Raw genomic sequence first — 72,089 nt, 5'->3', positions numbered from 1 at the left:
GAGTGCCTCAAGACGGCAGAGCCGGCGGAGGAGGCACATCCACATCTGCTTCCTCCCTAAAAAACAATTCTGCCTAAACGTTGTGCCCGTCCCTGCACTGAGCCAAAGGACATCGCTGTCAAGTATAACGTGGACTCTTTTCTCATGGGGCACTTGTATTTCCGGGATTCTTGGTGTCTCTTCGGGGGTCTGGGATCATAGTTCATAATGGTTAGTTCTGGGGCTGGTATGAACTGTCCAGCCTGTGTGTTTTCAATGGTACTGATTTGAGTTTACTGAAGGACCCACCCAAGATTTGGGGGCACAGGTGTTCCAAGATTTGGGGCGCTCATATAGGTTCCAACTAAAATGATTTTGTCCCTTGGGTTCAGGTCCTGATTCCTAGGAACAAAGCGGATCTTGTGAGGTAAAAGGAATCCCGCCTGGAAGATGGCTCATATGAGTGGAGACCTTCCACCAGGGCTGCAGAACAGAGGAGGATCAAGGCCAAGAAAGAGCAGACCCTAGATTTGCACAGCCGATTGCACCATGCACCATGTGATCCTTGTGCTCTGCAAGCCACCCGTCAGACTGTGAGAACCTGAGGTGTGAGCCAGGTTTCAGGAGAGGGAGCTGGGCTAAGGCAAGGGGCAAGTCTGCCCAGGAAATTATATAGTCTGGGGGAGAGAAATACCACCTACCACTAAGAAAACTTATCTCAGACCTTCCTAACAACCTTTGACTTCTTTCACATTCTCTATTCTTTCCAGTGCTTGAGGGGGCCTCACCCTATGCCCTTTATCACCCGTGACATTGAGAGAGGTGGATGCTTCCTCCATCCTGACTTCACAGACACAGGAAGTAGTGAAGGAAAGAGCTTCCTGGACTACTTGTTTCTGCCTAGGATGAAAGATGAAAACCACTGAGCCCAAGAGGATGAATGACCAGGTCATCCCATTCGTAGCAACCTAGCCAATAGTCAGATTTTCCGACATAGTTAAGTCAAACCCAGTTTCTATTAAAAGACTGAGAAACTACTGCCAAGGTAGTTCAGGACCAAAAGATGTTCTACAGGAGGACGTTTTATCCTGCTAGTGTGTGGAGCTTATAGGTAGGAGAATCCAGGAGATGCAAGGCAGATCAGATCTCTTGTGATCTATTCTTTCTTCCTCCAGCCCAACTTTGTAGTTCACTACGTGTTTCCTCGATCCACAGAAAATGAACAGATCTCAGGTGGTTTGTTTATTTTTTCCCTCCTTTGTTTACAGTGTCTTACATGAGACTTTTTAGGGTTAATAGGTTAGAATGGAAATATAGAAATAGATGAAAGTCAACTTCAGGGATAATAGGAACACATCAGTATCAGAATGAAGTACTATGCAGTTATATGCAGGTTATATGCTATTACTAGACTATTCTGTGCTATCATTGACCGAATTTGTCTGATTTTTCTGATAGTCAGAAAAAATGCAGATGTTCTTTGTTACATGATTTGCATTGGCCCTTAAAGAAATCATCATGTGAATTCCTCATGAAGCATTAAGAATTCTAAAGAAAATGTTCCTTTCCTAATCTTACTGTAGGTATCATAGTAAATAATCTTTCAATGACTATGGGAAATGGGTGCAGCCAGCTGCTTGTAATTGCTCCTCAGGGGAAGCAGGACACTTTGTGCCAAAGGCGAACTCAGTCAGTTGAGGTTTCCAGGGGCTTCTCACCGTGGTCTTGTAGACCTCTTCCTCATGGTCCCACTTGATCCGGGCATAGAACCAGGGATATCTGCAAGAAAGAATGGATTATGTCACCTTCAGATAATCTTCTCTTATATTATGTATAGATTGTGCTGCAGATAGATTAAAGTTGTATTTTCTGGCACACGCTTCCCTAGTGCACTTTTACGTTTCAAACTGCATCACTTGTTGGATCTGTCTGGTGAGGAACACTGGTGACCTTATTATGACAAATGTCATTGATCTTATAGTATTTGCCTTAATTGAGCATTCTATCCAGTGGACACTCATGTTCAGTCCCTCCTCGAAAGTGTTGATTGGTTTCTGGTCTCTTCCTCTGTGATGATTTCTTTTCTGTTTTCTCAACGGAGTCTTCTTCCTCTTCTTGCCTCTTATTACTGCTTCTCCCAAGGTGTCCATTATTGGTCCCCTATTGTCCTCACTCTCCTGGTCTTGCTGAGTGATCTGTTTTCCTGTCTGGGGATGCATCATTTGCTGGGATGCTTTTCTGGCTCTCCAGCCCAGACCTCTCCCCTACCTTAGACCCAAATGGCCAACTCTCTGCTGGACATCTCTGTATAGCTCTTCTAAAGGCCCGTCATACTCTACAATCCAAAAGGAAAGTTGTTATTAACAGCTCCCCCCACTTTCTCCTTTATTTCCCATCAAATGTTATCACCAGCCAGTCCATCATCCCGGTGAAAAACCCAGTATCTATTTCTAAGTGCTGTCCTTTACCTGCTACCCGCATATCCAGTCAGTGATCAAATCTTGTTACATTCAAGTTGTTAATATTTCTTTCTGTTTTTGAAATTGAAATAAAGTGCACACAGATCCTCGGGGTACAACTTGATGAATTTTTCATATGTGCTACAGCTGGATAGCTATCACCCAGCTCAAGATAAAGGCCATTTTCTGTACCGCAGAAGTCTTCTTTTCTTTCCAAGACTGTACTTGCCCACTCATTCAAAGGTAATTATTATTTTGACTTCTGTTATCATATATTACTTTTGTCTCATTTTAAACTTCATACAAATAGAGTCATGTAATATATAATCTGTTACGTCTGACTTTTACTCAACATTATGTTTGAGGTCATCCATGTGTAGCAGTAGCTTGGTTTTTTTCCCATGGTATGAATATACCAGTTTATCTGTTGTGTTCTGAAAGGATATTTGGGTTGTTTACAATTCTGGCTTTTGTACACATGTGCACTTGAATCTGAGGGATAGAAACCTAGGAGTGGAATTGATGGGTCATAGCATGCATACATATGTTTAACCTTGATAGATTCAGCCAAACGGATTTTACAAAGTAGTTGTACTGCTTGATACTCCCGCCCACGGTATGTGAGAGGTTCTCTTGTGCCATTGCCTTGTTAGCATTTGGTATTGTTTGTGAGGTTTTCTTTTTCTTTTTTTTTTTTAGTATTTGGTGGGTGAGTGTAATGGTATCTCATTGTGGTTTTAATTTGCATTTCTCAGATTGCTGATCATGCTGAGGATCTTTTCATGTTTTCTAACCATTTTGATATCTTTTTCTTTAAAGCGTGTATTTGTTTTGTTTGTTAAAAAAATTGATAGTTTTTCTGTGCTGTATTAACTTGGATGTTTATATTTCTAGATATGAGTCCTTTGTCAGATATGTGTACTACAGATATCTTCTTTATGTTTGAGACTTGTTCTGAATTTTAATTAAGTCCAGTTTATCAATATTTTCTTTAATGGTTAGTGCTCTTTGTGTCCTGTTTAAAAAAATTTTTGCCCATCCCGAAGTCGTAAAGGAATTCTCTTATATTCTCATCTAAAAATTAGAATTGTTTTAGCTTTCACATTTAAGTCTATGATCTATTTTGAATTATTAGATACATATACATAAACATATACATATCTTTTTTTGAGCTATGGCTAGTCAGTTCCCACAGTACCATTTATTGAAAAGACCTTCCTTTCCCCACAGAATTGCAGTGGTGTCTGTTAGAAATCAGGTGACCATATGTGTGTATCTCTTTTTGGATTCTTATTTCTGTTGCAGTTGCCTCTTTGTCTACCCTATGCCGGTACTGCCCTGCCTTATTATTTTAGCGTTATAAAAAGTATTCATATCTGTGGATATAAGTTGTCCACTTTTGTTCTTCAAGATTTACCGTAACTACTTTAAGTCCTTTGTATTTCTTTTTTTTCTTTAATTAATTAATTAATTTGGTTGCACTGGGTCTTAGTTGTGGCAGGCAGCCTCCTTAGTTGCGGCTCGCCATCTCCTTAGTTGCGGCACGCAGGCTCCTTAGTTGCAGCAGGCAGTCTCCTTAGTTGCGGCTCCAGGGCTCCTTAGTTGTGGCTCGCCACCTCCTTAATTGTGTGGCACATGGGCTCCTTAGTTGTGGCATGCGAACTCTTAGTTGCAGCATGCATGTGGGATCTAGTTCCCTGACCAGGGAATGAACCCAAGCCCCTGGCATTGGGAGCACAGAGTCTTATCCACTGTGCCCCCAGGGAAGTCCCAGTTCTTTGTATTTCTGTATAAACTTTAAAATCATATTGTCAACGCCCTGCCCCCCTTCCCACCCTTCCCTGGGAATATGCTGGAATTTGGTATTGCATTGGATCTATAGATTGATTTGGGAGTTAGGTTATATTAATATTGACTTGAATTTTCAACTCATGAACATGGCATTTCTCTTCATTTACTTAGGTCTCCTTTAATTTTTCTCAGGAATGTTTGATAATTTCCATGTGTACATGTTTTACTTCTTTTGTTAGATTTATTCTTAGGTAGTTCAAAAATTTTCTCCCTATTTTGGCGTTGCTAGTATATATAGTCAATTTTTGTATATTGAACTTGTTTTCAGTGACCTTACCATTTATTAACTCTAATATTTTATCTGTAGATTATTTTGGAGTTTCCTTCCACACAATTATGTTATATGGATATTTCTTACTTTTTGTCCCATTTAAAAACTTTAATTTCTTTTTCTTTATTGCTGTGGCTAGGAGCTACCATGGAATAGAATAGTACATACTTGTTTTCGTCCCAGTCTCAAGGGAAGCGTTTTCGATATTTTATCATTTAGGATGATACTTGCTGTAACATTTTTGGTAGATGTTCTTGGGGAAGTTTCATTCTACTCGTGGTTTGCTGAAAGTTTTTATCATCCAATGGTGTTGAATTTAATTATTGAGTTGATTGTATGGTTTTCTCCTTTATTCTTTTAATGGATTGATATTAACATACTGATTGATGTAATTCTATTAATGTTTTGATTTTCAAGTGTTAAACCAGCCTATTTTTCCAGGAAAAATTCCCACTTGGTCTTGATATTCTGTCATCTTTGAATGTATTTCATGATAAGTTGTTTACGATTTTTGTCTTTCTTCATGAGAGAGACTTTTATTTACCTTTTTTATAATGTTTTTGTCATGTTTTATATCAATTGTATATGGCCTCAAAGAAACATGTTAAGTATTTCCTCATTGTCTATTCCCTGGAAGTGTTTGTTGAAGATTGGTATTATTTATTACTTAGTTGTTTGTAAAAATTCACCAGTGAATTTGTATAGGGCCTGGATTTTCTTTATGGAAAGTTTTTAAATTATAGATTTAATTTCTTTATATTAGGGAAATTATTTTTTAGAACATGATGTAAGTTGTAGTTGCTTCTTCCCAGCTTGTCATTTGTTATCCCCAGCTGGGAGCAGGTGCTTTTTGTCCCAGGGCAAAGCACAATCATACGAAGGGTTTCTCACATTTTGCTTTACTCTACACAAACTTCCACCTTAAAATTGCTACACTAACCCCCAGCGTTCCCATCCCCCTTACCTTAATACACTGTGTATTGTGTATTAAGGCACTGCTCCAACACACTCTTCCAAAACACTTCTCATCCAACACTACAGTTTCATTATTACTATGCTGTTTATTGTCTGTTTTTCCCTTCCTGAATGAATATAACTCTCCTGAAGACTGGAGGGGGACATCATTGTTTTTCACTGTTGTAGTCTAAGTGCATAATAAGTATTGAAAAGTCGCTAAGTGAATGAATGAATGAACTTTCATGTGCCGTTTTGTTTTAGGTGTTTCCTTTGTAAGCACCATGTAGCTCAATCGTTTTAATCCAATCTAAGATTTTCTACCTTTTTGTAACAGACTTAATATGTTATTACTTGGGTGCTTCCTTGTCTTTTGTTTTGTGTTTTATACTTATTCATTCAAATATATATTTTTATATAGTGTGAGGTATAATTTTTTTTTTACAAGTAGGCACTGTACATATATTTGACTCAATTCTGGGACTTTTTCTTGTCACTGATGTATTTTTCTTTTGATTAGAGGAGCTTTGTAATAAAAAGTAATATCCCTTTATAGTTTTTATTTTGAACATACCTTTTTCCCCTTTTGAATTAAAAACATTATATCCGGGGCTTCCCTGGTGGCGCAGTGGTTGAGAATCTGCCTGCTAATGCAGGGGACACGGGTTCGAGCCCTGGTCTGGGAAGATCCCACATGCTGCAGAGCAACTGGGCCCGTGAGCCACAATTACTGAGCCTGCGCGTCTGGAGCCTGTGCTCCGCAACAAGAGAGGCCGCGATAGTGAGAGGCCCGCGCACCGCGATGAAGAGTGGCCCCCGCTTGCCACAACTAGAGAAAGCCCTTGCACAGAAACGAAGACCCAACACAGCAAAAATAAATAAATTAATTAATAAACTCCTACCCCCAACATCTTCTAAAAAACAACCAAAAAAAACCCCCAAAAAACATTATATCCGGTATATTTCCTTCCCCTCTTGTAAAAATTTTTAGGCACAACAACCAAAAAAATTGTTTGCTAAATTAAATTGTCTTAAAGTTTTATGTTAGTTTTCTTCCCCCCCAACCCCAGTTTTGCCCATTTTATGTATGAGACATACTGAAAAAAAATGCTTTTGGTTTAATTTAGTCTTCCTCATTTATTTTGGCTTTATTTTAATTTTATTCACTTAAGATTTTATCCTTATTTTTTCATACTTTTTTGATTTGTTTTTTATTTTTCATATTTCAGCTAAACATGAAGTTCATAATTATTTTCAGTCTTTATTTAAAAAATAAGTTAAAGACAATTTTTCTCTGTGACAGCTTTATTTTTAGGTCTTAAGTTTTCATGTAATGAATTTCCCCCTTTGTTTCTTTCTAGGACAGTAGTAATTTGGATGTTGGTTACTTTTCTTTGATCTAAAGTTTTTAATTTGGAGAATGTCTTATTTTATGAGTTAATGACTTTTTAGTGAGTTTTTAAAATTTTGGCTTTATAGGTCATAATCAGACAAAGTAGCTTGTAAAACCTCTGATTTGTAGGGTTTAGCAATATTGTCTCTGAAAGCACAGCATAACATAACGATTATAAGTGGTGCTTTATTTTCAGATGACCTAGTTCAAATTTAGGGTGACTCTGGGAAGTTGGGTAACCTCTTTCTGCCTCAATTTTCTTATCTGTTAAATGGGAAAAATAGTATCTATGTTATAGGTTTGTCCTGAGTATGAGATAGTATGTATTTAAAATATTGTATGAAAGACATTTTTCTAAGTAACTGAATTTTAACTATCATTAGTAATTACCTGAACACGTGAGTTCAACAAACTCCATTTGATAGTCCTTTCTTGTTGATAGAGATATATTGCCTCTTACCGTGATTGTGGTTTGTTTTCTTTAACCAAATTATCTTGTAACTGTAGCAGTTTTTCTTTTATCTATTTGGACATATACAGATTTGACTTAAACCTTGATTAATTTTTACCATTTATCGTTACATGGTATCTGCCTTTGCCCCATTGAAGTTTAAGGCTGCAAATTCTGCTTAATCTGATATAAATAAGACCATGCTTGCTTCCTTTTATTTGCGTTTTCTTGTAGTATTTTGTCCGTTCCTTCTTTTTTAACCATTCTTTATCACTTTGTTTTAGATTTATTTTTTGTAAACAACAAATGGCAACATTTGGGTTTTTTTTAAAGACTAATATGGCATGTTAGTCTTGCATAAGAAATATATCCATTCCCATTTTCTGTGATAATTCGTATATTTGGTTTTATATATCTGTCTTAGTTTACTACATATTATTTTTGAGTATAACATAATGCAATATATATCATAATTTATACTATTAATTATACTTCTTTAGAATCTTTACTTTTTCTGGTATATTCAAATTTGTCATTGCTTCATTTTTCTTCTCTGTTAATTTGGTAGTTTTCTGATTTTTAGTTCTCATAGCTACCAATCCACACCTAAATATTATAACTGAGCCATATCTACTAACATATCAGATTACTTTGTTGCTCTTCTGCTGCTCCATGGTGTAGTTATTGCTACTGCTCTTCCTCCAGCCCCTCTTAGATGACCTTCGAAAGTTTCAATCCACCCATTACTCCTCCCCACACCCAGGCTCCATTTTAATAATTTTTTTTTTTTTTTTTACGGTACGCGGGCCTCTCACTGTTGTGGCCTCTCTCGTTGCGGAGCACACGCTCCGGACGCGCAGGCTCAGGGGCCATGGCTCATGGGCCTAGCTGCTCCGCGGCATGTGGGATCCTCCCGGACCGGGGCATGAACCCGTGTCCCCTGCATCGGCAGGCGGACTCTCAACCACTGCGCCACCAGGGAAGCCCCATTTTAATAATTTATCAGTATATTACTGGCTCTGTTCTTACGGAGAGTCTCTTCTGTTTCAGGAGGTCTTCTTTAATATTATGTTATACATTTCAAATCATGTTAATATTATCCATCTAGTTGTAACCATGTTTCAATAACAAGCTCTATTGTTTCTCACTCCTTCCCCTTGCTTGAGACTTGCTTGGCAGCTTGTTAGTACCTCCTTAGTGTTTTCTCTGCAGAGATTACAGGGGTGATTTATTCCTCGAGGCCCTGCTCATTTGAACACATCTGGTTTTGGGCCTGTCATATGAAAGACAATTTATTTATGTATAATATTCCTGGATTGAAATTCTTTTCTCATAATCTCATTGTCTTTTTGCTTTCACCCCTGCAGAGGAGAAGTCTGAAGCTAGGATGCTTTTCTTTACTTTGTGAGTCAGCTGTTCTTTCATCTAGAAGCTCTTAAGAGTTTATCCTTGTCATTCAGAATTATATAAATGTATGCCTCAGTGTGTCTTTTCATTAATTCTGGGTTGGTGGTTTTCTTCCTTCAACACTTTAGATATTTCACTCCATTCTCTCCTTGCTTGCATTGGATTCTGGCTTGGATTCTGAGAAGTCGGTTGTAATTCTTACCGTTGTTCCTTTGTAGGTAATGTTCACATTCCACCAACCCCTGGGGCCCAATACCACCCCCACCCCTTCTTTGCTTTTTTCAAGATCTTTTGTATTTGGTTTTCTGCAGTTTGAGTAAGACAGGTTGAGATGTGGTTTTGGGGGCATTTATCTTGCTTGATATTCTCTGAGTTTCCTGGATTTTTCATTAATTTTGGAATGTTTGGTTATTACTACTTCAGGTATTTCTTCTGCTCTGTTCCTTCATCTTCTGGTATTATAATTATGCATATATTATGCGTTTTAATGTTGTGCCACAGTTCTTGGATGTTCTGTTTTTTTCATTCGTTTTCTTTTCACATTTCAGTCTGTGAAGTTTTTGTTGACCTATTTTCAAGTTCACTGGTTGTTTCCTTGGCCTGTTGTGTGATGAGTCCATCAGAGGCATTCCTTGTTTCTATTACTGTGGTTTTGACTTGGAGCATTTACTTTAGATTTTTTTCTAGAATTTCTATTTCTCTGCTTATATGACTCATTTATACTTGAATGTTGTCTAATTTTTTTCATTCAACTCTTTAACATGTTAATTATCGTTATTTTACACTCCCTGTCTGATAATTCCAACATTTGTGTTGTATCTGAGTCTGGTTCTGATTATTACTTTGTCTCTTCTTCGTGTGTTTTTTATTACTTTTTGGTATGTATTGCAATTGTTTTTTGAGAGCTGGACATGTATCTGGTGATAGAACTGAGGTAAATAAATTTTTAGTGTGAGGATTTGTGTTAGTCTGGCTAGGAGTTGGGCTGTGTTTGATGTTTGTTGTAGCTGTAGGCGCCAGAGCCTTCAAATTCCTTTAGTGTCCTTGTTTTTGACTTCCCTAGATCACTGGTTTTTCAGCTTTGGTGTCTCATACCTAGAGGGCTTATTAAAACACTGTTCACTAAGTCCCATGCCCAGAGTATCTGTTTCTGTAGATGCCTTAATCTAATGCTGCATAAGAAAGCACTGCAATATTTCACAGCTTAAAGGCAACGCGAAACACTTATTGTCTCACGTAGGGGTCTCATGAGGCTGCAGCCATCTGAAGGCGTGACTGGGGCTGGAGGATTGGCTTCTGTGATGGCTCACTCACATGGCTAGCAAATTAGTATTGATGTTTGACAGGAGACCTCATTTTTTTCCCCATGTAGACTTCTCCATAGGGCTGCTTGAGTGTCCTCATGATATGGCCGCTGGCTTTACCCAGAGAAAGTGATCCATGAAAGAACAAAGTGGAAGCAGCAGTGTTCTTCTGTGACTTGGCCTCATTGGTCATACTCTGTTATTTCTGCAAGATTCTATTGGTTACAGAGGTCAGCCCTATTTAATGTGGGAGAGGATTGTACAAGGGCATTGGGGGAGGAGGTGATGACCATCTTGGACACTGGCTATCATAGTAGGTCTGGAATGGGGCTTGAGAATTTTGCATTTCTAACAAGTTCCCAGCTGATGCTGATGTTGTTGACTTATGGACCACACTTTGAGAACACTGCCCCAGGGAGTACCCAAGAAAAGCTATTGGAATGTGGGAAGGAATTATTAGCATATCGATGTTCAGATATTTGTGTTTTAAAAATAAGAATGAGATTTCATGTACATATAAAGATATAAATAGCCATGCTGGATGAGTGCTCAAACTTTAATTAAGGGGTAAATGATCAAATGTTTTGAAACCCTTAGGCTGGAGGACATATCCACAATAACTTGTAATCTTGCTTATAATCTTGCTCTTAATTATGTCTGTGAGGCTTTATCTTAATACATCTCAAACCCTTTTCTCCTACTGTATAGTTCCATTAACTTATCAAATATTCTTTTTTTTTTTGAGCCATGTGTTTTCAAATTTATCAAGTATTTTTTAATGCTTCCATGCCTTTTTTTGTGTCGTTGGCCCATATTTATAAAGAATATGTGATTCATGTGTCAAGACTTAATACTTTACTCCTCCATAAAACTCAACCTGATAATACAAAATAAAACTTAACATTTCTTCCCCCTTTGCAACTACCCATTTACCTTTCAGAGACTTTTTATCATTGCTTCTATAAAATTTATTGCAGATATTTATGTTTAAATATGTTTTCTGACCTGAATATAAACTCCTTGAGAGCAGGATTAACCTTTTATTTTTCTTTGTATTCCCAGAAATTGGGACAGTTCCTGGAACACTGGCAGGAACTCCTATGCTCTTTGTATGAATTAAGAAATTAATACACTGGCCAGACCTTATACCATGATTCCTCATTTTCCCACAACATATAGTACTGAGAGAAGGGATCCTACATTGCATTTTCTCTTCAACTATTAATTGTGAACATGACCAGGTGTTAGATCCCCAACATATTGCATGCTATTCAGTTCTGGTCACTGTAGATTGAACACAGATGTGCTGTTTCAGGGACCAGTGTCATTTGAGGATGTGAGTATGGGCTTCACTCAGGAGGAGTGGCGGCACCTGGACCCTGCTCAGAGGACCCTGGACAGGGACATGATGCTGGAGAACTATAGCCACCTCATCTCAGTGGGTAGGGATTGTATAATTTGTAACTCCAAACAATATTTGTTTCCTTTTTAGCTGCTGCTATAGGTGGTTTCTTTGTAGAGATTAATAATTTATAGATTTGAAATTCAGGAGTCAAAGGTGATCCCTTTCGGGCACTACAAAGAACACTTGTGTTCTCTTCCTCAGTGAAATGTTCCAGTGGATTTATTTTCGTGCAGGCTAACTTTGTCCTCCTTTAAAGGTCCTGAACCTCAGGCCACCTGGTCCAAGTCCTGTGTCATTTTCCATTCACAAGGTATTGTGTTACCAAACCAGAGGTGATTTTCAAATTGGAGCAAGGAGAAGAGCCATGGATGTTAGAGGAAGAGTCCCAAAGTCAGAGCCACCCAGGTGAGTTAGCATAGACTTTACTGTAACCTGGGAGAAACTGGATCCCAGGGAGTTAGTTCAGATGTTGGCATGTTTGAGATTTTTTAGGAAATTTTTTTTAGAGTTAATAGAACTTTGGAAGTGACCAAGAATAATTGGCCTTCGTGCCTCAGATGCATATATCACCCTGGCGGATAAGAGCTAAATGGTTTCTTTTTGGGTTTTCTTCCAAAAATCCAATCCTTGCCTCTCTCATTTTAAATATTTGTTATTCTTTCTACATCAATTTCATTTGTCATCTTTTAATCATATATTATGTATTAATTCACTAAGTATTAATTTGACATCTACCATATGCCAGGTTTGTCTGTGTGCTGGGGTTGCAACTGCTAACAATATAATGACTGCATTTTAGTGGCAAAAGAGAATGAAATGTGATACTCTTTATGAAAGTGATCAGGAAAGAGCCTCTTTAAGATCAATATTATAATTAACACAGATCTGAATGGAGGGGGCCAGTGGATTTTGAATATTCCAGCCAGATGGTATACCCTGTGCCATGAACTTGAGGCCGGAGTGTTTAGTGTCTGCAGAACAGGATAGCATTTGCCAGGGTGAATAGAGATCAGAGAGTTAGAGATGATATCAGAGAGGTAGTTGGTGCCAGTATTTGGCTTTACTGGCTATCGAAAGCTCCTTAATTCTTTTTTTTTTTAAAGATTTATTTATTATTTATTTATTTAATTTTTTTTTTGCTGCATCAGGTCTTATTTGTGGCACGCAGGATCTTTATTGAGGCACGTGGGATCTTTCATTGTGGTGTGTGGGCTCTTTGTTGTTGTGCACAGGCCTCTCTCTAGTTGTGGCGGTGGGTTTTCTCTTCTCTAGGTGTGGATTGCAGGCTCCAGGACGCATGGCCTCTGTAGTTGTGGCGCGCAGGTTCCAGAGTGCATGGGCTCTGTAGTTTGCAGCATGCAGGCTCTAGTTGAGGTGCGTGAGCTCAGTAGTTGTGGCACGTGGGCACATTGTGGCATGTTGCCCCACGGCATGTGGGATCTTAGTTCCCTGACCAGGGATTGAACCCGCATCCCCTGCATTGGAAGGTGGATTCTTTACCACTGGACCACCAGGGAAGTCCCGAAAGCTCCTTAATTCTAATTGAGATGGAGTCATTGGAAGGTTTTGAGCAAAGGAGCACATGTTCTGATTTGCTTCATGTATACCCCTGGCTGCTCTACAGTGGAAATGTTGACAGAGGGGGTGGGGAGGAGGGATGAGTAAAGTCAAGGAGAGCAGTTAGCAGTTCTCCATGTGAGGGATTGTGGTGCCTTAATACCGGCTTGGAAATAGAAAGTAAAGTGACATGATTGGATTCTTGATGTATTTTGAAGTTGTAGCCAAAACAGGATTTGTTGTTAGATTGGATTATGGGTATGAGAAAAAGAATAATCAAGAGAAAAACTGAAAGGTTTTTTTTCCTGAGGCACTAGATGTCTGGTAGTACCTTTAACTCAGACAGGGGAACTTGAACAGAAGCAGTTCTGGGAGGAAACAAGTAAAGATATGGGTACGTTTATACAAATATTATCTGTATAAATTACAGATGATCCCCAAATTACAGTGATTCAACTCATGATTTTTTGACTTCATGGGTTCAAAAGCAATACCCATTCACTGGAAATTGTACTTTGAATTTTGATCTTTTCCCTGGGCCAGCGATATGTGGTGGTAAGATACTCTCTTGTGATGCTGGGTAGCAGCAGTGAGCCATAGCTTCCAGTCAGCCACATGACCACGAGGGTGAACAACCTTACAACCATCCTGTACCCATACAACTGTTAGTACAGTATTCAGTGAACTGCATGAGATATTCAACGCTATTATAAAATAGGCTTTGCATTAGATGATTTTGCCCAACTCTAGGCTAATGTAAATGTTCTGGGCACGTTTAAGGTAGGCTAGTCTAAGCTATGAGGTCAGTAGATTAGGGGTATTATATGCATTTTTGACTTTTGATATTGCCAAGTTGCAATAGGTTTATGGGGACATAACCTCATTGTAAGGCAAGGAAGATCTGTAGTAGCAATGTTCTGTTGAGTATACAAACAACAAAAATAAAATATTGAAAAACAATAGCATGTAAATAATTTATCAGTTGACCAGACTGGTGTTCTAAAATCCTTTTATTTTTTAGAAGTGTTGTTGAGTTAAATATGAATGGTAAAATTTAATGAGTAAATGCTAGCAGAAAGTAATGTATAACTTCTAAACTTTTGAAGGTAAGAAAATAGAAAAGAAAAAATATACATATATTAGATCAGACCAAAAAAGAACAATGAAAGAGAGGGGAAAAGCAGTAAAAATTAGAATAAGTGGAAACTGTAAGTGAAATGAAGGAAACCAACCTAGATATTTTAGTAATTACAATACATTCAAAAGGACTAAAACCTCTTGTTAAAAGACAGATATTGTCAATTTGGATTTTTTACAAATATAGGTATATGGTGTTTGAAAAGTACATATGTAATATAAAAAGAAATAATGGACTGTATTCCATTATTGGAATGTAGAAAGGAATAGTGATATACTTCAAATATTAAACAAAATAGAATATTAACCGTTGGTATACCATCAGGGATCCAGTGTACCCAATTTTTGTTTTTGAATTTCTTTTTGAAACAGTTCTAATTATTTGCAAGGGTTGTTGTTTTATGACTTTCATAATTTCTTATAAATTAAAATAAAATTCTAACTTGAATGAACAAAGAGAAAATTTACTTATATTTTTAAATGGAATAAAACTCAGTTTATCTTGCAATTTCCACATGGGTGACTTGGTCCCATTTATAAATCTAAGAAATATGGGATTGTTGTGATCTTATTTTAAAGTATTTTGAAATGTTTTGCTACTTCATCCCCCTAGCAATTATTCCAACATTACTCATCAGTTATGTTCAATAGTGCTAAAATACACTAAAATATAAGAAAATGAATGATGGAATTTCTTGGAAGGATAATGCAATAGTGAGGTAAATCCTCACCATTATATCATCCTTCAGTTTTCTTATTCAGTTCTCTGAAGTATTGCTTCAGCTGTAATGAAGGGATGAAAGAAATCTGGAGACCTTATTTGTTGTTTCTTTTTAAAATTTTATTTATTTATTTTTTGGCTGCATTGGGTCTTTGTTGCTACATGCGGGCTTTCTCTAGTCACAGCTAGCAGCTGCGTGGGCTTCTCTTGTTGCAGAGCATGGGCTCTAGGCATGCAGCCTTCAGTAGTTGTGGCTTGTGGGTTCAGTAGTTGTGGTGCATGGGCTTAGTTGCTCCATGGCACGTGGAATCTTCCTGGACCAGGGATTGAACCCATGTCCCCTGCATTGACAGGTAGATTCTTAACCGCTGCACCGCCAGGGAAGTCCCCCTTATTTGTTCTTTCTTTCTTTCTTTAGATTTCATTGAATATAGTTGAGAATTTAGAATTTTTATTTTCTGCCTTTAATTGCAAAGGGCAGAAAATTGACATAAGGATACTTTCCACAATTATTAGACAAATCAGAAGATGAGTGTAAAGAGATAGGGAAAAGTACTCTAGACGCTAATAACGGTGGATAATTGATTGTATAAGTGAAATTCAGACTGTAAGTTTTTTTTTAATAAATTTTATTTATTTATTTAATTTATTTTTGGCTGCATTGGGTCTTTGTTGCTGCACACAGGCTTTCTCTAGATGTGGCGAGTGGGGGTTACTCTTGGTTGTGGCACACGGCCTTCTCATTGCGGTGGCTTCTCGTTGCGGAGCACAGGCTCTAGGCACGTGGGCTTCAGTAGTTGTGGCTTGCAGGCTCTAGAGCGTAGGCTCAGTAGTTGTGGCGCACAGGCTTAGTTGCTCCGCAGCATGTGGGATCTTCCTGGACCAGGGCTCAAACCTGTGTCCCCTGCATTGGCAGGCAGATTCTTAGCCACTGCACCACCAGGGAAGTCCCCAGACTGTAAGTTTTAGATGATATGCTAGATGAATAAAGATGTGCCTCTGATCCTGTTGTAAGAATAGCCTGAATGTATACTTCATTTAGGCACTACTATTCATTGTGAATCCCCATGAGAATGCAAATATAGCCTAGGCAATAGTTTTCCTTAATGAAAATGAGTACTTTCTGAAATTTAATTTGGTGGTGTTATGTGGAATAGAAAAGAGGAGGATGAGGTTGTAAGCATGTACATTAGTGAGGCTCTTGCTTTGATAACGACTAGGCCCTGATTTAATTGTTCCGAGTCTAATTGTTCCTTGATATCTCCCCTTACCATCATTGTCTATTAATTTTCCTTGTGATTCTACTTAATATTTGTTGAGTTGTTAGGCTGATTCTATTACCTGTAAGTTCCCCACTCCAAGATTAAGCAGTCATTCAAACATTTTAAATTTATTGTTTGTGTTTATTTCGAATTCTCTATTTTTGAATGTCACAGTTAAATTCAGGTATAATTGGCATACAACATTTTAGTGTCAGGTGTACAATGTAATGATTTGATATTTGTATATATTGCAAAATGATCACCACACTAAACCTTTTTGAAGTGTCAAATTATTGCATTTTGTCGCCAGATTCCCCATTTTTCACTACTGCAAGTTATTTATTTATTTTTCAAACCTAGAGGAGCAAGGCAGTATGCCCTTGAGATTACTTTCATAGCAAATGACTGGGCTAGAATAAGACATATGAATATGTCTTCTCTTCATAAGAAATATATTAACATGTATAAACTATGGCAAATTATTTTCATTTCTATACTTCTGCATAGTTGACCTGATGGAGAAGAGCCAGGAAAAGGAAGACCAGCATTGGTGGAAAGTTGATTTTGTCAACAACAAAACACTGACTAAAGAGAGAAATAGTGTATTAGGAAAAGCATTTTCTCTGGGTACAAACTCTATTTTATCAAGAAAAATACCTGGTAAATATGACTCATATGGAATGAATTTGGATTCTCTTTCAGAACTAATCATTAGTAATAGACACTCCTTTGTAAGGCAGCCTTATGAGTTTAATACACATGGGAAATTACTCCTCTGTACAAAGCACAGGTCATTCTAGAGAGAAATCTTTAGAATATGATAGAACTGGAAAAGCCATTAGTCAAAATAAGGACATATTTCAGCATCAAGATACTCAAACTCTGAAGCTTTCTTCTGAATATAGTGAATGTGGGAAAGCCTTCAATGAGGGGGCAACTTTCATTACCCATAAGAGAGCAAGCTCATGGGAGAAGCCCTATGGAGGTAATGAACATGTCAAAGCCTTTTCTGATAGACCAACATTCATCAGGGAACTCATACAAGGGAGAATCACTATGAATTGAATGATTGTGGGAGGTGGTCTGTTGGTGAGAAATCAACTTTAAATAAGCACTATGGAGTTATCATGGGGAAGAGATACTGTGAGTGTATTGAAAGTGAATAGTTTCAGAAAGAAGTCACTCCTTCAGCGAATTTATAAAGGAGAGAAAACCTTTAACTGTTATGAAGATTGGGAAGTATTCTGCAAGAACCCAAATTTCTTGCAGCATCAAGAAACACATATAGGGAAAGAAGTCTATAAAATTAATCAGTGTGCTACTGCATTTTACAAGAAGCCAAAGCTTCCTACATATCAGAAAACAGATGTAAGAGAAAAACTCTATGAATGTAGTGAATGTGGCAAAACCTTCAGCCATAAGTCATCTCTCATCCTACATCAGAGGATACACAGAGGGGAGAAATGCTGTGAATGCACCAAATGTGGGAAAACCTTTGGGTATAGGTCAGGCCTCGCAGTACATCAGAGAACACACACAGGGGAGAAACCCTGTGAATGTAATGAATGTGGAAAAAATTTCTGTGAGAAGTCAAATCTCCATGTACATCAGCGAACACACAGAGGGGAGAAACCCTATGAGTGTAATGAATGTCAGAAAGCCTTCAGTGATAGGTCAGCTCTCACAGTACCTAAGGGAATACATACCGGGGAGAAACCCTATGAATGTAAGGAATTTCTCCCAGAAGTCAAACTTCATTAATCATCAGAGGACTCACACAGGAGAGAAACCCTATGGATGTCACAAATGTGGAAAATCCTTCTCTGTGAAGTTGAAACTGAGGGAACATCAGAGAACACACACAGGAGAAAAGCCTTATAAATGTAATGAGTGTGGGAAAACTTTCTACCATAAATCATCCCTCACAGTACATCAGAGAACCCACACAGGGGAGAAACCCTATGAATGTAACCAATGTGGGAAAACCTTCTACCAGAGTCATTCCTCACAACACATCAGAGAACACACTAGGGAGAAACAGTACAGGTGTAATGGAACCTTTCACCAGCATCTCGATTTCAGTAAACAGCAGAGAAACAGCACTAAGAAGAAACCCCTGTCAACATCCTGAAACTTTCACCCTCTTGTTGGACTCATTGCATAGCAGAAACAACCTGGGACTGAGGTGGGGGACCCAGTATATATGAGAAACCTTTTGCCTAGAAGTGACATTTCATTGAGTAACAAATAATATTTGATAACTTTATTAATATTTTGAAGATGTTACAGTGTCAAAAAAAGTTTAAAAAGGAGGCCTTTTGCAGAATATGTATAAGTATGCTATGTAGAGAAACTTTTCATGATAGGTTTGCTTATTGGAATGCAGCATTGTAGGAAGTATATGTATATTTGCTTAATAACTAATAAAGTTTTTATTTCATAATTTTAATATGAATATGAAGTGTATAAGTTGTCCCATACTTAATACCTATGTAATTTTTTGTTTTAATTGAAATTTTTATTGAGATAATTGTAAATTGTAAGATGCAGTTGTAAGAAGTAATACAGAGAGACCTCATGTACCCTGTACCCTGTTTCCCCCAATGGTAACATCTTGTAAAAATACAGTACAAATATCAGCCAGGATAATGACATTATTGATATAATCCACCAATTAGTTCAGAATTTCTCAATTTTATTTGTACTCATTTATGTGTAGGTATATTTAGTTCTGTGCAATTTTATCACATGTGTAGGTTTATGTATCCACCATTGGCTGTGGCATCTGTTGACTGTGTTATCTATGACCACAGATATTTCATGATATTCAGGGGTTATTAGTTTTTCCGGTATTATAATTATGTTTTTCAAAAGAGTCTCTATATTTTAGAGATAGAAAAATAACATATGCTGCAGCATTCAGATAATTGAAATACAGGCAACAATACCATGAGCTTGGAGATATATATGTATTTAATTGGATCATCTGTTCTTTCATTTCCAGGATTTGTTTTTATAACTTATATATTTATTTGTTGACTACATTAGGTTACAAATACTTTCTCCTAGACTGTGGCTTATCTTTTAATTTTATTTATGCTATATTATACTGTATAGAAGTTTTAAGTTTTGATGCAAATATAACAATCTTTCTTAGGTCTAGAAATTCTTTTCTAGACTGAGGTTGCAAAGATATTCTTCCAAAAGACTGAAGTTTTGCTTTTCATGTTTATATTTTTAAATCTGTCTGGATTTTTTTTTTTTTGGCGGTACGCGGGCCTCTCACTGTTGTGACCTCTCCCGTTGCAGAGCACAGGCTCCGGACATGCAGGCTCATCGGCCATGGCTTACGGGCCCAGCCGCTCCGCGGCATGTGGGATCTTCCCGAATCGGGGCACGAACCCATGTCCCCTGCATCGGCAGGTGGACTCTCAACCATTGCGTCACCAGGGAAACCCTGGAATTTTTTTTTTAATGGTATAAATTAGTGATCTACTTTCTTTTTTTTTGCAAATGGAAAAGTCAATTGTCTCAGGGCCACTTTTGAAGGTCTGTATATTCGTTTTCCAGGGCTGCAGTAACAAAGTACCACGAACTGGGTGGGTTAAAATAATAGGAATTATTCTTCCAGTTCTGGTGATTAGAAGTCTGAAATCAAGATGTCAGCAGGGCCATGCAGTCTCTGAAGGCTCACAGGGAGAATCTCTTCCATGCCTTTCTCTCAGCTTCTGGTGGTGGCTCTCCATCCTTGGTGTTCCTTGGCTTACAGCTGCATAACTCCAATCTCTGTCTCCACTGCCTCATGCATTCTCCCTTCCTGTGTCTAGGTCTCTGTGCCCCTTTTGGAGCCAGCAAGGCCATGGCCCTGTCTGCTTGCCCAGAACCTCAGGCGCAGCCTAGTTGCCTCAAACCTAGCTCCTGCCGGTGCGCAGCACACACTGGTGGAACTGAGCAGAACCCTGCACCCACCCCTATCCCCCTGCCAAGGACAAAGGCCCCTCCATATCCCCTGCCTCTTATTTACAAAAAAGTACTAGATCTATGGCTAGCACAATTTCAAGAACTTGGCCTTAAGAGAACGGGATTAACAGTGTTGCTCATAATAATCTGTATCTTTGTGGGCATCAAAATAATCGTAACTTGTTCTGCCCGTATATGTAAATGGTCAACTACAATTGTCAGTAAAGACATACTACAGACCCGTGTCGACATCTTCCACTCTAAGTATATGGTGCCCTATGTCAGCATGAAGTTACAGAAGACAGACCTTCGACCATAATCCAATAAAAATGGAATGATGTTCTGACAAGTGGGGATTTGTAAGCAGCTTTTGGCAGGAAAAAGCTCTTTGCCGGAAAGAGCTCTCTGCCAGAGGCCGCTTTTGTCTTGTCACTAACCTTAAACCAGGTGCCCCCATGCTCTACTTATCTCTGGCCCTATTGATCACATAATACCTTGCCTAATCTGTTGGTTCTTTCCATAGATCAAAGAAGTAGAAATGAATAAGTAATTAACACATGACCCGATCTCTTCCCTAGCTTCCCCTTCAGTAATCTTGCGAGAACGAACTGTGTGAACAAGACAGCATTGAAAGAAAGATCATAAGAAGTCAACAAGCCTGCATGATAAGCCTGCATTCAGTGGGGGATGGCGATGCCTCTGACCTCCTGTCTCAAGGATTAACCGAGATTACTTACCTTTTCCCTTTAAGAACTTCTCTTGGCTGAGCAGAATCTTGGGAGGTGGTTTTTGGGGAGTCCACCATCTCCCCAGCATTCTGATTAAAAGCAACTTTCCTTTCTACCAACATTTGTCTCTCTTGAGTATTGATTTCTGAGCAGCAAGCATCCAGACCTGATTTGGTAACACTGGGATGGCAGCACAAGGTGTGCGGAGGGTGGGGGTCTTTTCTTTTTATTGCCTTGTTGCACAGGCTAAACATCTGGGACAACGTTGACTACAAGTGGTGAGTAGACATCTTTGCCTTGTTCCCAGTCTTAAGAGGAAACCGCTCTTTATTTCACCATAAAATATGATGTCAGATATATGTTATTCCATAAATGCCCTTTATTAGATTGAGGATGATTCCTTTAATTCCTAATTAATTGACAGTTTTAAATCATGAATGTGTTGAATTTTTTCAAATGCTTTTTCTACATTATAAAGATATGGTTTTTCTTTTTTAGTATGTTAATATAATGAAATACATTGATTTTGAATGCTAAGGCAACCTTGCATTTCTAGGATAAATCCTATTTGGGCATGATGCATTACCATCTTTTATAGATTAGAAGTTTCAATTTGCTATTTTTTTAAAAGAATTTTTGCATCTATATTCATGAGAGTTATTGATCTATGATTTTCTTTTCTTGTGATGTCTTTGTCTGGCTTTGGTATGTGGGTAATGTTGACTCGTAAAATAAGTTGGAAAATGTTTATTCCTAGAAGAGTTGGTGTACAGTTGTTACTAGGTCTTCCGTAAATGTTTGGTAGAATTCACTTGTGCCGTCTGGCCTGTACTTGTTTTTGTGGGAAAGTTGTCAGCTACAAATCGTTTAAATAGGGCTATTCAGGTTTTCTCTTTCTTCTTGAGTGAACTTGGGTAGTTGTACCTTTCAAGGACTTTTTCTGTTTCAACTCTTCAGGTATCTTTCTGTTAGCAATTTCTAATTTAATTCTATTCTGGTGCTAGAATATACCTTGTATGATTTCCATTCTTTTAAATCGTTTGAAACTTGTATTATAGCCCGTATTATGTGCACTTGAAAAGAATGTGTATTATGCTGTTGTTGGAGTATTCTATAAATGTTGAGTTAGTTGATAGTCATTTTCTGTCCATTTGTGCTATCAATTACCTGAGAGTGTTGAAATATCTAACTATAATTGATAAACTGCCTACAGCTATTTCATGTTTTCATTTCATGAATTTTGAAGCCCTGTTATAAATGTATTGGAGCTAGAAGATAACTGCTTTGCTGTTGGATGGTCTCTAGGGGCCATTCAACAGGGCCATTTCTACAGAGAAGAAATTTCCCGTCTCTTGCTGGAGGGTAAGTCCCTGGTTGACAATGCACAGGGGTTGCGGAGGAGGGCAAGTGTGTATGGAATGAGGGGAGTGTCCCGTATACGACTGGCCACTAATTTCACTGCTTTCCTTTCATGTCTCACTTCTGTCCTCCACAGTATTAAGCATTTCTGAGTCTGGAGCCAAGCTGGTTCCTTCTTGTCCTTAATGCAAGTAGTATAAATGGTCTCTGCTTCTGCTCTGATACAGTAGCTGTCCTCCTTCCATATTTCAAATTTTTATTGAGACCTCCTATTTACTGGTGGTTTTTCATTTGTTCTCTTCATTGCTGTGGTATTATAAATGTAAAAACTTTCTAGGATTTTAATGCTGTCCAGAGAGATGTTTAACAAAAGCACACTTTCTAGTCCTTTTCCCTTAAGCATTTTGCTTAGCTGACTAAACCCTGAATGATTTTCGTAGCCCCTGCCGATCAGTTGCCACACACCCCCTATGTCTTAGCTTTTCCCAGCTCTACCTCTTGAACCTACTTGTTGGTATCACTTGCTCTCAGGTACCAATTCAATGTCAGTTTTACTCTTGCAACTACTTCGGGCATGTTGCTTTGGACTTTTCCTGGTCCTCATTACCTACGGTTCAGCCTTGCCCTCCATGCTGTTATGTGCCTTTCTTTTCAATGAAAGTACAGTGAGAAAGGTCATGGAGCTGCAAAAGTGAACGTCCATATTTTATCCCCTAACTGGCTATCAGGGTGGGGGATGAGACAGGAAGAATTTAAAAGGTTATAATTTAGGAGTGTGACTACAAGGAGTGATCACATATTCACCAGTATTTTGACCTTAAGATCTTAAATGATCCACACAGAAAGTAAATAGCACCTACCGAATAGGTAAGAATTGTTTTTTTTCATGTTTTTTTGCGGTACGCGGGCCTCTCACTGTTGTGGCCTCTCCCGTTGCGAAGCACAGGCTCCGGACGCGCAGGCTCAGCGGCCATGGCTCACGGGCCCAGCCGCTCCGCGGCATGTGGGATCCCCCCGGACTGGGGCATGAACCCATGTCCCCTGCATTGGCAGGCGGACTCTCAACCACTGCGCCACCAGCCCGGTAAGAATTTTAAGAATTGTAAAATCTTGTCTCAAGTACTCAACAAGTAATCTGTAACCTAGATTCTTTGCTGAGTTAGTGTTAGAATTATCAATTGAATACAATTATTGAATTTCCAAAGCTCTTTGTTCAAGTCAAGTACTGGTAAAGGATCAATCCTAGGGCAACCCTTGAATTCTGAAAAGGAACCATTTTGCAACATATCCTTTTTTTTTTCATGTTCACATCTCTGAAACTGGGGGTTGTGTGTCTTAAAAATTAACAAAGTGTTTTCTCTTGTCAATCCATTGGCATCTTTAAGATCTGATGAAATGTGACACATCCCCTGTTGTTCTTCCTGCATTTTCATGCAAAAGTCTCTTTTTCTAACTAATTTTTTCCCCCAGACTGCCTTACCACAATCAGTGAAATGCTTCCCAAGGACTCTGATCACACTTCAGTTGTATTAAGGAAGGTAATGCTTAAAAGAGAACAGTAAAAGCTAACCATAATTAAAAACATTGATAACTTAAGGTACGTATAAAAGGAGATTTGGAAAAACAGGCTAATTTATACGCGTTTGAAACTTGGACTTCAAATCTACCCTCTGGTCTCAGTGCACATGGATTCTTGTGATCTTATTTGACTCCAAGTCCCAGATAGATTATATACATCAGCCAATTAGAAGACATATATGATAAACGAGTCAAATCCAGAACAGATGCTCAGATATAATCTTATGAGGGCAGGAGAAACTGGGAGGCATTCATCATTCTAGAGGTCACTGAAGCAGAATCACATCACTTGTGATGCCATCTTACAGTATCCAAACAAGTGAGTGTATTACAGAATGCCGAAGGGCATATGCTGGGTCACCACCCTAACCATTCCATGTGGGCTGCTCTGAGTTGGAGTCAAATATTCTGGGACTATCTCTTGAAGGAAGGCAAGTCTCAATCTGTGGCCCTCCTCCATTCCTTCTTTGAGATTAACTACATTTCCCCTAAGTTAACGTGTCACTTCCCTGTTATCTATGTCCAGTTAACTGCTTCAGGTTACCTTTGATCAGGGTAAACCAGTTACAACCCCACCTTCTCAAGGTAATAAATATTGCATCCATATCCCCCCCCACCATTTTTCATGTATGGATATTAGTCATTGGTGGATAACTGAAATATAGGTGACTGGGCAGCCTCCTGAGCACTGCTTGGGGAATCATCAGTCATTGTTTAGAAAATCAGGGCTGCAATTAGGAGTTCATTGTATAGTAACTTCCACTCTAGTTATGTATTTCCAATCACGTTTCTCTCAACTGTTGCACAAGCTTCTTGTTTTAGCTTAACCCTTTGTGGTGTCCTAGCTCCACACCCCAAATGAATTATTTCTGCATATTTTAAGCCTGGTCATCCCAAACATACTCTCCAAGCCTTCTCAGAGTTCCAAAGAGTAAATTTAATCAGAGAAGTGAGAAAATGCAGAAAGAAAGGAAAACAGTCAAGCAAGACAAAATAACAATAGTTTAGCCATTAAATAAAGTCAAGGACCTATAGTTCCTCCTGAAGGGCTATAGATAATATTCTGAGCAATGTCCTTTGAGCTGTTTTGCAGATACTGAATCTGCCACCAGGTGGAAGAAGTTAACTGTATGCTGCCCACAAGCAATTAGACCCCAGAAAGGATGGAAACAGAAGATTGACAATGTTGACTCTCGATTAACTCACCACCAACCAATCAGAAGAATGTCCACGAGCTGATCATGCACCCCAGTCCCCCCTTCCTCACCCTTTTAAACTCTTTCCCTGAAAGCCATCAGGGAGTTTAGGCCTTTTGAGCACTAGCTGCTTGGACCCCTTGTTTGGTGCCCTGCAGTAAATGGTGCACTTCCTTCACAACCCAGTGTAAGTAGATTGGCTTTATTGTGCATGGGCAAGCAGACCCAAGTCTGGTTCAATAACGATGCTGCAAATACAAATGACTTTTTGGGGGTATATGAAATATTAAAACAAGTTGAGTCTGAAGAGAAAAATATCAGAACTCCCTCTCCTGACTCCTTTGTTTGGTTCAGAACATGGATGGTGAAGAAATTTAAGGAAATAAGAGAGGTTCAGTGTTGAGAGACAAATTAAATACATTTAAATATATTTCAACTTCATTTAACATGTTTCAACATGGTGTAGGTACCCTACTTGGCTTTAATTTGGTGGGGGTGTCATCTGAGATGGCAAGACCTGGAAGCACCCCAACAGACTAGCTGCACCCAGGAAAAAGAACTACTTATGTTCTTGAGCAGTTGCCTTGTGGGGAGGAGAGGGAGGGGTCCCACATCCTGTAGTGTGTGGGGTGTACTGCACGAGTAGCTCTTCTCCACGTTCTTGTGAGGCCACAGGCTGTAGTACGTGTGTGCAATAACAGATTTCCATGCCCATTATACCTCCAACCACCCCCTCAACCTAAAACTAACATATTGTATAACCAGAATTTAGAGAGGGCTACTCAGGGCTGGAAGGAAATAGGAAAACACAAGGCACGTGATTTGAAGAGAAGCCAAAGTTCCAATTTCTCAGAGAATGTGAACAAAGGAAACATGTTCTGCTTGGAGAAATATAAGGTTCTTGCACTTAAAAATGCTGGGTAGGGTATGTAGTTCTAGTAACACTGACTGAACAGCACAGTATAGACATTTTCACTCTACCCATCTGAGGAACAAGGGCAATCAATTCACTGTGTAGCATAACAAAGTGCTTGGTAGTTAAATACTTTAAATGATTTTCCAGTGAGGGAAGTTATCTGAGTAACTCTTACTATATCCTGAGAATATAAAACTAAGAGTGATGTTAAAAATATTTAAGTCTTCAGAGTACAAGCATGCGATTGAAGACCTCACTTAATGGGGATCTTTCCTGTGGACCCGCTGGTGGATGTGGAGGTTGGAGCTCTGGCTGAAGCCCTTCCCACACTTGCTGCACTCGTAGGGCTTCTCTCCAGTGTGGACTCTCTGGTGGATGAGGAGTTTGGAGCTCTGGCTGAATCCCTTCCCGCACTTGCCGCAGTGATAGGGCTTCTCCCCAGTGTGGACTCTGAGGTGGATGCGGAGGTCTGAGCTCTGGCTGAAGCCCTTCCCACACTCATAGCACTGGTAAGGCTTCTCCCCCGTGTGTGAGCATCGGTGGATGTGAAGGTTTGAACTCTGACTGAAGCCCTTCCCACACTCTCCACACTTGTAGGGCCTCTCCCCCGTATGGATGCGCTGGTGGATGTGCAGGTTGGAGCGTTGACTGAAGCTCATACCACACTCCCCGCACTCATAGGGCTTCTCTCCAGTGTGCACTCGCTGGTGGATGTGCAGTTTGGAGCTCTGAGTAAAGCCCTTCCCGCACTTGTCACATTTGTAAGGCTTCTCGCCTGTGTGGACTGAGTGATGAATGAGCAGACTTGAACTCCTCGTGAAGCCCTTCCCACACTTGTCGCACTTATAAGGCTTCTCATCTGCATGGACTTCGCGGTGGATAAGGAGACTTGAGCTTCTCGTGAAGCCCTTCCCGCACTGATCACATCTGTAGGGCTTTTCTTCTGTGTGGTCCCTCTGATGAAGGACTAGCTCTGAGCGCTCACTGAAGTCCCTACCACACTGACTACATCTGTATAGTTTCTCAGCAGTGTGGATTTTCTCACCTGGGTGACCACCTGGGCTGGTGGTACGTATTTTCCCACAGTCATAATGGGTGCAGGGCTTCTCCTCTGCATGAGCTCTCTGATGACTACAACTGATCACCCATGACTTCCAACCACAAATGTCCTTGTGTTTACAGTCAAAGGGATCCAAGGATTCTTTTGACTGGCCAATCTGGCATATTGTCTCACCTCTGAATGAGGGCGAGACCACTTCTTTTACATCAGACACAAGTTTATTTTGAAGGTTCTCTGAACAATGGTCGATGGGAGGACTTTTGCTCTCTGAGATTTTCCTCTCAGTGCTTTCTTCAGTTACAAACAGAATTTTGCTTTCCTGAGGATCTTGGGGCTCATTCTTACAGAACGTCACTGAGTCCTGTGTGGCCATTTGGCTTGGGACTTTCAAAAACAAATATTCTTCACTTTCCATGTTTTTTAAATCATCACTCTGAAGAGTCACCAAACTGCTTTTGTTTTTGGAAATATGAGAAGATGCTTCTCCCCACTTTTGACAAGGGGGAACATCTAGTTCAGGGTTCCTGTACACTGAAGATTCACAATTTAATCCTGACTCCCAGTTATTGTACTGGACATCTCTTCCAATATTTGCCAGGAGGAAAGCTATTCAGGTAAGAGATAACCTAAGTCCTTTCTGTTGATTCTCCACAGAATTTTCATTCAAGTCTCCTAGGGAACAAAGAGAATTCAATGATAACAGACAAAGGGTAGATTTCAAGATTTCAGAACTGCAGTGCCTAAGGTAGCTAGCAAAAAGTTCAGTCTTGTCCGTATAGTCATGTCCTTTGGGTTAATGTCAGGATGGGAGAGGGCATGGGTACACAAGACAGAAATCTTGTCTCTGCTTTTAAGTAAAGCCAATAAAAGTATTCATATCCCAGCCCTGCAGATGGCTATGGATCCCACATCCTTGCCACATTTCATTTCACTTTACTTCATTTTATTTTAATTAAATTTGCATTTAATTGGTAATCTAATAGGTGCTGGGGATACAAAGAAGAAAATAGAAATCCTTTTGCTTGACACACAAGAGTCTACTGGGAAGAAGGACAAATAGGTCAACAATAATACCATGTAAGTGCTACCATAGATGCGTGCGCAGCCAGTCACGGGAGCACAGAGTAGGGGCATTCAGCTCAAACCTTGGGGAAGATTTCTGGGAGCAAATGTAAGGAAAAAAATAAAGTGAAATGTGGAGAGAAAATATGACATGTTCAGAGGGCTTGGTGTGTACTCAGAGACTCCTCCGAGATGTAAAGCTATTAAAGGATTACAACTGGGAATGAAACTGACTTTGATTATAAACACCATCAAAAATGAGCAAGACTTTAAGGCAGAGAGAGAGAGCACTGCTGTAGTGAATCAGAAGAAAAGTGGTAAGGAGGCTAGTTACAGAGAGAAAGGGAGAGATTCATTCTAAATCACATGATGACTGATTAAACTCAAAAGGGAAAGGAGGCACCAAGCATGATCCTCAAGTTCCTTGAGTGACTTAGGTATGGGGGTACTATACCATAACATAGGGAATCAATCTCCAAGGCTGGAGTGGGGAAGGGTGACAGATAACAAACTCAGAATCTGACTTGTTTAATTTGTGGTGTTGGTGGAACATTCTTGCACTGTTCAGTAAGCAGTGAGATACATAGGTCTGGAACTCCTGGGAGAGAACTGTGCTAGGAATACAGATTTTAGACTTACTGTAGATGGTCCCTGACTTACGATGGCTTGACTTACGATTTTTTGACTTTATGGTGGTGTGAAAGCGATGTGCATTTAGTAGAAACAGTACTTTGAATTTTGATCTTTTCCTGGGCTAGCAATATGCTGGACAATACTCTCTCATGATGCTGGGCAATGGCAGCAGCCACAGCTCCAAGCAATATGCCTATAACCATTCTGTTTTTCATTTTCAGTATAGTATGCAATAAACTTCAGGAGATATTCAACACTATTATAAAATAGGCTTTGTGTTAGATGATCCTGCCCAACTGTAGGCTAATTTAAGTGTTCTGAGCATGATTAAGGTAGGTTACGCTAAGCTATGGTGTTTGGTAGATTAGGTGTATTAAATGCATTTTTGACTTAACACTATTTGCAATTTACAATGGGATTATGGGAATGTAACCCCATTGTAAGTCAAGGAAGATCTGTGGTATGTATGTTAGTCAAAACAATTAGCGTGAAGATCCTCATATTACACTGAAATGACAAAAAAACAAAACCAAAACCACAGTAGTCTTGGAAAAAAAAGAAAGGTTGTTATCACTAGAATGCTGGGGAACTCCTAGTGATAAAGAGCAGATGGATGAGGTCTAATGGAGAAAGTAGGAAAAAAACAAATGCACAGCTCAAATTATGTACAGAAAAAGCCTCCTAAAGAAGTAGGAGAAATTCTCAAGAAGTCCTAGAAATTCCAAGCTCAGAATCAACAATTATGAAGTAAGAGAGGTTTATTCTGGAAAGAGGTTTATCAAATCATGTTAAGCATTTCTAATGGCTCAACTAGTTGCTGCAGCACCACTCTCCCAATGACCCTCTTCCCCACAAAAAATGAAATACTGGGAGGCTAAAGGTAGCGGCCTCGTATAAAGCTTCAAAAACAAAATAAATTGTCCGCCAAACAAGGACTCCTAATAGTATTATTTGGGCTGAAGAGGGAAGCAGAAGCTGAGGTAATGCCAAACCTGTAAAATGACAGGATTGAGGTACAAAAAGAAACAACTGACTCCACATGTACCCAGGATAAAGCCTCAAGAAAAGCTGTGAAGTGGAATTTTCGACAAGGAGGACACCCCAGAGCTGGAGACTGAAGCAGGGCATGTCCCAGATAACTTACTGGCCTGAACAGGTAACCTCAAAAAAAAAGGGTCTACATCACTCACCATCTGGATTCTTATTAGATCCATCCCAAGCCCAGTCAGCAGAGGTGTCCCCTGTAAGTAGAACACGCATGCACCAAAAAGGGTTGAGCATCAGCTGAGGATGTACACTCCAGTATCATACTGCGAACATAAGACTTTTTGGTGGGGGGGGGAAGACAATTGAGAAAACATAAGGAGACAAAAAAAAATGTAGAAAACTAACATCAATAGAGACACAAACTCAACAAACAGAGGAAATAGAATTTAAAAGGTTCATAATTAAAATCCCAGAGAAATCTGAGGGGATATCACATCTAAAAAAAAAATGGGACAATCGGGCTTCCCTGGTGGCGCAGTGGTTGAGAGTCCGCCTGCCGATGCAGGGGACACGGGTTCGTGCCCCGGTCTGGGAATGCTGCAGAGCTGCTGGGCCCGTGGGCCACGGCCGCTGAGCCTGCGTGTCTGGAGCCTGTGCTCCACAACGGGAGAGGCCACAACAGTGAGAGGCCCGCATACCGCAAAAAAACAAACAAACAAAAAAGGGACAATCTAATAATAAAATATAAACACATTGCTATGAAGAATAATCAGAATTCTTCTAAATTAATGAAAGGATTGAAAAAGATGATAATCATAATATTTAAGATCTACTATGCTCATTTGAAGCACTCAGATACTGGTCGCATGATCTTATGTGAGAGGAACTATTAGGACACCCATTCTACACCAGAAGAAACCAAGGTTGAAATGATCAAGTAACTTGTGTCATAGCTACCAGGTGTCAGGCAGTCTGATTCTAAGGCCTGCAATCTAGATGGGCTGAAGAGCAAAACGAACATCTGGCTAAGGTGGAAGATTGAGGGGTACTCCCGGAATGAAGAGTAAAGGGTAGACAGATGCAAAGATAAAAGTTAAAACCCATCTTGTAGGAGTTCGATGAATATAGTGGAGGTAGAATGAAGGGAAAGAAATGATCAAAGAACTAACAGGAAAAAAATGTTTTCTAGAATTCAAGATTCAGAGGTCACTAAATGTGAAACCTCAGGACGTCAAGGAAAAAAACCCCAAACAGGGACTTCCCTGGTGGTCCAGTGGTTAAGACTCTGAGCTCCCAATGCAGGGGACCCAGGTTCGATCCCTGGTCAGGGACCTAGATCCCACATGCCGCAGCTGAAGAGCCCACATGCCGCAATGAAGATCCTGCATGCGGCCACTAAGGCCTGACACAACAAAATAAATAAATAAATATTTAAAAAAAAAAAAACCCAAACCGAGAAAATGCTAAAAGCATCCAGACAGAAAAGCCAGGTTATGTGCAAATATAAATGAGAATTATATTGACAATGAACTACTAAACAGCAATACTGTATACCTCAAGTCAACTGAGCAATATCTTCTAATTTTGGAGGTAAAGTGATTGTGAAATTAGCATTCCATTCTATACCCAGCCAATCAAACATTTCAGTGGGAGGAACAGACACTTTGTCAGATAAGAAAGGATTTAAACAATTACTGAAACAATTATTCAGCAATGTACTGTAGCAAAAAATTTTTAAATTACTTTAAGAATAAGATGATATACAATAAATAGCAGTGAGCAAAGAAGTCAAGAAAACAGACAAGCTGAATCAATCGTTTATATATAAAAGAAAACAATACTTAACCAAATCAACCAAAACTCTGTAAAACAGAATGGAAAGGAAAAAAACCCAAATAAAATATATTTTAAAAAGCAAGTATTAGTTTTAGGAAAGGGAAAAAACAAAAAAAAGGAACTGTAATCATATTATACTATTTGACTCTGCAGGAACAAGAATTATGAAGTCAAAGCAACTAAGCATTGATCACTGATGCGACTGACAAATTGTTGGAAAGATGGGCATGTTGGGAGAAATAATGTAAAAGAGCTAAATCTTCATCTATGACATAAAGAAGTCAATACAAAATATCAAATATTGATAAACTGAAAAAAATTGCAGTATACCATAATATAATAAATTCAAATTAAAACTATAATGAGGTGCCATTTTCTACCCGTTAACACTGGAAAAAACCCAAAGCATGGTGACACAGCTTGTAAGTGTAAATTGGTATCACCCTCCCCCCCAGAAGGACATTTTAACAATTATGTATCAAAGTCACAAATGCATGCACTCAGCAGTCCAGCTTGGGGGTTTTATGCTTCAGATTTCCTGGCACAGCTGTGAAGTGATACTTGCTCAAGATTTAGTCACTGCAGACAGTTTGTGACAGCAAATGACCAGAACCTGGGTAGAGTGGAGTCAGGGACATGAAAGAAAGTTTTCACTGTGCACCTTTTAATTTGTTTTTATTTTTATAGTATAACTTTAATCATTTAAAAACATTTAGTACATTTGCAAATCTTTTCTTTGCTACTCAGGTATAATTTGTTTTCTGCCCTTCTCCAGCTTGTCCAAAATCCTCAGTGTACATTTTTTCCCGGCTTTTTTAGGCATAACTGCAAGTAACATTGTGCATATTTTAATGCTTCTTTTCTTAACCATGTGAGTGCATTTATTCTTTAAAAAAAGGAAAATAAGTAGCTGCATGAGCATATTTGTAAATATGAAGGCAAACACCATAAAGAACAAGTGAAAGGATTCAAACTGAGTGCTTTGAGAAGCCACTCTGTGGCATGAAGAGCAGCAGAGCAGGGAGACTGGTTTGTATTATAAGCCTTTCAATAGGAGTTGTTTTACCTAGGTGAATGTATTACTTTTTGTGCACAGTTTGCAAAGTTTAAAAGTAGTGGCAAAAAGAAAAAGGAAAAAAATAACACTGAGAAAAGCTGTGCAGTTTGGAGTAGTTAAATCAGGGAGTGGGCTGAAGTTATTAAAGGCCAAAGGACACTGCTTCAATATCCCTGCTGTACAATACTTGGGAACGGCTGCAGAAATGACAGGTCTATGAAAATCAGTGGAGGAGGAACTGTATTAATGGTAGGTTTTATAAGCAGTAGTGAAATCTTGTGATAACTGTTTTTTAAAATATTTAAATATTATCAAGAATGAGTATGTAATAGCAGAAGACAATGCTGATGTAATGAGAAAAGGGGTCCTTTTACAGGGAGTTAATATGATGTAACAAAGATCTCTAAGACATGATGTAAAACACCCAGTTGAAAAATACATACAGTATAACCTCATAAAATTTTAACACGTATTTGTAAAATGCATACATGGAGAACACAGAAAAAGTGGATACACAAGCTATTATTAGTGACTTTACTTCATAATCTTCATCTGTGTTCTTTGAATTTTGTGGTTTTTATATCTTACTTACATAAAAAAATGTTGGAAAACTATGTTCAATTTTATATCAAAGAAAAAGGAAAACCTAAAGCAGAGCTTGAAACTGTAAGCATAGATCCTACTTCACTTTTGCCTCTCTGCAAACCAGTCTATAAAGCAGTCCCAGTGATCCTGGGTAAATCAGTTCATACCATTTCATTGTTCTAATGGCTTCTCACTGAACTCAACACAAATTCACATTTTTTACCCATGCCTTTAATGCCATGAATGAGCCAGGCCACACTCTATTCTTCCCAGATGCTCCCTGTATTCTAGCCACACTCCTTCTTTTAGGTCTTCGGGTCTTCCCTCACACTATTCCCTTGCCTGGAATATTCTTCCCCTACCCAGTCACCTGTTTAATGCCCATTAATCCTTTGGAACTCAGTTTAAGTATCACTTCAGAAGCTTTCCTTGAAACTCTCAACAATACATACTTCACCCTTGTCCCATCCCATGCCTTCATTCTCTCAGAGCATAATTCTCTGTGCTTCATAGGACTTACTGAATTTATTTATAGTAACATACTGTGTTTACCATAATGTCTCTTTTACAAGACTGTAAGACATATTTCTTTGCTGCTAAACTCTACAGCAGTCAATTTTTAAATCTTGACTATGTACATATAGCAGCATAAGTATTAGATACGTTGCTTTCCCTCCAGAAACCTGGCTGGAAACAAGAAAATAAATCAGACTTGCAGATCCAATGGTTAAAATAAAAGCATATAAAATAATATGTAATCAGGTCTGAGCCTGTGTGAGATATAAATTGAAAGTTCTGAGAAAAGAAGGAGGTCGAAAGGGAGGGGTAGTCAAAGATTTCACACAGGTAATGGAGTTCAAATAAAATCTTAACAGACAAAAGTAACCAGAAACCAGAGCATGGTAATCAAAGGTCCCAGAACAAGGAAGCATAGAGGACCTCAGGGAAACAGGCTTAGCTGGAAAGGAGGGTGACATTGGGGCAGCAGAGAATAATGCTCTATAGGTAAAAGTAGGGCATAAAGGGCTTTGAAAGCCAGGTGAGGAGTTTAGAGGCTTTACACCAGGAACTAAAGGTAATGGGCATGGAGAATTCTCCATTATATAATGATCTTCAACTTGCTCCAACAGAGAGAGCACATCTGAGAAACACACAGGGATTGGGTGACTGTGTGGGGAAAAAAAAAAAAAATTCAGTCCCAAACTCTGGCTTATAAGTGATGGACCAGGTATGGTTTCTTGGACAACTCAGTAAGGTTACCATTCTCCAATTCTTACCAAGTAAAGTTCTTTAGCTGCTTAGAATAATCAGAAACATCCTTTTCTGCCAAAAAGAAATTAGGAAACTGATTCCTGAATTACAGCTCCTGGGGCCCAAGCCCAAATGATATTTAAAATTGAAGAAACAGAGACTGCAGTGCACTGGTGTCCAGGTTCATGTTCTTACCCACTGAGACCAAGTGACTGTAGTTTTCCAGCATCACAGCTGTGTGCAGCTTCCTCTGAGCAGGGTCCAGCAACCCTACTCCTCCTCGGTGAAATCCACAGAGACATCCTTGAAGGTTACTGGTTCCTAAAAGATTAAGCACATTCTTCCTCAACTGACAACCATCTGCACAAATGCCCCAGAAGGAAGGTGAGGTTGGGAGCACTGGAAGAGGGGAGAAGGGTACAGAGGAAGTGTGCAGTTCAAGGATCGGGGTGATCCAAGTTTGGATGGAAAACCTTTCCTTTCTCATCTCCTTTGCTACTTTCTTCCCAATACTTCCCCTCCTGCCCACAACTCACCCAAGCTCAAGCTATCCAACTACTGAATCTCTCCTTATCAGTGTCATATCATGGTCACTGCTGAGTTGTCCTTTCCGCCCCATTCCTACTGTTATCCTGACAACCTCAACACTCATGAGAACAAATTACCCAACACGCTAACCGCACATTTCTTAATCTCTCTCTCTCTCTTTTTTTTTGGCTGCGTTGGGTCTTCGTTGCTGCAGGCAGGCTTTCTCTAGTTGCAACGAGCTGGGACTTCTCTTCATTGCAGTGTGCGGGCTTCTCATTGTGGTGGCTTCTCTTGTTGCAGAGCATGGGCTCTAGGCACGCAGGCTTCAATAGTTGTGGCTCACAGGCTCTAGAGCGCAGGCTCAGTGGCCATGGCTCACGGGCCCAGCTGCTCCGTGGCATGTGGGATCTTCCCGGACCAGGGCTCGAACTCATGTGCCCTGCATCGCCAGGCGGATTCTTAACCACGGCACCACCAGGGAAGTCCCTCTTAATCTCTTTAATGCCAATGATCTCTGCCTCAACAACCATAATTAGGGCCATTTCACTATTTGGACCACTGTTCTTTTGAAATATTAATATCTCAAAATTCACACCTTAAAAACATCTTCCTATTTTTTCTCCTCTTCCTCCTCCATGACATCTGCTTTATCAAGATCACCATCCTTTGATCCTTCCTCTTTTTTCCTCTCAGCCAAAGTACACTTCTGATCTCAATTTTTTCACTAGTCATATAAATCATATGTCCTTTCTTCTTCTAAACTAAGTAGTTGACCATTCCTGGAAGAAATAAAAATAGCACATTTACACACAACCAAAAAATATTCTCCTTAGGTATTCCCATATACCTCTAGCCCTAACCTTTCTCCTCAACTCCAGGCTCCAATTTCCCACCTACATCTACACTTGGATGGCTAAAAGACACTTAAGACTCACCAAGCCCCAAACAGAATTCTTGCTCCCAACAATCTCCATCAGTATCTGGTCTTCCCTTGTTGTCCCCATTTTAGTAAAGAGCCACACGACGCACCCAATTGCTCAAGCCAAAATCCTGGAAGTCATTTTGATTCTCTTCTCACTCCTCATATTTTATCCATCACCAAGTCCTCTCAACTCTGCCTCTGAACATATCTGAAGCTACCCATTTCTTTTCACCTTGCACTGTTATCATTATAAGTCTCGGCCTTCATTAACTCTCCACCTGCACTAACCTCCTAAATTTGTATCTCTTGCTCCCCCACGTGACGGATTTTCCACACAGCAGCCTGGGTGATCTTTCAAAACACATACCACTCAAGGCATGAAACTCCCCAAAGGCGTTTCCATGGACACCGAGTAAAATCCAGGCTCTTCATCTTGGCCTGCAAGGCCTTGCAGACTGGGGTCCTGTCAATTCTCCAATCTCAGCCTGAGTCCCTCCTCCCTCACAAGTCACCTGGCCCTTGTGACCACATCAAACTCATCCCACTTATGGCCTTTGCACTGGCTATCCCCTCTGCCCAGAATGTTCTTTCTCTACATCATTCAGATCTCAGTCGAACTGCTGCCACCTCAGAGAAGCATTTCCTTGACTGACTAATCCATGGGAGCATCCAGTAACCATCACTTCTCCCTGTTTTATTATCTTTGTACTTATGCCTTATCTCATTTTCTAATCTATACATTTTCTTTCTTGTTTACAGTCTGTCTCTCCCTACTAAGTTCCCCAAGAACAGAGGCTGCCTGATTTGTTCATGGCTGCATCCCCAAGCCCTCAAGCAGGGCCTGGCATGTAAAAAGAGTCCAAGTACTTATTTAGTTAACCTCACAGTGAGTCTGGTTCCCTCCAAGGTTCTATTGATGGAGCAACACTTCTTGAACTACCTCTGGTGAAGGACCAGTTTCTTTTAAGATTTTTCTAACATGTCACAGACATATTTTTTAAAATACATTTTCTAAAAAGTTACTAGAAAATAAGAATGCAGACATATAAAATACCAATGCCAATTTTTAAAATAAGATTCAACAGATATAAAATTTTAAAAAACTCTCAATTTCTGTCCTTATATCTTTTTTTTTTTTTTTTTGCGGTATGTGGGCCTCTCACTGTTGTGGCCTCTCCCGTTGCGGAGCACAGGCTCCGGACGCGCAAGCTCAGCGGCCACGGCTCACGGGCCCAGCCGCTCTGTGGCATGTGGGATCTTCCCGGACTGGGGCACGAACCCATGTCCCCTGCATCGGCAGGCGGACTCTCAACCACTGCGCCACCAGGGAAGCCCTGTCCTTGTATATTTATAGACTGGTAACAAGCAGTTTGTTGGCTGGCACCAGTCTGCAGCCCACACACTGAAAAGCAGAGGATGGAATATACACAAAACAACTGAGAGCCAGTGAAGCTGAAAGCAGCGGTTCAACTTGGGGCCAGGGGAGTACCCAGTAACCTTCAGAAGTGCTGACACCATAAGCCTCAGCCTGAAGGGGCACCACCCACACCCTCAGGAAACTGAGGACAACCAGGTCCCCCGGCAGGAGCGACTCTACCCCACTAGTCAACAAAGGAGAAGCAGCTGTTTCCTCCCAGGCTCTCCTCTAAAGGTCACAGTCTCCACTGTGTCTGAGGAAGAGGGATGAGGTTGGACTAGAGAAGGCTGCAAGGCCCTGTGCAAAGGTGGGACAAAGAAGCAGCAGAAGCAGAGACTGTGGCCTTAGAGGCGTAAACACACCTGTTAGGAAAACACGGCTGGGGAGTATCAGTAGATTAGCTACTCCTCTTTTGGACTTTTTCTTTTCAGAGACAACAGGTTTCTTTCTGTCCATGGCTAACCTCTCCTTGCACATTCTAGATGGAATCCTTCCTTCCCTTCTGAGATTCAAGTCCATCAATGATCTTCCTCCTATATTTTAATCCATCTTCCACCTTGTCATCTGAGATGTCTAAGACTCCTTTCCTACCTTGACCATAATCAAACCACTTCTTGTCAATTCTATCTCCTAAATCTCCCTCCAGCATGTTACTTCTTCTTATCTCTGCTCCTACTATTCTAGGAAAGGCCCTCATTTCTTAGCTAGGCCACAATAACTACCAAATCTTCAAAATACAAGTTTTGTCATGTTTCAATCCAAGGATCGGACAGTCAAGAGTTATTAATTTTTTAAGATCCCACAGATAAAGTGGTAGGGAGAATTCCATGTTGAAAACAGAAAGGATATGTTGATGGACTACCAACTTTGTAGTAGGCTGAAAATTCCAAGATGAGAAATGGTATGACAGTGGACCAAATTAGAGGACTCAGTGTGTCAGGGGAAAGGAAAAAGAGGAAACAGTGGTCTCGCTAAAGCAAGACAAAGTTGGAAATGAAAGAATCTGAATAATGAATAATCTCCCCAGGTACCAGTGGAGCTATTCAGTCACCCCAAGGTGGAACTTGTGCTTCCTGTGGGAGAATGGACTCAGTATCCTGAGGGCCAACCAAAGTATAAGGCTACAGGATAGTAGTTTCTGTACTAATGTAAATGTCAAACTCCTCGAAACTACATGTATCACATAGCTTAGCACTTCCTTTCCAGAGCCCACCCCTGCTAGATCCAACAATTTACTTAGGGGCAGGAAACAGTGATCCAGAAGGCAGTGATGGGCAGGAGCTGTCATCACCCTGGATTACCTGTAGTCATCCGAATGTCATGCTCTAGTCTAGAAGAGCCCTTTACATGTTGCTCCTGCCCTTATATTTCTCCCATCGTCCCATCCATTTCAGTTTCAGGACAATCAACAACCTCCTTTCTGAAGCATAAGGATATGTTAAATTTCTCCTTCTCAAAGATCTCACAGTATCTTGCATATACCTCTACTATAGCTATTAAATTTGTCTCCCAAATTGGCTATAAGATTCTCAGGGATAGAGGCAACACTCAACTAATCTTTAAATCCTCAGCAACTAGCACAACTGACTCAAAATCTAAATGGTAAATATTTATAAATTCACATTCAATTTAAATAATGAAATAAAACTTGAGATCATCAAACTCAGCACTCTCATTTTAAAGATGAGAAAACTAAGGTTCATAACTGTAAAGTGACTTATCCAAGGTCACAGAGGGAGAGGGGGGTTAAATGGGAGTCCTGCCTTTCAGCAGACTCAAAGACAACTCCTGGTACACAGAAAACAGTAAGTACCGGTGGAAATGAAGTCCTTTCTTTAAATTCAAAAAATTATTAACATATGCCAGAATCTCAAAATTTCACTATACTAGCAATCCCCAACTTCATCACCATGAATAATCTTCATTAGGGAAGAGAAAGAAGAGAAGGAAAATAAAAAGAGCACAGGGTTTTACTTATGTCAATCTTTGCTGACGTTCTCAATTATTTTCAAGGCACAGAGATGTCATGCTTTCAGTACCTTGAAGCAGCTTACTGTCCTCTAAACAAACCAATTTTTATAAGAGCTCATGCTGTTTTCCTATGGATGTGAGGATTGTTTTTGCCAAGCATGTAGAGAAGTATTTCACAATAAATGCAATAAATCTTTGGATGTACAAAAGGTCAAAGGGATAAAAAAGTGAAATTCTCCTTTTAGTATGTCTAGGGGAATGGTGCCTAGGAACCTTTAATTCTTAAAAGAACACCACAGATAATTCTGATGCACAGCCTGGTTGAGCAGCATTTCTGGGAGTGATATGGTAATTACGGTGTTGTTATGTAACAAATTTTCTCATGTCTGTAACTCATTCAGGTTTAATAAATGATTATTGGTAATGTGCATACCTTTTTTCATATACATCACCTGCTCATGAAGAAAAGCACCGTAGTTTTTTTTTTTTTTTTTATCGGTATGCGAGCCTCTCACTGTTGTGGCCTCTCCCGTTGCGGAGCACAGGCTCCGGACGCACAGGCTCCGCGGCATGTGGGATCTTCCTGGACCGGGGCACGAACCCGTGTCCCCTGCATTGGCAGGCGGACTCTCAACCACTGCGCCACCAGGGAAGCCCAGCACTGTAGTTTATAATTCTATTTGTTTTCCTGAGACCACTTGGCACTGGACTGAGCATGTAACAGCTTTGAATGACTTTGAATGTGCGTGAAATGCCTGGCAGGAAAAGACATGCTTTGAGAGACAGGACCAGACAAAGATGCTGTGTGGAGTCTTTCAATAAAAGAGCATAGCCCAGTGCTCTGGGGAGTGGGCCAAATTCATGGAAGCAGAGTGGTACACTGAAAACTGAGGTGGAATTTAAAGTCAGCAGATTATCTGTGCAGACTCTAGTGACATCATTTGATAGATATATGCTCTTAGTATCTTAATGTTCCTACACCCATATTTATAAAATAATGTATGTCTCACGCTGAAGTCGGACAATAAATAAAAAAACCACACAACCAAGACAGGACCTGACACCAGATACGCACTCAATTAATGCTGATGTCCTTCTCAAGAAAGAAAGGTTATTTACATTCTCAGAAAAGAGAAACCCCAACTCACCTGGAACTTGGTCATTTCCTCCTCTCAAGAAGGATAGATTCCTGGAAAAGTAGAGTTAGAGAAAGCGAAAAAACCATGAAAATCAAGTCCACCTTGCAGGACATAGACTAAGCAGTCCAGCAAGACTGTAGGAAAAAAGTTAATCAGCTCCTGCTACCTTCACACACCCTCTCCTGGGGTGCCTTTCCTGTCTTTCCAAGCTGCACCTCCCTCGCATCTCTCCACTAGGCTTGGGACCAAACAGGCCAAGCCTCCCCCGCAAACCCATGAGGGTAAGAAACTCCCACTGGCCCCAGCAGCTCTAAGATGTGCCCGTTTCCCCAGGCTTTGCGATTTTTGCCCTAACGCTCTAGTTAGAGCAGTAGGAGCTCTCCGGTAGGATGTGTGTGTCGCCTCTCGGCAGAGATTTCGGCTGCCCGAGACGCCTGAAGGCCTGACTCGTTTCTGGGGTGCGGGGGCTCTGACGCAATCTCTTTTCAGCGAGGACAAGCCTGTGGGGACGGAAACTTCGGTCTCTCACAGGAGCCCCTCTCGGTCCCCTAACGTCCACCGAAATCCTCCTTCGAATAAGGCCAGTCACCGGCGCGGAAAAGGCCGGTGCGGCCAACTGCGAGGCTCCCAGGCCGGCCTAGGCCGGAGCTCAGGCAGGCGAGAGGAGGGCCTCTCGGAGCCGCGGCCGGCTTAGCGCTAGGGGCCGCCTGGTCTCAGGTGACCGCGGCCAGAACCGGCGAACGCAGCGGCTGCCGCGGCGAGCGGACACACGTGCGGCCCGTGCTCGCACCTCCGCCAAGATGCGCGCCCTCCCCCGGCCGCCCGCCAGGCTTCCGGGCCCCTTTGGCCCAGCGCCTCCCCCGCGGCACTCCCACAACTCGACAGCCAGACGCTTCTCTGCAGGCCGCGCGGATTGCGCGAGCGGCCATACCGCCCTCACCTCCCACGTGTAATCCGACACCTGGAAGCACAGGATTCGCTATACGGCCCCGCTCCGTCGCCTACAGCCCCGAACTACAAGTCCCAGAAAGCAGCGGGTGGGCCGCGCCCACTTCCGGCGTTGACCCTGAGGCTTCGCGAGGCGCTGAGCCCAAGGGTAGGGTTCCGTCCAACGCCGAGTGCTTTTCTCAGTTTGTGAGGCCTGCGACTAGGTCCTTCAGGTTGTTCTCCTGGTTTTTATTGCAAACGCGTAAGAATTATATTAGAAATGCCCATTAAAATGTTTTTCGTTTTGGTAAAGTGCTCCTGGGGGAAAAGAACGTAAATATCACGCGTAATTTCGCATTACCTTAAAAAATATTTTGGAGTGAGTGTCCCCTTCTCACCTCTGAAGTTCATTTGGCAAACATTATTTGAGGTCCTGCTATGTTCCAAGAACTGTTCAAGACACTTAAACAAAAAAAAATCACTGTGGATGTTAAATTCTAGTGGCATTTCCCACTAGAGCAATACGTAATTATGATAAAAGGTATAGTGTGTTATAAGGTTATGTGTTATGGAAAAAGTGGAGTTGGGTCAGGGCATTGAGGGTGATGGTGCTGGGGTGTGTAGGTTGGGATATGCTTTGCAATTTTATTTTTATTTCTTTTTGGCTGTGTTGGGTCTTCGTTGCTGACCGCGGGCTTTCTGTAGTTGCAGTGAGCAGGGGCTACTCTTTATTGTGGTGCGTGCGCTTCTCATTGTGGTGGCTTCTCTTGTTGCAGAACACGGGCTCTAGGCACGCGAGCTTCAGTAGTTGTGGCATGCAGGCTCAGTAGTTGTGGCTCGCTGGCTCTAGAGCGCGGGCTCAGCAGTTGTGGCGCATGGGCTAGTTGCTCCACAGCATGTGGGATCTTCCTGGACCAGGGCTCGAACCCGTGTTCCCTGCATTGGCAGGTGTATTCTTAACCATTGCGCCACGAGGGAAGTCGTTGCCTTGCAGTTTTAAACAGGGGATATTGAAACAAAGACTGAGGAGATGAGGGAATCAGTCCTGTGACACTCAGCAGTCAGAACTGTTTCTTAAACATACACAGACATAACTGTTTATACAAACAGATACACTTTTTAAACAAAAACGGGGTCATGCTGTGTATATACAGGCCTGCAGTTTGCTTTTTAAATTTTGATAGTACTGTGTATCACTGATTTACATAGAAACCTTGCTCACCGAGACCCTTTTAGTTGCTAATGCCTTTAAGGGAGTGGCACCAAAATTCTCCCCAGTGGCTTTTCCATTCACCCTTCACTGAGTAACACAGGGCCACTAGGTCTTTCCAGAATACTTTCCCTGCAGATTTATCCTGGGGGTGAAAGAGCTGTTACCTAGACCTCTCCTCTGTATCTTTCCCCTTCTTGGTGTATTAGTTTCCAACTGCTACTGTAATAAATTACCACAAACTTAGTGACATACAACAAACACAAATTTATTCCCTTACAGTTCTGGAGATCAGAAGTCTGAAATCAGTTTCATTGGGCTAAAGTCAAGATGTGGGCACCGCTGGTTCCTTTTTGAGGCTCTAGAGGAGGATCTGTTTCCTTGCCTTTTCCAAGGTACGTTCACAACCTGTATTCCTTGGCTTGTGGCCTCTTCCTCCATCTTCAAAGCCCATGACTCCAATCTCTGCTTCCCTCATCACATTACCTTTTCTGGCACTGACTTTTCCTGTGTCCCTCTATTAAGGACTAATGCAATTACATCAGGCCCACCTGGTTAATCCAAGATAATCTCTCAACATCATGACCTTTATTTTAATCACATTTGCAAAGTTCCTTTTGCCCTATAAGGTAATATTCACAGTTTCTGGGGATTGGGACATGGACATTTTTGGGGGGCCTAAGACATATCTCTGAGGCTCCTCTGCCTTTTGTCTGGGGAACACAAACTGTCTCACCAGGACCTACTGCTTCTCTATCCATTGATTCTATCACTCTTGCTCTGACTCTCACCCCTTCATGTTCTCGCTTCCCACCTCACCCAGTTTAGAGGTAGTGGCCTATCGTTATGATCAGTCTCTTGACCCTAACTTACTTGGTTTTATTCTCCTGATCACACACCAAATCTAGTTGAATCCAACTCCCTGCCTGTTCCACACCTGTACCTGCGTAGCAGGTGTGGCCTGAGAAAAACACATGGCTCTGATGATTGGTCTCACTTTCAATTTATGACTGCTAAGGTCAAGTGGGCCCTTAATGCTGCCCAACTATCCTATTACATTTTCTTAGTCCATCCATTTTCCTAAATGACTATCTCACAGTTTCTCCTGTTTCTTCAAGCCTCCAGCAACTCCTTCCATCTTGCTCACAGCTGATGACTTTTGCTTTCTATGAGAAAAGAGAGCTTTCATACCTTTACATAAGCGCATCTGCCCACCTCTCTGCATTGGAGTCTGTATGCTCTACTTTCTATTCTGAATGAACAGCCCCAGTTTCTATTTAAGAAAACTCTCCATTTGTGCCCTGAATCTTATCCCCTTTCTCACACATCAGGGCATTCCTATCTCTCTTCTCTATTATCAATTTTCATTCTATAAAAACCTGGGAAGTCTTCGTTTGGGGCCTACATCTTCTGCATGTTAAGGTCTTGGGATCTGGTGGCACACTAGTCAGGGAGCACCTGAGTCTTTAGGTCTTATCTGGGGAGCCCTTGGGAGACACACAGAAAGAAAGGTGGAGGCACTTCCATTTCCTCCTGGATGACCTGCTCTGGGCTCATGGCCCAAAGTTCATCCTTGCCTATAAACAGTACTGTGGAGTACGGTTCTTCCTCACTATTCTTAAAATGAAGTCACAGAGGATGAGAGAGAGAGGCAGTGACTTGCCTGAGATCCTGCTTCTGGTAAATGGCAGAGCCAGGATCCAAACTCAGCACCTTGGGTATTGAACTGGGGTCACTTTCACTATAGCACATCTGTCTCTTCATCTTTTCAAGGTAATCACAATTGGAACAGGTCAGTTTAGAGATGAGGAAAGGAGTTTCTGTTGGCCCCCTTGGGCCCTGCCTCCCAGTCCAGCCTACTGGGGATCACTCTGACACAGGAATGCACCTGACCAAGCTGGTTGGTGGCAGATTCAATTCTGGCCATGGTGGACTTCTAGGAAAGCTGGAGAAACCATAGTTGGAACTGGAAAAAGGAGTCCAGGGCTCCTATGTAGATTTGAGCCCTTTCCGCAACCAGGCTGGCTTCTGACTGGAGCAGGGGCACACAGCTCCCTCCTTCCAGATCTCTGTGAGTTCTAAGAATGTCTCCAGCTCTATTACACATACTGTTGCCAAAATGTCCTCAAAAGCCACGGAAATGGAGAGGGTGATAAGCAGGGTCGCATCCAGCTGTCTTCACTTTTCAGACTGAGGATTGAGGCCCAGAGAAAAGAAGAGAATTGTTCAGGTGCACCCAGGCAAGCAGGAGGGGAGGGAGGAGGGAAGTTAATCTTGCCCAGTAGTGAAGGGCTCTTGGTGCTGCCCTGCTAGGGGTTCAGGAAAGATGGCCTCAGGGCTGTAGAAACTCATCATTATAGTTCACATGCTGCTAGGAGCAACTCAGCATCATTCCTGCACTTACTCATTCAAAACCACTCAGTGAGTATATTCTTTCTACCTTGTCACATGAAATGATGTTTCTCTGCAGGGCTCCACTAGCACTGGGGATGAGGAGGGTTTCAGTGGTTTTCAGTGTTATGAATCCTCTCTTCTCCCCCATCCTCTTTCTCCCTTATTGTGTGCTGTTGCTGTGCTTCTCACCTTTATTCACACTCCACATGTTGACTTTCTGAAAGATGTTGGGTATAACCAACTAAGGACTCTAATGAGTAGATAACAACTTAAAGGTTGTCCCCTCAATCCAAGGTTAAATGTATCGTAGGATATCCCTAAAGATCTAGAAATCTTTAAACCAAAATCTGTGGCTTTTTAGATGTTGTATTAGGATAATAGAGATGTTTTAAAACAAAGATCTGTATGGAGTGAAGAGGGTTGGGTTGCCAGATTGAGCAAATGAAAATACAGTATGCCCAGCTAAATTTGAATTTCAGATAAACAATGAATAGTTTTTAAGAAAATATGTGTCCCCTGCAATGTTTTTCTAAAATTCAGATGTTACTGGGCATGCTACATTTTATCTGGCAACCCTAGAGGAGGGGTATGCTTCCAAGAACTCCTTGAAAGACTCTAAGTGGGTAATTGATCTCTTGTAGGCTAACCCAAAAGATGTGCTAAGCCCTGCCTTCAACTGAGTCACCTGCCTCAGAGAAAAAGGCTCTGCAGCTAGCTGCCCAAAACCTTTCAACAGGGAGAGTCCTAACCAGCCCCTTCTGGCTCATCCTGTCCTCTGTCCTCTGTCCTTCCATCATCTTCAGTGAAAACTCCCACCTTCTCCATTTCAGAAGCCAAAGCAGAGCAGCTAAAGGCGGGGGCTGTGGGTGAAATGGTCTGGGTTTAAATACAGGTTCTGCCGACAGAAAACTGCAACTTTGTGAACAAATGTATCAGTCACTAATCCCTGAATTCCTCCTCCATAAAATGAGGCTTACGATACTTTCCCCTTTGAGGCTTACGATACTCTCCCCTTTCAGGCTGTGGTGAGGACTGCATAAAACAATGTGTGAATGGTGCTTATCACCGTGCTGGGCAGTATAAATTAGCCGTACCATTCTCATTATTGACGTTCGGGTGGCAGCGGTCATTAGGGGCATGCCCTTGGAGACTGAGGCACCATGGAGGATGTTTTGCACCTGCTCCAGGTGTGTCTGCCCTTGCTGTCTGCGGCGTCCCTCTCCTTGAATCTCTGACTTTTCATTTCCGTTATCCCGGTTAATTCTCACAACAGCCCTGGGAAGTAAGCAAGCAGAGATTATTAACTGTTTTGCATGTGAGCAAACTGAGACTACATTTTTTAGCCTCTCTAAACCTTCCTCATCTGCTAAGACAAACAAACAAAAACAACAACAACAAAAAATGGGGAGTAGGGAAAGATCCTTACGGCAGCAGAGTTTTTTAAAATCTTATTTTATTGAAGTATAGTTAATTTACAAAGTTTTGTTAATTTCTGCTGTACAGCAAAGTGATTCAGTTATACATATGTAAACATATATATATACGTTCTTTTTCATATTCTTTTCTATTATGGTTTATCACAGGATACTGAATATAGTTCCCTGTGCTATACAGTAGGACCTTGTTGTTTTTCCATTCTATATATAATAGTTTGCATCTGCTAATCCCAAACTCCCAATCCATCCCTCCCCCACCCTGCATCCCCCTTGGCAAACACGAATCTGTTCTCTATGTCTGTGAGTCTGTTTTTGCTTTGTAGATATGTTCATGTGTGTTATATTTTAGATTCCACATGTAAGTGATATCATATGGTATTTGTCTTTCTGACTTACTTCACCTAGTATGATAATCTCTGGGTTCATCCATGTTGCTGGCAGCAGAGTTTTTGAATCTCCTCAAGTCACTCATAAAAATGGGCTGAGTCACCAGTATAGCAGAGAAACATCCCACTGGACAATATCTTTAACAAAACCAGAGTCAGGGTCTCCCCTCAAATTCCAGAATGGGTCAGGTCAAACCACCACTAGGTTTCAGCAGCTGTGCTGAGATAGTGAGGGTCGTGGAACCCAGAACCTCAAAACTGCCAACAGATAGCCTAGCTTCCCATTCTGAGTGGAATCATCAGCAAGAAGCTGAGAACACTGTTGAAACATGGCTAAGGTTCCACAAGCTCCTCCACAAGCTCCGGTTTGTGGACGAATCCACAAAACTGCAGGAAACTGAAGAAACCAGGGCTCTCTGGAGAAATGGCTGTTTCATGGCAAAGCATAGCTTTATCCTGAGACAACTTGTCTTCCAGAGAGTGAGGAAGTGTGAAAGATGACTACTATCATGTCATAAGGACCCAGGGCCAACCTGAAATGCTCCCCTATCTGATTCAAACAGACCAGGTAGAAAAATGTGTCAGGCACTTAGGGAGATTTGAATATGGGCTGGATATTAGATATTAAAGAATTTGTGGGGAAAATGACCAACCAAATGAGAATAAACAAAGGCTATTTATTCAGAGCTTGCTAATGGCAAGGGAGCTAATGGCAAGGGAGTCAGCCACCATGATTTGCATTTTGGCAGAGACTCGAAGGCAGGCAGCTGAGTCGGAAGGCTTTAGAATGGAAAAGAGGGAAATGGCTTCAGGTACACCCTGTTCGCAGGTTGTTGGCGAAAGGAAACTAGAGGGGGCTGACTTCAAGAGGGCATCTTATGTGATTGGTTGGGGAGTATATTTGGTTTTCTCTGGTTGGTCCTAAGTTGGAAGTGGGCACAAAAATTAGGGATACTCACAGTTATTAATCAAGACCAGACATTTTGGGGGGTGATTGATAGTTTGGCTTCCTAGACTGACTGTGCTAGAGATGGTGACCTGACTTCTTACAAGTCTGACTTACAGCAGGCTGATTTCGTGGGCTACTTACTGTAGGTAATGGGTTGGTTTTCTGGGCTGGTTGCTGCAGATTGTTTTTTTTTTTATTTTTTTCTTCTGGTACGCGGGCCTCTCACTGTTGTGGCCTCTCCCGTTGCGGAGCACAGGCTCCGGATGCACAGGCTCAGCAGCCATGGCTCACAGGCCCAGCCGCTCCGCGGCATGTGGGATGCTCCCGGACCGGGGCACGAACCCGTGTCCCCTGCATCGGCAGGCAGACTCTCAACCACTGCGCCACCAGGGAAGCCCTGCAGATTGTTTTTTATGTGGTCTTGCTGTTGTCCATTTGCATATTCAGTCTCTCAAAGTATTTATTTTTTTACAGTGTGACAATGGTACAATGTAAAAAATAAAATAAAATGCCCTGAGTCAGGTATATACCTCATTAAATAAGCCAGAAAACCAGGACTTCACCAGCGGTCCAGTGGTTAAGACTCTGCACTTCCCCTGCAGGGGGGGTGCGGCTTCGATCCCTAGTTGGGGAACTAAGATCCCATGTGCTGCGTGGCATGTCCAAAAAAAAAAAAAAAAAATCCAGAATACCAAAAGGGAGGGGAGATTGATAGATAAAAGAAAATGGGCACGGGACTTCCCTGGTGGCTCAGTGGTTAAGAATCTGCCTGCCAATGCAGGGGAACGGGTTCGATCCCTGGTCTGGAAAGATCCCACATGCTGCGGAGCAGCTAAGCCCGTGTGCCACAACTACTGAGCCTGCACTCTAGAGCCTGTGAGCCACAACTACTGAGCCCGCATGCCACAACTACTGAAGCCCATGCGCCTAGAGCCGTGTTCTGCAACAAGAGAAGCCGCCGCAATAAGAAGCTCGCACACCACAACAAAGAGTAGCCCCCGCTAGCTGCAACTAGAGAAAGCCCGTGTGCAGCAACAAAGACCCAAAGCAGCCAAAAATAAAATAAATAAAATTTTAAAAAAAGAAAAAAAAAATGGGCATAATCTTGATATTTGTTGAATCTGGGTTATGGATACCTAGAAGCTTGTTGTATTATTCTATGTTGTGTATATTTTGAAATTTATTTAATTTTATTTAATTTTTAAGTTAAAAAAAGATTTTAAACTTTTTAAAATTAATTTCTATTGGAGTATGGTTGCTTTACAATGTTGTGTTAGCCTCCACTGCACAACGAAATGAATCAGCCATACACATACAGAAATCCCCTCCCTTTTGGACTTGCCTCCCATTTAGGTCACCACAGTGCATTAGGTAGAGTTCCCTGTGCTATATAGTATGTTCCCATCAGTTGTCTATTTTATACATAGTATCAATAATGTATATGTGTCAATCCCAGTCTCCCAATTCCTCCTGCCCCACCCCTTTCCCCTTGGTATCCATACATTTGTTCTCTATGTCTGTGTCTCTATTTCTGCTTTGCAGATAAGATCATCTATACCATTTTTCTAGAGTCCAGTATATGCGTTATTATACGATTGCTTTTCTCTTTCTGACTTCACTCTGTATGATACTCTCTAGGTCCATCCATGTCTTTACAAATGACCAATTTCATTCCTTTTTATGGCTGAGTAATATTCTATTGTATATATGTACCACATATTTATCCATTCCTCTGTTGACGGACATTTAGGTTGCTTACATGTCCTGGCTGTTATAAATAATGTTGCTATGCATATTGGGGTGCATGTGGTTTTTTGAATTATGGTTTTCTCTGGGTATATGCCCAGTAGTGGGATTGTTGGGTTATATGGTAGTTGTATTTTTAGTTTTTTAAGGAACATCCATACTGTTTCCCATAGTGGCTGTATCAATTTACATTCTCACCAACAGTGCAGGAGGGTTCCCTTTTCTCTGCACCCTCTCCAGCATTTATTGTTTGTAGATTTTTTTTTAAAATATAAATTTATTTATTTATTTTTGGCTGCATTGGGTCTTTGTTGCTGTGCGCAGGCTTTCTCTAGTTGTGGCGAGCAGGGGCTACGCTTCATTGCGGTGTCTGGGCTTCTCATTGCGGCGGCTTCTCTTGTTGCGGAGCACAGGCTCTAGCCGCACGGGCTTCAGTAGCTGTGGCTCAAAGGCTCTAGAGCACCGGCTCAGTAGTTGTGGCGCATGGGCTTAGTTGCTCTGTGGCGTGTGGGATCTTACTGGACCAGGGCTCGAACCCGGGTCTCCTGCATTGGCAGGCGGATTCTTAACCACTGCGCCATCAGGGAAGCCCCTGTTTGTAGATTTTTTGATGATGGCCAGCCATTCTGACCGGTGTGAGGTGATACCTCATTATAGTTTTGATTTGCATTTCTCTAATGATTAGTGATGTTGAACATCTTTTCATGTGTTTGTTGGCCATCTGTATGTCTTCTTTGGAGAAATGTCTGTTTAGGTCTTCTGCCCAGTTTTTGATTGGGTTGTTTGTTTTTTTGATATTGAGCTGCATGAGCTGCTTGTATATTTTGGAGATTGATCCTTTGTCAGTTGTTTCGCTTGCAAATATTCTCTCCCATTCTGAGGGTTGTCTTTTTGTCTTGTTTATGGTTTCCTTTGCTGTGCAAAAGCTTTTAAGTTTCATTAGGTCCCATTTGTTTATTTCTGTTTTTATTTTCATTACTCTAAGAGGTGGGTCAAAAAGATGTTGCTGTGATTTATGTCAAAGAGTGTTCTGCCTATGGTTTCCTCTAAGAGTTTTATAGTGTCTGGCCTTACATTTAGGTCTTTAATCCATTTTGAGTTTATTTTTGTGTAAGGTGTTAGGGAGTGTTCTAATTTTGTCCTTTTACGTGTAGCTGTCCAGTTTTCCCAGAATACCAAAAGGGAGGGGAGATTGATAGATAAAAGAAAATGGGCAGGATCTTGATATTTATTGAATCTAGGTTATGGATACATAGTGGCTCGTATTATTCTATGTTGTGTATAATTTGAAATTTCTCTAACAAAAAGTTTTTGCTATTGAGGATAGTAATAGTACCTACCTCATAGGGTTGCTTTGAGGATTAAAAGAGATAATTCAAATAGAAGGTTTATCACAGGACTTTGCATAGGTTGAGTCATATCTTGCAGGAGATCTTTGCTGAGTACTTTTCTGGCATTTCTCATTATTATGTGAGGTAGTATGTGGGATTAAACTATACAGGCTGTCTTGGAAACTGATTTTTTCACTCAACAATATTTTGTCAGCACATTTATGTAACATATGTCTATATCTATGTTGATATTTTTTTAGAGTTTTTTTTTTTTTTTTTTTTTGCGGTACGCAGGCCTCTCACTGTTGTGGCCTCTCCCACCGCGGAGCACAGGCTCCAGACGCGCAGGCTCAGCGGCCATGGCTCACAGGCCTAGCCGCTCCACGGCACGTGGGATCCTCCCGGACCGGGGCACGAACCTGCGTCCCCTGCATCGGCAGGCGGACTCTCAACCACTGCGCCACCAGGGAAGCCCTATGTTGATATTTTTAATGGTTGCCTAGTATTTTGTCATATGGATTTACTATAATATATTTAACCACTCCTTATTAATAGTAAGAGTGTTGAACTTTATCTGAGCCCTTTGCTTCTAGAAAACAGCACAGGTTAAGAAATCCCCACAACTTTTGTTTAGGAGACTGTATAGTGTGACATAAGATAATGATGGCATTTCAATTTAGTGGAGGAACAAAAAGACTTTTCAATGAATGGTGCTGAAAAGTTATCTATCCATTTGAGACAAACTTAGATACTATCTCATAAGATGTGAACTGTAAAGAATACATTACACAGTATTAAAGGCAAAACATTAAGGAACAAAACACAAAACTAAATTTTATGAGTTGAATTGTGTTCCCACCCGCCTTCATACGTTGACGTTCTAACCCCCAGTACTCCAAAATGTGACCTTATTTGAAATTGGGTTGTTGCAGATGTAATCAAGTTAAGATGAGGTTGTTAGGTTGGGCTCTAATCCAATATAACTAGTTGTCCTTATAAGAGGAAGTACCACATAAAGACAGAGACACACAGGGAGAATGTAAGCCAAGGATTGATGGCAACCGCCAGAACCTAGGAAGAGTCAAGGAAGGATTCTACCCAAAGTCTGAGGAGGAACCAACCCTGCTGACACGTTGGTTTTGTACTTCTGGCCTCCAAAAGTGTGACAAAATTAATTTCTATTGTTTAAGTTTGTGGCACTTTGTTACAGCAGCCCTAGGAAACTAATATAATTACTATCTAATTTTACAACATTTCATTACTCCCAAAAGAAGCTCCATACCCAGCAATAGTATCTCTCCATTCCTCCTTTCCTCCATTTGCTAGCAACCATTTATCTATTTTTGTCTCTATGGAATTTGACATTTTGGACATTTCAGATAAGTCGAATCATACAGTATGTTATATTTTGTGACTGTCTTCTTTCACTTAGGATTATATTTTCAAAGTTCATTGATTATGTAGCATGTATCGGTACTTCATTAACTTTATTGCCAAATATTATTCCATTGTTTGGATATACCATATTTTGTTTATCCATTCACCGGTTGTTGTACATTTGTGTTATTTCCAGTTTTAGCTCTAATGAATAACACTGCTATGTACACTTATATACAAATTTTTGTGTGGATGTATATTTTCATTGTTCTTTGTTAGGTATCTAGGAATGGAATCATGGAGTGATATGGTAACTCCATATTTATCATTTTGAGGAACTGCCAGGCATTTTCCAAAGTGACTGCACTATTTTATGATCCTACTAACAACCAATGAGGATTCTGAATTCTCCACATTCTGATGGCTTCTTATTTCAGTTGAAATAAGAGCCAGTGTCTTTATAGTGGACTGAAAGGACCAACCTTGTATTAAGCAGAGTTCTCTAGAGAAACAGAACCAGTAGTGTGTGTATTTAATTAATTAATTGGCTCCTGTGGTTATGGAGACTTAGAAGTCCAATGATCTGATGTCTGCAAGCTGGAGAACTAGGAAAGCCAGTGGTATAGTTCAGTCTGTATCTGATGGCCTGAGAATTAGGGGAGCCAATGGCATAACTCCCAGTTGGAGGTCGAAGGCCTGAGAAGGGAGGAATGATATGCTGACGTAAGTCCCAGCATCTGAAGGTCTGAGGGCAGGAGAAGATGGATGTCTTAGCTCAAGTGGGGAGACCAATCTCCCTTCCTCTGCTTTTTAAATTCTATTCAGACTCTCAGTAGATTGGATGTTGCCCACCCACATTGAGGAGAGCAGTCTGCTTTACTCAGTTCACCATTCATATATTAATCTCTTCTGGAAACACCCTCACAGGTGGGCCCAGAAATAATATTTTATAAGCTATCTGGGCATCCCTTAGCTCAGTCAAGGTGACACATGAAATTAGTCATCACAAACATGATCTGGTTTTTTCTTATGTCTTTAGTATTCCAACCTCATTGACCTGTTTCTGTTCCTCAAATAAACCAAGCACGCTCTCTGTAGTGGCTTTGCATCTACTGTTTCCTCTGCCTGGACCAGACTTCCCACAGATACACTCCTTCTTGTTACCTTACTTCCTTCGGACTCTGCTTGTATGATCTCTTATCAAAGAGGGCAGTTCATACAGCTCTGTATTGAATAAGAATCCTCCTCCCATCTCCTTACCTTGCTTTTGTTTAATCTCTCTCTTCCTGCCCCCTATTTGAATGTAAGGTCTTTGAGGGGAGGAACATTATTTTTTCACTGTGTTAAAGAGAAATTATTCTGACACTTGTTGAAACCTGCAAAGAGGGCTTTATTCAAGCCTACTGCAGTAGGGAGAGAGCTTGAACTTACCCCCAGTACAACAGGGACAAGTGGGGATTTATAGCCAACTGGCAGGGTGAGGGAGTAAATGGAAAATTACTAAGAAATTGGTTAGGTATCAAGGGGAGGTAGAAAGGAACTTGATTAGATACCAAGGGTGGGAGAATTCTTGATGAACTGGCTTCGCAGGATTCTTTACTAAAATTGGATTCAGCAGGCCAAAGACAAGGTCTAGAGGAGAAGAGGATTCACAGGATCCTGACTAAAGTTTGGTGAAGGAGGGAGTCCTGACAACTGCTTTATCCTTAGCATCTAGAAAAGTGAGTGGCACATACTGGGGCATTGGTTAATCATTGTTAGGTTGGTGAATAAATGCTCCATTCAGAGGAATTTTCTTTTAAATGAAAAGTCCTAATTGAATGAAAGATATATTTTTCCTTCCTAAGCTGTCAAACTGCTGGATTTTATAAGTAGAATTTTTTTTTTTTTTTTTTTTTTTTTGTGGTACGCGGGCCTCTCACTGTTGTGGCCTCTCCCGTTGCGGAGCACAGGCTCCGGATGCACAGGCTCAGCGGCCATGGCTCACGGGCCCAGCCGCTCTGCGGCATATGTGATATTCTCGGACCGGGGCACGAACCCGTGTTCGCTGCATCGGCAGGTGGACGCTCAACCACTGCGCCACCAGGGAAGCCCATAAGTAGAATTTTTTAATAATACATTTGTTAAAACGGATTCAATCTTGTTCCATCTTCTGTGTTAGTTAATGGTGAGAAACTAATTTTTAATGTTCTGGGTGCTATGCTTTTCTAACATGCTTTTTCTTTGTTTGATATTAAAACTGGATTACTTGGAAACAAACAAATGAACAAACCATAAATAGCTCCTCCAAAGTAACCTAAAACATGTTTTTCAGATCCAAACCAGTTTCTAGCAGTGGGTGCAAATCTTGGCTGAATATTAAAATCGTTTGGGAGCTCTGGGTGTGGTCCGATGCCAGGACCACACCCAGAGCATTAACGCAAAATCTGTGGAGTTGGGACCAAGGCGCAATTAATTTTTCAGTCTCTCCAGGTGATGCCAACGTGCGCAAATAGGATGAAGAATCTAAGACGCCGGACTGTATCCAAGACTACATTTCCCAGAGGCCTCCGCGGCCACTTCCGTTTCCGGCCCTGCCCGCCTCCGTTTGAGTAGAGCGCGGCACCGGCGTGCTCGGCTTGCACCAGTGTCTCTTCTGTGAGGAGAACAGTGAGGGTGGTCACGGCTCCTCAGCGTGCGCAGCTTTCTGGCCCAACCCTCCCAGCTAGGTCGTAAACGGCTGCCGCCGGACTGGGGCACAAAGACCTGGTGAGCTCCTCCTTTCCCCGAGGGGCAAGTTGAGGAAAGAGCGGGCGAGGAGGGGCGGGCAGATGTGAGCGGGGCCCCAACCCCAGGAGCCGTGCTGTCCCAGGTTTAAAGGCTTGCGCTGAGACCCAGGGATTGAGTCTCCGACGAGACTTTCCACATGTGTTGGCGAAGGTGCCTGACTGACTCACAGTCAGAGCTTGGCCTGGAGCTTGCTGCAAGGCCGGGCTCCAGGCAGGCGTTCCGTGCCCTTTCTTCCTGCGCTTAGCCACCTTCACCTCTCGACCTTTGTGGGGAGTAGGGAGGGTGGCGGACTGTTCTCGTTCAGTGTGCAGAGAGCGAGTTCTAGCTAGTACCGAACATGGAGGGACTTCCTCATATTTCCTTTCTTCTTCCCAAGTTGGCGTAGTCAAGATTCTTTGTCCTTGCCTGGGAGAACAGTTCAGGGGACAGACGGCCCCAAGACTACCAAGAACCCAGATCCAGGTAAGTTTGATTTTTCCTTTTCCTGAGAAATCTCTGTTGTTTCAAAATGAAGTTGGGTTTATGCCTCTTGCTTGGAAAATGCTCTGACCAGTGTATGGACCAAGCTGCCTGAGCCAATCCTGGAGTGGTTGTAGCTCTACAGAGACGGGGCCCCTCTCCCCACTGTCATCCCTTCATGTCCTTCTCTCTACCCATTACAGAGTCATTCACCAAATAGATTGTTGGTACCCATGCTTTCTAGAGTGCTAGAAAGTGAAACATACTTTGTAATAAGGTACAGCTGTTACCTCAAAGACATTGCTAACTCAGAGATAATGGAAAAACAGACACGTAGCATAAAAAGACGTAACAGGCTTTACGTTAATCATGAATGATACACATGACACAGCCATGGTAGTGCTCTCTTGACCTTCAGGGGTCAGAGGAGTCTTTAGGGTGGGGTGGTGGTAGTGGTGGTGATCATTACGGTTCTTACTGAAGAATAAATGAAATTTGCATATTTGGAGAGTTTGGGGTGACTAGGGGAAGGCGCTGCAGCATGAGTGAAGCTGTTACATCTGAACCATGAATGAGCTAGCCCCAGAGAAAGTTGGAAACGTTCAGTGTCTAGAATGCCAGGTTGGAATTTGCCTTAATCCTGGAGAAAACTGGGTTTTGAAGGACTTTGAGAAGTTGACAGGAGGTAATGAACATTTTGAAGGAAGTAGTAAATAGTTGAGTATTTATTATGCAAACTAAGAGTAACAAAAATTTTTAAAAATTAAGGATTACGCATCTTCCTATCACCCTAGCGAATCAAATTATTTCATTTGAAACACCTTTGCATGTGTATATTTTAGACTTACCCATTTTTTCCTTTTAATATGCCATAGCTATTTCTTCTAGTTTGCTCCATAGTTTCATTACCACTTTCTGTAGCTCCTTTTTAATATTGTGTACTCAACCAGCCTGTGACCTTGAGCAAGTTTTTTCAACTCTCTGAGCCTTAGTATTCTTAGCTGTAAAATAGATATACTTTATGTAAGGCCAACTGGCCCGAGGCAGGGGAACGAAATCAGACTCACAGGTTGCATCAGACTGAAACTTTCTGGACCACCCAGTTCCAGGAACTGACCTGGGGATTTTCCGGACCACCCAGTTCCAGGAACTGACCTGGGGATTTTCCCAGTTCCAGGAGCTGACCTGGGAACTTTCCACCCGGCCCAGCCTTCCCGCCTTTCGAGGGGCGGGACTAACGGTCCACGATACCCGAAGAGACCACCAAATAAGGAATAACCTGCGCCCTCCCAGATTCACAATACCCCTTTCCCTTCTTCCCCTATAAATTCTGCCCAAACCCTCGCCCAGGCGCGACTTCTCTGGCCCCTTTCTCTCGGACCAGTGAACCTCACCCGGGAGCGTTTCCAAATAAAGCTTGCTTAAGCTCTCCTCCGTTTCTTGGTGCCGTTCCTTACACTTTATACATTTCTGGTGGAAATACAGAGAGATGTTGTATGTCTTAGGGCTCAGCACTGTGCCTGGTACATATTAGGTGGTTATTGCTATGAATGGCAATTAACAAATACATATTTATCGCTGTAAATTCTAGGATAAAGCCGGTATCATTTTGCATGTCTTTCAGTGTTTCTATTCATTTGTTGAATGACACATCCTTGAACATGCCCATGTGTCAGGCAGTGTTTTAGGCTGGGGAGACAGCAGTGACCCAAGTGGTCCCTGCCCTCCTGGAGCTCTCATTATAGAGTGTACTGACCATAAATCTAAACCTCTCCTGCCTGGCAGTGAGAAACCCTGTGAAAAAAAAAAAAAAGTGGGTCATGGGATAGCAAGTAGTAGAAAATGGGAGAAGATTAAAGAAGAACTTTCTGGCGAAGTGACATTTAAGCAATTTCACTTCATCCCTACTAAGTGAGGGATGAGCAAATACCAGGCCTGGTGGAACGAGCATGATAGGCATATTGGAAGAACATGAGGAGGGCAGTGTGATTGAAGTATGAGGGGTCACGAATCACTTCACTTTGCAGCCTCTTATCTTTTAATATTTCGTTCCTCTGAAGCAAGTCTGCTTTCCGAGGATGTCATATATGTTCCTCGTTGGTCCTTTCGTTAACTGTGTCCCACTTTTCTCCTCATAAACAATCTGAGCTATCAGAAGCTGACTTTGAATGTCTTGCCTTCCTTCTCCAGTGAGGCCTTTCTGGCTCCCTACCTCAGGGGCAAGGGAGTCAACGGTTCCTGGGTGAACGGAATTGGGTTTGATTTTGCAGGGATCACTGACATTTGGGGATGTGGCTGTGGCCTTTACCCAGATTGAAGGGAGACACCCGGATGCTGCTCAGCGGGCCCTGTACAGGGATGTGATACTGGAGAACTATGGGAATCTGGTGTTTGTGGGTAAGGATTTTTTTCTCTTTAACCCAAAATTGGTCTGCTGGGCAACTGTGCATTTTCACAGGGTTAATGATTTGGGGGTATTTAAACTCTTAAAACGGGAGGTTTTTGTTTGTTTGTTTTTACCGTGGGCTTAGAGCCTGGAGTTCATGCTCCTTTCACTCAGAAAGGTCAGAGCCGTACGGAGTTTAAGATGGGCAGCTTTGTGTGCAGTCTAGCCCAGTTCTCTAAATTTTGCATGTCCCCATTCATCTGCCACCAACAATAGGAGTTTCCTGTCCTCAAAGAGGCCTGGTTTTCTAACTGACTTCCACTCCTTCATTTCTATGACTGTGATTTGGATGTCCTTGATACCACCCTCTAGGCCTTCCTGACATATCCATGCTCTGTGTAGACCCCAAGTTGAGACTGAGATTTGGGATAACTCCTTGTGCTCATAACCACAGTCATGTTCCTTTTCTTTCTCTGTGAACAGGGCTTCTCTCTTCCAAACCCAAGCTAATAACCCAGTTGGATGGAAGAGCCATGGATGGAAGTATAAGGGGTTCCATCAGGTTCTTATACAGGTGAGTGAGTCCGGAGCTCAGCACACAGAACAGTGAGGAGGGAGTTCTTGGTCAGAAGGCTCATCTTAGAGAGTCCACGTCCATGCAGAAGGGCTGTGGCAGTTGACACTAGTTGCCTCTTTTTAACGTCATCCTCATGTCAAATGACTTGCCATTTTTCTCATTCTTTCTACTCCTGCTCCTTTCACAAGGGCCTCCGGCCTCTGACTTCACACCCTGAAATCAGTCTCTTTATGTGTTGTTTCCCTCCCCATTTTCAGGCACTTGTCAGGCTACACTTTGTTCCTGCCTTCTGTCCATTCTCAGTGTCTTCCAAATTCTCCTATGGTTAGCTAGACGAATGGCTATTTAACCCTTTCTAGTTTTAATATCCATATCCCTGATCATACAGTGGGGCAGTGGCAGATTCCAGTTATAAGCATATTTTCCTGACTATCAGGTGATTACTATTTTTGGCAAAGAAACTGATAGGGAAGCACTTTCTTCCCTTTCCCTCTGGTCTTCTTTTATTTCTTTTCTCTGTTATCATTTGCCCTTGGTTCTCATTTTTTTCTGTGTATACTTTGCATAAATTTATGTATGTCACTTTCTCCATGTCATCGTTCAGTTCTGAATCTTTAAACATGGATATTTCTCTCACCTAAAATGTGTATCCTTCTTTTAAAACGTGAATTGTCATTTTTCCTATATCATCTTCAGGGAAACTTTTATAATTGTGTTTCATGGAAAATACCAGTGATGCATAATCTTGCTTAAACTGTTTTTTTTTTCCTTTAGACCTCTAAACTATTCTTTTTTAAAATTGAAATATAATAGACATATAACATTATATTAGTTTCAGTTGTACAATGTAATGATTTAATATTTGTATATATTGGGAAATGATCACTATAATATGTCTAGTTAACATCTGTCACCATACATAGTTACAAAAATTATTTTTCTTGTGATGAGAAGTTGTAAGGTTTACTGTCTTAGCAACTTACAGATATGCACTACAGTGTTATTAACTAGAGTTGCCATGACTTATTTTATAACTGGAATTGTGTGTGTGTGTGTGTGTTTTAATGCTTTTCAGTAATTCCATTTGTTTTCACTATGTTGAACATTTCCCCCCTAAATGCTTGTGTAGATTCTTTATAGAATAACAGTAGTAACTCAGTCTTCCTTATTCTTTAATCTTTCTGTTTAAATTTTGGTATTGGGTTGGGATAGATATATGTTATTATACAAGGAAGTATTTAATCCATGTCTTTTATTAAGAAATATTCTTTTAAATTCAGCATAGATATTGAATTTTATCAAATGCCTTTTCAACATATATGGAGATGACATCTGTCTTTTCCCTTTTGGTTGTTAATATGGTACATTTTATTCTTAATTATCTTAATGACTTGGCATTCTTAGTAGAACCCCACTTGGTCATGGCATATTACATTATTCTTTTAACATGTCAGTAGATGATACTCTTTGCTAATGTTTTATTTAAGTTTTTGCATTGATACTTACAAGAAATTTGTTTATATTTTTCTTTTTCATTGGGCCATTTTCATTGAGTTTTGATTTAAATTTTGTAATAATTTTTGTGAAAATTTTTGATCCTTCCTGTTTTCATTCTTTGTTATAATTTAATTCACATGATAACTGGTTCCCTGAAGGTTTGGGTGTTTTTTTTTGTTTTTTTTTGTTTTTCTTGTTTTTTTTTAAACTTGTTTTTTGTGGTAGCAGGGGAGAGGAATTGGGGGGTAATTCTTTAGCAGTATTCTCTCTTATATAGTAACTTGGCCAACTAGATTTTTGCTGTCTCTTGAAACAGTTTTGGTAATTTACATTTTCCTAAAAAATATCCAGTAATTAAAGTTCTCAAATTTATCTGCATAGTATTGAACAAAGTAGACTTTTATGATTCTACATATATCCTTTACATTTATGGTTACTTTTATCCTATATATTCATGGTTACTTTCTTATGATTTACATTATTTATTTGTTTTTTTTCCATTTTCCCCCTTTCATTAGCTTGTTTTACTTTTTATAGACTCTTAGATGTATTTACTAGTGTTACTGTTTTCTGTTTTTTAATCTTTAACTCCTTTTTTTCCCCTTAGGTTTATTTACTTTTTCTAACCTTTTATAGCTGATTAATTAATCCATTGAATTTTCTTCTTATTTATGTAATATAAATATTTAAAGCTGTAAACTTCTGTTTGTTCAGTGTTTTGGTCGTATTGTAGTTTTTATTGTCATAATTTTTAGATATTTTGCAATTTGTATTTTGATTTCTCTGATCAAAATATTAAGAGAGTCATAAGCTAACCTTCCTTTTTCTTTCTTGAAACTTTTTAAAATTTAACACATATATAGAAGAGTAGATTATATATATATGGTCTAAATTGGTATTTTTGAAATGAATATTCATGTAACCTGCACTCAGCTCAAGAAAGAGAAAACTGACAGTACTCTACTAAATCATACCTGATCCCTTCTAATCATTAGCCACACTCTCCTCCTCCCCCTGAACTAACACTATTTATTTTGGCCTGTTTTTTTAACTTTATATGAATGGAACTGTATATTTTTTTGATGTGGCTTTTTATGCATAACATTTTGTGAGATTCATTCATTTTCATGCATTGTCCTTCCTGTGGATCATTAGAATGCATGTTTAAACATAATTGCTAGGCCCCACCCTCAGCACTTTTTATTCATTAGGTCTGAAATGTGGACTGAAAATCTCTACAAGTTCTTAGGTGATGCTGATGCTGTTGTTACTGATCTGGAGACCAGGCTTTTAAAACTACTGCAATAGAGTATTTCATTATCTCATATTTTGGATGGATATTGGGGATGTTTCTAGCTTTTGAGAATTACAAATGGTATGAACGTTTCATATATGTTATTGCTTGGTTCATATGTGGATACATTTCTTTTGGGTTGGGATTTCTAGTTTATAGCATATGCATATATTCAACTTTAGTACATAATGCCAAATAGTTTTTCAAAGTTTTGTACCTATTTATGTGAGAGTACTCATTGTTCCATATCCTTGTCAGCACTTAATATTGTCAGTCCTTTGAAGTTAATTGTTCTTTGGGTGTATCGTGTATCTCGTAGTGTCTTTCTTTTTTTTTTAGAACTTTATTTTACTTTTATTTATTTATTTATTTATTTATTTATGGCTGTGTTGGGTCTTTGTTGCTGCACGCGGGCTTTCTCTAGTTGCAGAGAGCGGGGGCTACTCTTTGTTGCGGTGCGTGGGCTTCTCATTGCGGTGGCTTCTCTTGTTGCAGAGCATGGGCTCTAGGCGCGCAGGCTTCAGTAGTTGTGGCTTGCAGGCTCTAGAGTGCAGGCTTAGTAGTTGTGGTGCACGGGCTTAGTTGCTTCACAGCATGTGGGATCTTCCCAGACCCGGGCTTGAACCTGTGTCCCCTGAATTGACAGGCAGATTCTTAACCAATGTGCTACCAGGGAAGTCCCTCATTTTGTCTTAATATCCATATCCCTGATATCTAATGGGGTGGAGGACATTTCAAATGTTTATTGGCCATTATATGTCATCTTTTATGGAGTGTCTATTAAAAAAAAACTCTTTGTTGATTATATATGTTGTATTGCCCTTCTCTCTGTGGTTTGCTTTTCACTAACAGTGGCCTTTTGATGAATGGGGGTTTTAATTTTAATGAGCTCTATTTTATTAATCTTTTCCTTTCTTGTCATTGTGTTTTGTGTACTGTTTAATAAAACTTTCCTTTCTTCAAGTTTATAAAGATACTCTTCTGTGTTAACTTTTAGAAGCTTTATTGATTGTCTTTTACATTTAGATTTGCCATCCTGTTAGAATTGATTTTTGTGCATGGTATGAGATAGGGTTCATGTTTACTCCTCCCTCCCCCCAATATGCCAATGTAGTCTCCTTTTCACTGCTGCTCTGCAAAGTTACCTTTGTCACAGAACATGAATCCATAAGAGTGCCTTTCTCTTCATATGACTGATTTGCTTCCACTTACCTTTACAATCAGAATCTTGAAATTTTCTCTAGCTTAATCATTACACATTAAATACATATCCCATCAAAGGCTATTTGAAGGATCTGGGCTGTTTATTACCAGACTTCACCTCCAATTTTGCATTTAAAAAATAAGTCTTAGCTCTAGTATCTGATGAATGGAATTTCTCTTCAGGCTAATAAATATAAATGTATATAAAAATAAAAATATATGTGTGTGTGTGTGTGTATATCTTTATCTCTGAGCCATTAAATGTTGGTTGTCTGCTAAATTCTCACAGAGGAATGTTATTCTCAAATTCTTGGAGATGTACAGTGTTATATTACAATGTTGTCAAATGTACCTCCCTATAGGAGTCTGTCCTAGTAATCCTGGCTTGCTTTGTGATACTTGGTTTTCTCCCCAAAGTTGTGTTTATCCTCAAATTTTTATCTTTTTTTCTTTTTTGGTGTTGCCTGTGTTACCTTCCTAACTTACCAACTTATTAGATGCTCCTTGCATTCTTTAAACACAATATTTATAACTTCTGTTTCCTTAGATCCTATTTACTTCTCCCATTTTTAGTCTTGCCATCTTTTCTTAGCAATAATCACAAGTGGGATGAATTAATTTTACATGACCTTTAGTTGTACAGAATAGAATGTTATTCTTATCCATGTGCAGCTCTCATTTTCAGTATTTCAACATAGAGAACATTTGAATTAAAAAATTTTTTTTCAGTTCAGGAGTACATATTTGAAACAAAGATGTCAGCCCTACAGCAAAATACTTCTGAGAGATCTGATTTGGGAGAACAAACAAAAAGTGTCATGATGGAAAGAGGCCTGGATTGGGAAGGCAGAAGTTGCATAGAGAAGACACACTATAAATGCAAGGAATGTGGGAAAGTCTTCAAATATAATTCCTCCTTTATTAGCCACCAGAGAAATCGTACTGCTGAGAAACCCCATAAATGTAAAGAATGTGGGATAGCCTTTATGAGCAGCTCATCCCTTTTAAATCATCATAAAATTTACATAGGCAAGAAATGTTTCAGATGTGTTAAATGTGGGAAATTTTCTCAAGAAGCAGTCAACATTTGTTAATCATCAGAAAATTCATTCTAGAGAGAAACTCCATAAATGCAATGAATGTGGAAAATTTTCAGAAATAATTCTATTCTTTTAAGTCACCAGAGACTTCATACTGGTTAGAAACCCTACAAATATAATGATTGTGGGAAAGCCTTTGCTCAGAATTCAGGCCTTGCTCATTATGTGAAAATATATAGTGGAGAGAAGCCATTTAAATGTAATGAATGTGGGAAAACTTTCAGGGATAACTCAGCTCTCTTGTAACATCAGAGAATACATACTGGTGAGAAACAGTATCAGTGTAATGAATGTGGAAAATGCTTTATTTAGGAAAAGCTCAAGTCATGTTAGTCATCAAAGAATGCATACAGGAGAGAAACCTTATCTCTGTAGTAAATGTGGAAAATCAGGTATAGCTCATCCTTTGCTGGACATCAGAAAACTCATAGTGGAAATAAACCCCATCAATAAACTCCATTACATCAATGTAATGACCGTGGGAAAGCCTTTAGCAAGAGCTCAGCCCTTACTGAACATCAGAGAATTCTTACTGGAGAAAAGCCCTATTGCTGTAAGAAATGTGGGGAATCCTTCAGGCATAGCTCTGGCCTTGCTGAACATCAGAAAATCCATACAGGAGAAAAACCTTATGAATGTAATGAATGTGGGAAGGCTTTTCCTCAGAATTCAAACCTCAAACAACATAAGAAAATTCATAACAAAGAGCCATCAAATGTAGTTAGTTTGGTAAATCATGCAGAGATAGTTTATTCCTTTTTGACCATCAAGGAGGAGACATTCAATAAATTATACACTTAATGAATATATCTGTGACCCTCTATCCTGGAAAACTTCTCACTTGTGAGGATGTTCATTGTAGTATGGTTTGTACTAGCGAAATATTTGAAGAACTTAAATGTAGCAAGAACCTAAATGCTACTATGTAGCAAGTGAAAAGAATGAGGTAGAGCTCTATATACAACCATAGATATATCTCCATGATACCTTGATAAGGTAAAAAAGCAAATTGCAAAGAATTAATATTGTGAAAATGGCCATACTACCCAAAGCAATCTACAGATTTAATGTGATCTCTATCAGATTACCCATGACATTTTTCACAGAGCTAGAACAGATAATCCTAAAATTTACAGGGAACCACAAAAGACCCAGAATTGTGAAAGCAATCCTGAGAAAAAAGAACAAAGCTAGAGACCTAACTCTCCCAGACTTCAGACAATACTACAAAGCTACAGTAATCAAAACAGCATTGTATTGGCACAAAAACAGACACGTAGCTCAATGGAACAGAATAGAGAGCCCAGAAATAAACCCAAACACCTATGGGCAATTAATCTTCTACAAAGGAGGTGAGAATATACAATGGAGAAAAGATAGTCTCTTCAGCAAGTGGTGTTGGGAAAGCTGGACAGCTGCATGTAATAAATCAATGAAGTTAGAACATGCCCTCACACCGTACACAAAAATAAATTCAAAATGGCTTAAAGACTTAAATGTAAGACACCATATAACTCCTAGAAGAGAGCATAGGCAAAACATTCTCTGACATAAGTCATAGCAGTGTTTTCTTAGGTCAGTCTCCCGAGGAAAAAGAAATAAAAGCAAAAACAAACAAATGGGACCTAATCAAACTTTGCATAGCAAAGGAAACCATAAACGAAACAAAAAGACAACCTGTGGACCAGGAGAAAATATTTGCAAACAATGTGACTGAGAAGGGCTTAATTTCCATAATATACAAACGGCTCGTACATCTCAATTAAAAAGAATAAAAATGAAATCCCAATCAAAAAATGGGCAGAAAACCTAAATAGACATTTCTCCAGAGAAGATGTTCAGATGGCCAATAGGCACATGAAAAGATGCTCAGGATTGCTAATTATTAGAGAAATGCAAATCAAAACTGCAATGAGGTATCTCCTCACGCCGGTCAGAGTGGCCATGATCAAGAAGTCTACAATAAATGCTAGAGAGGGTGTGGAGAAAAGGGAACCCTCCTACACTGTTGGTGGGAAGGTAAATTGATACAGTCACTATGGAGAGCAGTATGGAGGCTCCTTAAAAACTAAAAACAGATACCATATGATCCAGCAGTCCCTAATTTAAAAAGATACATGCACCCTAATGTTCATTGCAGCATTATTTACAATAGCCAAGACATGGAAGCCACTTGTGTCCACTGACAGATGAATGGATAAAGAAGAGGTGGTATATAGATACACATATATATGATGGAATATTACCCAGCCATAAAAAAGAATGAAATAATGCCATTTACAGCAACATGGATAGACCTAGAGATTATCGTATTTAGTGAAGTAAGAGAAAGACAAATATATGATATCACTTATTCGTGGAATCTAAAAGAATGATACAAATGAACTTATTTACAAAACAGAAACAGACTCACAGGCATAGGAAACAAACCTATGGTTACCCAAGGGGATAGCTGAGGTGGGGATGGGGGGGAAATAAATTGGGAATTTGGGATTAGCAGGTACACACTACTATATATAAAATAGATAAAACAACAAGGACCTACTGTACAGCACAGTGAACTATATTCAATATCTTGTAATAACTTATAATGGAAAAGAATCTGAAGAAGAACATGTATTTATATGATGACTGAATCACATTGTTGTACACCTGAAACTAACACAACGTTGTAAATAAACTTTAAAAAGAGCAAGTTGCTTTTATATATTATGGTCTTATTTATGTTTTAAAAAATGAAGCTATTTTTGTTAACATATACATGCGTGCACATGCATGCGCTCACGCGCTCACACACACACACACACACATATATATATAGAAAGAGATCTGGAAAAATAAAGGCCAAAACAGTTGTTATCTTTGAGAAGACTGTGATAATTGATTTGATGAAGTGAAATTTTGACTTTGGCTGTGTTTTTTGAAATATTTAATCAAGCATACATTCATGTATCTTCTATCGTTTAACATAGTTGTCTTTCTAAATCAGAAACTTCAGAAGCCATAAAAAACACATAAATATTAAAAAATTTTGTATGACCAGTGGCTTCACAGTGTTAAAATACAAAGAACCAGACTTGGAGACAATATTACCACCATTGTATGTAACAAATAATAGTTAGAATATCTAAAGAGTTCTTAAAAATCCATAAGAAAGATATAAAAACCTCGGGAGAAGTTGTGTGGAGTATGATTGTACAGTTGTCAAAAACAATGGTCAAATTTAAAAAGAGATGACTGGCTTTAGAGAGATGTGAATTAAAATGATCACTTTTTTTTTTTGCCTATTGGACAAAAATTAATAAGATATTTGGTGCTTCTTTAAAAAAATTTTTTTTTGGCTGTGTTGGGTCTTTGTTGTAGCATGTGGGATCTTTCATTGTGGCGTGTGGGCTTCTCTCTAGTTGTGGAGTGCAGGTTTTCTCTCTCTAGTTGTGGTCCACGGGCTCCAGAGTGCATGGGCTCTATAATTTGCATCACGTGAGCTCTCTAGTTGAGGCATGGCCTCAGTAACCCCATGGCATGTGGACTCAGTTTCCCAGCCAGGGATTGAACCCTCATTGGAAGGTAGATTCTCCACCAGGGAAGTCCCTTTGGTGCTTTTGAAGGTGCAAGAAAATAGGCACACTTAACATGTTGAAAGAATTCTGAATTAACAGTGTGATGGTGAGAAGCATAAATTTTACTATATCCACCAAGTTTTAAAAAGCTTTTTACTCTTTGACCTAACATTTCTGTTTCTAAAATTGTATAAATAGTAAAATGGTCTTTAGATAATTATAGTAATGAAAAGTTGAAGTCACTGAAGTGTCTTATCACCAGGGCAATGTTTGAAATACAGCCCATACATTCTTTGGGCTGTCATGCAGTCATTTAATTAATCAATTAATATTTAATGAGTTAAACTTTATGAACCGACAGGGAAAGACGCCTAAGACATTAAGTGGGGGAAAAAAAGCCAAATCGTTCAATAATGGTACCCCTTTTATATAGTTTACACATTACTTGGATCTTTTACAATAAAAATATATCACTGGTAGTTTAAAATATAAAATAAAGCAATATTATAGAGGAATAGAAAAGAACGGAACTAAACATTCAACTCAAGAACCTAGAAAAGGGCCAAAATAAATCAGAAGAAGCACAGTTGGGCATATGTGCATTATTGTTAGTGTGAAAACTGGTTAATCTTTGGATACCAGTTTCACAATATGAATGAAAGTCTACTAAATATATATTCTCATTGACCCAGAAAAACCACTCTCAAACTATTTAAGGAAATAATTAGATTAGCTTAAAGAGATTGTATTGCTCATCATAGCATTGTTTGTAATAAAATCCTGGAAAGAGATGGAAAAAACAGCCAAGTAGGGAAATGTTTATAGGATTTTCATAGCCTGGTATCCTAGTTACTATTGATGCATAATAACCCCAAACTTAGTTATCATTTTGTTAGGCCCATAGATTTTGTGGATCAAGAACTCAGAAAGGTCGTTTCCCAGCAGTCCAGTGATTAAGACTCTGCCTTCCAATGTACGATTTTATCCCTGGTTGGGGAATTAAGATCCCACATTCTGCATGGTGTGGGTGTGTATGTGTGCAGGGGAAAGAATTCAGAAAGAGTATAGCAGGAACAACTTTATAACTCTATGATTGTGTCTCTGCTGGGAATTGACAGTTGGTGGAATAATCTGAAGCAGCCACAGCACAGTAGCCTGAAGTGGCTGTTGAGCAGCTGAAAAGAGGCTAGTCTGAATTGAGAAGTGCTGTAACTGTAAAACATATACCAGATTTCAAAGACTTAGTATGACAAAGAGAAACTAATATCTCAATTTTTAAATGATTGATTACATGTCAAATTTATTCATATAAATATATATATTTATACATATTTTGGATATGTTGGGTTAAATATATTTACATTACTTAAATAGATTTTAATGTGGCTGCTAGAAAATTTAAAGTTACACCTGTGACCCACATTTGGGGTTCACATAATATTTTTAATTGGTTGATAGTGATATCAAGACGTTTTCACAAATTTGGTGGTAGATGCTATTGGCTGGGATCTCAGCTAAGGCTGTTTGCAGGAATGCCTACACATGGTCTTTTCATGTGGCTGCTTGAGCTTCCTCACGGCATGGTGGCCAAGATTCCAAGAGAGTATTCCAAGGGAATCAGGCAGAGAACCAATATTATCTGTTGTGAACTAACCTTGAAATAACTGTTACTTCCTCTGTAGTCAAACTGACCCAAATTCAAAGGGGGAGGGAACACAAACCACACTTCGTCATGGGAGGAGTGTTAGAATCACATTGCAAGAAGAGCACGTTAGAAGAGAGACATTGTGCCCATATTGGAAAATACAGTTAACCACTGGAATATGATAAAGCCAGTAAAAAAGATGGAGTAGATATGTTGAGTGAAAAAAGTAGATTACAGAACAGTATCTAAAAGCTGTGTGACAGCAATTAGGAACATAAGCTTTGAAGTCAGGGTGCAAAATGTAGCTCACTTCTGTTTACTTTGTAAGACCATTTCAAGTTATGTAGCCTATCAAAGTATCTACCTTGTGTAGGTAAAACAAAAGAAAACAAAACACCTTTCTTGGCTTAGCTTAAAGGAGAAACTTTTAAAATGCTTAACTGAATGCCAGGTTCATAGTAAGCCTAAGGTAGATGTTAGCTGGTACCATGTTAGGGATAATTATTGTCTTTTTTTTTTTTTTTTTTGGTGTGTGAGTGTGTGTGTATATATATTTATATAAATATAAATATATATATACATACATATATTCACACATACATATATGTATGTATAACGTGTGTGCATATGAATATGTAAGATGTATCTGACTGAGTTGGTTAAAAGTCTCAGAAGAGCATGCTCTACCATTACCTACATCATTACACAGTTCTGTGGAAGCAAGTGGTCAAGCACCATGAACATAGCCTGGGTACTGGCTTATCTTCTTGAGGTAGCCTAATTTAGCATATGAAAAATAATAAAATCTTACAAAATGGTAATTATTGGATTTTTAAAATCTGGATTTTTCAAAGATTTTTCTATTTTAAAAGTGTGGCATTTATCCAAATTAAGACAGGGCAATAAAATAAAACTGACTAATATTTCTCATGAGCATAGAAGTAAACTATTCTCAAATATTAGCGAATCAAATCCAGAAGAATATAGAAAGAATAATACACTGTGACCAAGTGGGGTTTATCCGAAGAATTTAAGGCTGGTTCCAGATTTGAAAATCAGACAATGTAATCTACATTAAAGAAGATTAAAGGTTGAAGAAGAAGAAACACGTGATCACACCAATTGATGCAGAAAAAGCACTTGACAATATAACATCCAGTCATAACAAAAGTTTTCAGAAAACTCGGAAGAGAAGGGAACTGTCTCAAGGTAATAAAGGGCAGCTACAAACTCCCTAGAGTTGGCATCATACTTAATGGTGAAAGAATTAATTCTTTCCTTCTAAGATTGAAACAAGGTAAGGATGTCTGCTCTGACCACAGGTAATCAACATAGTACTGGCAGTTTTAACCAGTCCAACAAAGCAAGAAAAGGAAATTGGAAAGGAAGGAATGTAACTGTCCCTATTTGCAGGTGATACGATTGAATATGTAGAGAATCCTAAGGAATCTACAAAAACAAAAGAAAAAACCAAAATAATTGCTAGAAATTAATAAGTGAGTTTAACAAGGTTATAGGATACAAAGTCAACACACAAAGATCATCTCAGTTTCTGTATACTAACAATATGTAGTTGAAAGCTGAACTTAAAATACAATATACAACAGCTTAAAAAAATTCTTAAGTATAGGGAGGGGATATCTGTATGTGTATGGCTGATTCATTTTGTTGTGTAGTTCAGGCTAACCCGACATTGTAAAGCAACCATACTCCAATAAAAATTAATAAAAAATTCTTAAGTATAAATCTAAAAAAGATGTACAGGGTCTGTACACTGAGGACTACAAAATGCTGATGAAAGAAATGAAAGAAGACCTAAATAAATGGTCGTGGATGGGAACAGTCAACATAATCAAGATGTCAGTTCTTCAGAAACTGATCTATAGATTTAACAAAATAAAAAAAAAGTTCTAGCAGGCTTGTTTTGTAGATGTAGATAAGTTGATCCTAAAATTTACATGAAAGGGCAAAGTAACTAAGAATAGTTAAAACCGTTTTCAAAAAAAAAAGAACAACAAGAAGAAGAAACTTGGAGTACTTACATTATACAACTTAAGAGTTACTCTAAAGATGCAGTAATTAAGACTGTGTGGTGAAGTCACAGAAACAGAGATCAGTGGAACAGAGAACCTAGAAATAGATCCACACAAATACAGCCGATTTCTTTCTTTCTTTTTCTTTTTTTTTTTGCGGTACACGGGCCTCTCACTGTTGTGGCCTCTCCCGTTGCGGAGCACAGGCTCCGGACGCGCAGGCTCAGCAGCCATGGCTCACGGGCCCAGCTGCTCCGTGGCATGTGGGATCTTCCCGAACCGGAGCACGAACCCGTGTCCCCTACATCGGCAGGCGGACTCTCAACCACTGTGCCACCAGGAAAGCCCTGATTAATTTCTTTTTTACAAAGGTGCAAAAGCAATTCATTACAGAAAGCATAGCCCTTTCAATAATAGATACTGGAGCCGTTGGACATTTCATTAAAAAAAAAAAATCCTTGACCTAAACCTCACATCTTAAACATAAATTAGAAAGGATTATGGATCTGAATGTAAAGCACAAAACTATAAAACTTCTGGAAGTATAGGAGAAAATCTTCATGATTTTGGGTTAGGTAAAGACTTCTTAGACATGACACCAAAAGCACAATCCATGCAAGAAAAAATTTTATAAATTGCACTTCATCCAAGTTAACAACTTTTGCTCTAGACAAGAAAAATGAAAAGACAACCTATAGATGGGAGAAGATCACATATCTGCTAAAGGTCTTATATGCAGAATATAAAATGAATTTTAAAGCTGAAGAAAACAAGGGAATTCCCTGGGGGTCCAGTGGTTAGGACCCTGTGCTTTCACTGCCAAACAGCACAGGTTCAATTCCTGGTCGAGGAACCTTAAGATCCTGCAAGCTGTGTGGCATGGCCAAAAAAAAAAAAAAAAAAAAAAACCAAAACAGAAACCCCCCCAAACAAACAAAAAACCCCAAACTGAACAAAACAAAAGGAAACCCAAGCAACCAAAACCCAACCCCAAGGGGGTGGAATGAATGGGGAGATTGGGATTGACATATATACACTATTGATACTATGTATAAAATAGATAACTAATGAGAACCTACTGTATAGCATAGGGAACTCTAGTCAGTGCTCTGTGGTGACCTAAATGAGAAGGAAATCCAAAAAAGAGGGCATGTATGTATACGTATAGCTGATTGACTTTGCTGTACAGTGTAAACTAACACAATATTGTAAAGCAACTATACTCCAATAAAAATGTAACATAAAAAAATTTTTCTTATAAAGTTAAGCATGGCAACCCCGGTCCTATGTATCTGCCTTAGAAAAAAGAAATTTATACTTACATAAAACCTGTGCAACAGTATTAGCAGCTTTACTTATAGTAGTAAAAAAACTGGAAACAATCCAGATGTCCTTCAACAGGTGAATTATAAACTGGTAAATCCATGCAATATGAAAGTACATTAAAAAGGAAGAAACTAGGGGACTTCCCTGC

The 72,089-nt window shown here is 40.1% G+C and overlaps 2 protein-coding genes across 4 annotated transcripts; one reads left to right on the top strand and one right to left on the bottom strand.

The window, feature by feature from the left end:
- Positions 1–11,396: 11,396 nt before the first annotated feature.
- LOC309834283 (putative zinc finger protein 487) lies at positions 11,397–17,216 on the top strand (the record flags this gene model as incomplete). The annotated part of the gene is given in 3 exon segments (XM_082672950.1): positions 11,397–11,529; positions 16,659–16,947; positions 16,949–17,216. Coding segments are annotated over 3 exon segments (675 nt in total). The 5' UTR covers positions 11,397–11,411.
- Positions 17,217–25,158: 7,942 nt separating this feature from the next.
- ZNF239 (zinc finger protein 239) lies at positions 25,159–40,890 on the bottom strand. Of its 3 annotated transcripts, XM_082673557.1 has the most exons (4): positions 40,346–40,890; positions 35,483–35,666; positions 34,555–34,680; positions 25,159–27,620 (listed from the first exon to the last, which is right to left on the bottom strand). In XM_082673557.1, exon 4 carries the CDS (start codon positions 27,361–27,363, stop codon positions 26,146–26,148), a length of 1,218 nt encoding a protein of 405 aa, XP_082529683.1. In that variant the 5' UTR covers positions 27,364–27,620; positions 34,555–34,680; positions 35,483–35,666; positions 40,346–40,890; the 3' UTR covers positions 25,159–26,145. The 3 variants fall into 3 exon arrangements, with proteins under 3 accessions (XP_082529683.1, XP_082529685.1, XP_082529684.1); XM_082673559.1 differs by lacking the exon at positions 35,483–35,666; XM_082673558.1 differs by lacking the exons at positions 34,555–34,680; positions 35,483–35,666.
- Positions 40,891–72,089: the final 31,199 nt, after the last annotated feature.

Source organism: Grampus griseus, assembly GCF_964374135.1.
Source record: "Grampus griseus genome assembly, chromosome: 16".
Classification (NCBI taxonomy): domain Eukaryota; kingdom Metazoa; phylum Chordata; class Mammalia; order Artiodactyla; family Delphinidae; genus Grampus; species Grampus griseus.
The sequence above is the reverse complement of the archived record's forward strand: the minus strand, read 5'-3'. Positions and strand labels throughout refer to the sequence as shown.

Bases quoted from the DNA above. Each gene is read 5' to 3' on its own strand.
- ZNF239 (XM_082673557.1), bottom strand. From the start codon at position 27,363: ATGGAAAGTGAAGAATATTTGTTTTTGAAAGTCCCAAGCCAAATGGCC.